Below are 71,892 nucleotides of genomic sequence, written 5' to 3'. Positions count from 1 at the left end.
TGAGACGTATGTTTATAAAAATTCAGGATGAAATTCATTAAAATGCGACATATTACAAAAAAAGAAAAATTCATAGTCTGGGAGTATGAATAGTATCATATGTTAGTAAGCCTCAGATTTGCCTTTTTTTGCATAGCCCTCATTTCAACGTATTTCGTCACTAAAAGTTACGCAGTTGTACATTACGTCTTCATATCTTTGTATTTTTTTTAGAATTTTAAAGAATGTAAACATATAAATTTTCATGAATTTTGAATTTACCATTTGGAGGCCTCCATGGAACTCGGCTTCTAAAAGCAATTCCCGCAAGTGTTGGCTATATGTAGTAGTCATGTCATCTATAGCCAATCCAAGAGCCAACTCAGATAATAGTTGGCTATAAGATTTTACTAGTTTATCACTACATGATCCACCTTCTTCGCTCACAATGCTTTTTTGGAGCGTGTGCTACACCTCCCTACTACTCCCTTTGTTCCATAATATAAGATTTTTTTGTAAGCTATGTTAGTTCACAAAAAAGTCTTACATTATGAGACGGAGGGAGAAATTTACAACTCGCTTTTCTTCTGTCTCATCCTCTCTCTCTTCCAACTACTACCCCTATCCTGTTTTATTAGTCCTTTTGTATTCTGTGTCAATTTTAACCTTAAATTTGACTAACAAAATGTCAATGCATGTCATAAAAAATTATATAATTGAAAACTATGTTCGAATACAAATCCAACGATATAATTTTTGGTGGCATGCATTAACATTTTGTTAGTTAATTTAAGATCAAAATTTAACACGAAATACAAAGGGAACTAATAAATCAGGACGGAGGTAGTAAGTAAGAATATAGAGCATGAATGGTTCGATGCCAAAAAGTTGGCATGCCAACTTATGGCAAATGCCAAATATTGGTCGGTGCATTGATTGGTTACCATGTTTACTTGCTAACCTGACAATAAGTTGCTAATTTTTGACTACTTTTTATATTGCCAACTGTTGACTTACTAAGTATTGGCAGTGCTAAATGTGAGCATCAAACCAATTATTTTTGCAATATTTATATTTTGTACTGTGTCATCGAGAAATAAGAGATCGAGTCACTCCCGGGCGCTCTCAGAGTTCAGGCGATTCTGGCCGTCCGATCTGTTTTCCTGATGCGATTATAGCCGTCGGATCAAACCTCTGGACGATTTGGGCTGCCGGATCAAAAAAGGCGCTGTAGCAATGAATAGTTTTCCATCGTTCGTGCCATCGCGCGTAATAACAGTGCCCCGTCGAGGGTGTTCTCGTCATTTCACTCATGGGCGTATAAAAGCAGCACGCCCGTGGTGAACCCGCCCGTGGTGAACCCTAGCCGCCTCTCTCTTCCTCCCCCTAGCCGTCTCTCTCTTCCCCCGCCCCTCACGCCGCCACCCTGCCTCCTCTCCGGCCGTGGCTGTCACCCCCCCTGCCCCCTCGCTCGTCCTCTTGCATCTCCCGGAGGGGGCGCCGCCACCGGTAGCACCGCTGCTCCTCCGTCGAGCTCGAGCGTCCCCATTGCCAGGAGGAGCGGAGGTTGCCACTCCCGTAACTGCTCGGCCCTCTCTCCCTCGTAGCGGCTCATCGGGTAAGACCAGTCAAGGAACTGGGCTGCATTCTGCGAGTATAGCTGAAATACTCCATGAACATGTAAACCCCATATTCAGCAGCTCAAAAACACATGTTGGTAGCATGCTTGGCGCAATGCAAAAATCAGTGTTGTGTGAAATATTCAGCCTGCATTTCTGCTAATGGAATTTTAGGATAGTTCTGAGTTTTGTAATCCTAGAGATTGTTCTTCATTCTTCTTGCAGGTGTAATTTATATTGTATGATGCATTGTCAAAGAGTACCGTCGTGATAATTTAAATGAAAATATGAGTTTATAAGCTCAAATTGTTCTGGTTCAGTTTATAAGAATTATTTAGGATCTCTGCTACTGCGATTTTCATGATCCAATTATAGTTTATAAGCTCAAACTGTTCCTGTTCCTGATCCAAATTGTGCTGGAGTACTCACTGCACTTGTTCTGGAGCAGGGCGGCGGTCTGCAGGCTAGAGCCTGAGCTCCTTGGGCAGCTGCTGAACTGTCGAACCATGTGTTTTTATCACCTAAACTTCTGCGAGCCGTAGTTTCTCACTGCCCATTTGTTCTGTGTATTCCTCTGATATATGTAGCTGTGCAATTTTTGTAATAATTCTTTGAAGAGGAATGCTTGCTTTGGTTAAGACTGACATATGAGGTTCCCTGAGTTGTACTTATCCTCCATCGTGTGTTCATCACCGCCTCCAGCCGTGCTTCGAGTACGCGGCGTCCTTTGGCGGCGAGGAGGCCCGAGGCGAGGCGGCGCCTGCCGCCAGTCCCCAACCCCGTGCCTCTAGCCCCTTCTTCGCGCACGCGATGAAACGGTCGCTGATGTGGGAGAGGCCTTCAGTGACGAGGAGGCCCAGGGCGACACAGCCTGCAGTGGCGCTGGTGCTCCCAGTGCAACCACTCTAACGACGGCTAGGTGAGCCATTCCCCACCCTAGAGGTGCAGGTATTCTCCTTCAGTGATAGGTTTTTGTGTTTCAGTTGATTTTGTGCGGGGTTTTATCGCAGGATGTTGTTGTCTCACATTGCGTGTGCTTTCTCTCAATTGGTTTGGCCCTGGCTAATTGTTTTCAGATTTCTGTTGCCTGCAGATCCATTGTTCTTGTCGTCGTTGGGCTGGATTGGTTGTCGCGCTCATCGACCTATGGGTAAGCCTCATTTTGACCCGGTTTTCGTCGTCTGCTTCAGTTGAGCCATGATCTTGACACTTGTTTTGCTGCGGACTGGTCCATTCTTTGTAGGAGCTCCTTTTGGTCGACCCCCTCGTCTGTTCATTGTTGGATCTGTGGCAGCCTTCATGTCTTCGTCCAGGGACTTACAGGTCGACCCCTCTTCTCCTCCTTCTTTTCGTTGTTGTTCATTTGCATATCTAGGTTGGTGCATGTGCGCGTGTATATTTGTTGTTGTTGTTGTTGTTCATTTGCATATCTAGGTTGGTGCTCGTGCGCGTGTATATTTGTTGTTGTTGTTGTTGTTCATTTGCATATCTAGGTTGGTGCTCGTGCGCGTGTATATTTGTTGTTGTTGTTGTTGTTCATTTGCATATCTAGGTTGGTGCTCGTGCGCGTGTATATTTGTTGTTGTTGTTGTTGTTCATTTGCATATCTAGGTTGGTGCTCGTGCGCGTGTATATTTGTTGTTGTTGTTGTTGTTCATTTGCATATCTAGGTTGGTGCTCGTGCGCGTGTATATTTGTTGTTGTTGTTGTTGTTCATTTGCATATCTAGGTTGGTGCTCGTGCGCGTGTATATTTGTTGTTGTTGTTGTTGTTCATTTGCATATCTAGGTTGTCTACTGGTTTTCTTTACTTGTTTGTTTCTTTGTGGATTACAGGAGTGCACTTTGGCTGGATCCTACTAGGGATGAATTGTTTAACTTGCTGACATGCATCCGGAGAGAATATTGATGGCTAGGGTTGATTGTGCAACAAAGGTATAATACTTCTCATGAAGGGTCATAATCTTCATCAGTTTGCTGAAGCTAAACAACTAAGCACATTAAAATGAGATATTCTTGCAATTATGTTGATTTGTGGTGAGAGAACCTAGAGAATTATTGATGTGTATATTCAGTTCATAGTTGTCCTGTTTATTACTGCAAACCTGAAAGCTATAAACACAGGATGTTCTTCTCACATGAAAGTATAGTTTCTCTTTTGATTTATCTTAATTCCCATTTCTGGCATAAACTAAATAATATACTAAGTTGTAGTATTGTATTGCTAATGTATTACTAAATCAAGCAGTGGTGTGCATTGGTATCCTTTTATACAGTGTAATGGTTCACTGTGTGAAATCTGCTCTTTCTAAAATGCACTCCATTTTTCATTTAATAACTTTAATATTGTTCTCTGCATCTTAAATGGTTTCATTCTTTATTATTTGTTTATCAGCTGCACTGACACTAAAGTACATATTGTAGATGGCAAAAAAAATCAGGTACTTCTGAATGTCGGTGGACCAGATAGGGTTTCAAAATTACAGATGGCTGAGTCTGTTGCTGAAGTTCGTGGATACAACAAGTCGATAATCAAATCTGTGCCTGCAGCATCGGTATGAACTCTACCTCTGCTCATGCAAACTGTTTTCAGTGATTGTCGTAGTTCACAATGCACTACAGAATAGTCACGAACTTTACAGTCTGAATTAATTTTGCAGTTGTGCTAGCTTCTTTGCTCTTCCTTTATGTCTTAGGTTTCCAGCCTATCTGCCTGACATGAGTTTATTTCAAGCATCGTGTAGTCATATGGCCGTTTATCAATAGCTAATGGCCCCATCCATTTATTATTATCCAGGTTAATCAGGGTGTAGCTTCACCGTCAGACATATCCATGGATATCACCAAAGCTAACTGAAAAGCTCGGTATCCAGCCGCTTACATTCCTGGTTGGAGTCAGAGCTATACACTTGACGCAGAAGCCAGTACATGATATTTATAAATTGTTTGTTCAAGTTCCTCCACAAAATATCGAAGTGTGACTAAGCGCATGAAGATTATGCCTTCTTCAATGCCATATTATGCTGACAATTTTGAGGTAACTCGTGCAACCCTCGTGTTGTAGCTATTTTTCTTGTACATTGTCTTATAGCACCCGTTCTGTACTCTAATCATGTGAATTACTCATATTCAGGAACAAGCTGTAGAAGAGAGTATCTGCTCATAATAGAGATCCGCCTCCCCGTGACGAGGAGTTCATTATTTAAGTAGTTGTGCATGCCATTTTCAGTAAGCAGAAGCATTACATAAATATACATTTTGACAATAGGGCAAAAGCAGAGGAAATTGATTATATTTTCGTTTTTCTTAGGACCAGGAGCAGCTGCAGGCTGTCACAGAACCAGTTCTATCATTTGTTCTGCAATGAAGTAGGCACACTCCACAATCTCAGTTCCTACTCTTTGTTATGCGCTGAGAGGAGGGAAGAAGGACAATGCGGTCGCAGCCCTATCCGCACCCTTCCAACCTGATTCACCCGCAGCACGCCATGCAGGTGATCTTCTCTATTGATATATTAAGAACATTGACTGCATTTCTTCTCTATGTTTCCGGACATTGTATATATTGTGTCTTGATAATGAAGTTTTTTAACTTCTATTTCTTGTAGCAATAGTCTCTTTTGTTCTTGCAAAAATAGGCAACTGCGTATATGATTGGGCATAAGCTGTATACCGAACACATTGTATGACCCTTAGTTATCTGATGATCATAATAATATTACAATTCAATACTCAGATTAACTTTCTCAACATTACTGATTTGAATTGGTTTATGAAGTAAATTAATTGTTCCTCTACCTCTGCCATTTGGTCTTGCATTCATGGGAAAACTTCATATGGGTTCTGGCTACAGTAAGTTCTATTTCTATGTGTACTGGAGTAACATTTTTTGATGGTCTTGATGGTTTGGTTGGGGGTATTGCTACTACTTTGGCACTCATTGGATTATCTGTCACTGCTCTTTCGATTTGCTTGGGTACCTTATTATTTCTGCCTACTATAGTGTTTTCTCAAAGTTGTAATCCCATATCGTTAGCATACTTGGTTTTGCATCTGAAAACTGTCGGCCATAATGATGTTTTCTCAAATGTCAATTCCCAAAATGAATACTGGACTTGTGGGTGAGGAGGAGGACGCAGAGAAATATCACATATGCTGAAAGTGAAAGTGTTGATAGTCATTACAAGACAACTAAACAACAAATGGTTAGAGTTCAGTTTCAGTTATGTATCAAATTATTTATTTCATCGAGATGTCTGAGATTTAAATTAGAAGAAATTTTATTAGCTTTTCCATGCGGCTACAAAATCCCCTCGCTATTGTTTGATCTTGAGAGTCTCTGAACCTGTTATATTCTGTAACTTTGGAGAATATGCTGGACATTCACTGTTGCTTGAGATATTAATATGTTCTATTTGAGATATATGGGTCATTGGATAAGTAGGATCCTCTATACCAAAGTGAACATGTTAGAAGTATTTACTAGATCTCCTCTGCTTTTTTGTGCAGGTGGCACTTTTGCTTGTGTCTTGTTATCTTTTCGAAATGGTGAAGCTGACAATGATAGCTTGTATCACTGATGGCCTACAATTGACGGAGTGCTTAGATGGTGGTTATGTGAAGGATGTTGTCTTCTACAAGCAGCAAGCAAAATTGTTGTTCAAAAACATATCTAAAGGCCAACATGAACCATCAAGACTGTCAACTGAGACTGGACCATACCGTTTCCAGGTCAGGGTATGTATTTACAGTACATCATACATTTTTTGCTTTCAGCAAGATGAGGATAATGTGACTGTTTGTGTGCGTGTGTGCTATATGATACATTTTCGCTTTCGTCAAGATGAGGATACTGTGACTATTTGTGTGCGTGCGTGCGTGCTATATGATACATTTTTTGGCCATAATCAAGATGAGGATACTTGACTGTTTGTGTGGGTGCTTTAGTGGTTCTAGGTTATTGTAGTAGTATAACTTGGCTTCGTTTACACAAAATCCAAATAGAATTTAGTTTGGAGCTGGTCAAGACATGGTGTAGTATTTATAACCTATTAATTTGGTTGGACTGGTCAAGTGTTCTATCAATTCTTGCTGCAGTATTTATTCTGTAGTATGTACTAGCTCTTAGACAAGATAATTGTTTAGCCCCTGATTTCTTAGCTACTGGTTGGTCCTGTAAGGCTACATCCTTGCTTTCTGATTAGTGTTATTTGAATCTATAGCAGTGGATATGCATAGAAGATCCGCTAATTCGGGTTTTTTGCCTTTATTTATCGTGTGATGGCCGTTGTCGGAGCTTTGCCGCCTTCATCTCGACTCCGTCGAGGTTCCAGGTTCATGCTTCACCGCTCTCCCCATCGGTGATTTGCGGCGGCTGCGGGGTCTTCCCCTGCTTTGGTGGTGGCTGGCAGGCGTTCGCCCGGCCAGATCTGGCGCGGAGCAGGACCTGTGATGCATGGCCTGGTTTACGAGGGCAGGGGACACATGGGTCCCCTTGGTCCGGCAGCATCGGCAGGACGCTGTGTGCCCGTCTGCTTTCTTGCTAGATACGTGTTTGGGAAAAATCTACAATACTCCTTCGAGGTTTACACATCAATTGCAAAGGGTTTTCGGAATGCATCACTATATTGATTTTGGTTTATACATGAATTGCAGAGAGTTTTAGAAAAGTATCATATTGTTTTGGGTTTATATACGAATTGTAAAATGTTTTAAGCATGTGAAAATCAGAGCTCATGCGGCAGGTGATTTTTTTTCTTGCTTCTAATGCTACGATGATGTTATGTATACTAAAAAGGACTCGTGCACACTTGCTTTGCTCCCTACTGTTTATGATCAGTTGCCAAACATTATAATAGGATATAACATTGCTTCAAAACTAAGTATGTTCCTTGGTGATGGTGTATTTATTATGAAAATAAATAGGACTGCTTACCCATGGTGATGTGGTATTGCTACTCGAGTACTTACCCTATTTCTGTGACAAAGGCCTGTGATAGATATGGTTAGACACATATTGAGCGTCCAATTTCATAAATATTGAGCATACAGTTTCAACTTAAACTTAAACATGAGATTGTCTTGTTGTCGAGTTGTGTTCAGTTCTTTCCATGTAGAACTTACTAGAAATTCTTGCATACATCCTAAACAAATAAAGAACTGTATGCATTTAAATTAAGCAGTTCCGAAGAAAGAATTATTTCAAGTTATTTTGTTTGGAGATGAGTTTCCTTTTCTACACTTTTGTGTGAAGGATGGAGCCTCCACAATGCCTATGAGCCATGCTTTTTCCCACCCAGTAAAATGGTCTATTTTCAAGTGGCATCATACGGCGAAGGAGGGGATCTGAATCAAGAGCCGTAATGGTGCTTGTGATGGTATGTCTAGCACTTGCGCGACCCTGGAGTCTGGCTTCTTCTTGCAAGTAAGATCCTTTTGCTCTTCTATGCCCCCCACCTCTCTTGTGAGGATCTCTGGTTGTATTTGGGTAACCAGACCCCAAGAGATGTAATCCTATTTGGATATGAACCTTGTGTGCTAGCTTGATTTAGTTTATAGGAGTAGATTTTATAGATGAACTGTGTACGCTAGCTTGATGGTGATACATGCCATATCTCTAGATTGACTCCATGGGGTATCCATTAATGTCTGAGGTTTCGCAAGGAAATGAGTTTCTTGCATTCTCATGTTGAAAAGAATTGAAGAAACCTAGCAGAATATGGTGCCAAAGTTTTTAGTTCTTATTGGGTTCGTCCAACTATCAAGGTTTGCTGAAAATTATCAACTTGCTTTGTAGGCTTTGTATCATGTATCTTTGTTTCTGCAAGAAATCCAATTGGAATTGGTCTATTGTCTTGCACATGTACTTTCTTTTACTGTTTATGTATTTCAACCACTTATGTTATCTCTAAACCATTTCCGACGACTCAGGTTGACCATACTATTGTGAGAATCTCGGCTATGAATCATTCTTTATATCATGTTGGATTATCTTGGAATTCGTAGAGCCATTTACCGTCGAAGGATGTACTCACAGAACACAATCAGTGTGATTATGCTTTACTACACTTCTGTCCAGAGTAATGGGATATGTATTCTGTACTGTACAGCTACCCTCTAATGCACTACCCATCAGCCTTCAATCTCTATATGTACAAATGACTTTCTAATTATTATGAATGACATGTGGAGTGTGCTGCTTTCTATATAAATGACTTGCTCTAATTCTGATTTATCAAACCGCGTTGCTTTTGATCTATTCCTTTTTGCCGAACTTGATGCTTCAAGCTTTGAGCTATTATACTAACACCGAATGTAAAATTTCAATGTACTATCTTGCGGCGTGCTCATATCACCTACTAATCCACAAGTACAAGTTCTCCATTCCTTCCTATCCTATATTAATGCTTTTGGTATCGAACTTAATGATAGTGGTTATCTTTTGTGGTCTTATGAACATGCTGAACTCGATGTTGCCTTATAATTTCATGCCAACATTGAACTCCATTATCTTTTTTATCACAAAAGAATGTTTTTTTGTTCACTTTAGTTTGTTATCATGTTTCATACGCTAAATGGAGATTCCTACTAACTTAACACTACTTTTCATTAAAATGTTGGGACCGGCACCCTCGCGCCTTGGCGTGATCCCAATCTAGTTCTAGTATTATACATGCTAGCTCTAATAGAAGAAGAGGAGGGGCACCTAGGTTAGACAGTCGACAGGCACTGCCATTGCACGGTACGTGGTCAAGGCACCATGACAGGCGTCGCTGTCGAGGATCTCGCGTATCCCGAGGTGTATCTCATCTCACCTCACCTAGCGGCTGATCAACACTCCGGTGCTCCTTGCTGGCAGGACATGCATTTCGCAAAAAGAAAAATATGAAGAAGAGAGAATGCTCTGGTACCTACGTGAGGCCATTGATGCCCGTCCACCAACTGCGGTCTGCGGAAAGCGACCCTGAAGTTACTCCAGCTATAGCCATGACCATAGGCCAGGCCAGGACAGTGTAAAACGCCGCTGGTGAACGCTGCCGCTTAACGGTACGAATCGTGAGAGACGGCCGTGCGTCGCAACCAAAAGCGGTCGCCGTGGAGCCAAAACTGGAGACATGCAAGGCAGCAGCTGGAGCTAGAGCTACGCGCTTAAATGTTACTCCTACTACCTCCAGGCAGCGAGTGGAGTCAAGTGAGCTCGTTTTGGTTGCCTTCTCCGGCCGGGCAAAGCTCCTCCCCCTCACTCACCAACCTCTCGCTTTCACTCACTCTCAGCCTGAAGGGCTCGCTCTTGAAGGCCTGGGCGCTCCGGCCGGCAATGTCGGCTCTTGTGCCCCCGCCGCCGGCATTCCCGCCCCCGCAGATGATGTCGTACGGCGCGGCCGAGAGGGCGGCGGCAACGAGCGGCTCGTACGGTCCGGTGATCGCCATGCTGGCCGTCCTCGCCGTGCTCGCGGCGGTGGCCGTGGCCGTGGGGCGGTTCTGCTTCGGGCGCCGCGCGCTCGGCCGGGCCGGCGGCCACGACCTGGAGGCCTGGGTGGAGCGGAAGTGCGGGCCGTGCGTGGGCGCCGGCATGCACTCCTCCGCCCCCGCCGGCGACCTGGCGAAGCAGGAGGAGGGCGACGGCACGGCGGAGCTGCAGGAGCAGCCGCCTGAAGGAACGGAGCCAGGGGAGTGCAGTGGCAGTGGCAGTGGCAGTGCTGGTCGGTCCTGAGGCCAATTGGTCCTGCTGCACACTGTAAATGGTTCCTTCATTCTTCTCTTCGAATTTGTGTTCGATTGTTTCAAGTGGTGGTAGCTAGCAATGTCTACGTTTAGTTCCGTATTTGGAGCCTCCATTTCCTCTTAGAATTCCGTGGGAGTGAGGCTCGTAATGTGTGTGCTGATTTGATGACTTGGTGCCTCCAGCAAATGGCAAGCGAAACAGGGCTGATTTGATGTTTGATTGATACTCAAATCGCCGTGTCTAAAAAAAAGTATCTGCCGTGTCTCATGCATGATAGGTACTTATACACACATACATGTACTCTCGCTCACTACCAGGAGTAAGAGCATATCAAGCCGCAAGTTGCTAATTTAGACCCCTAAACGCCAGCGAATGCGCCCGTCCACAGGCATTGACCGGTCACATCTAAAAATTTGCTTTGCATAACCAGACATCTTAATTAGCAAACCTCAAATACAAAAACATGCAACATAAACGGAAACGTTGCAACAACTTCTTTCGACTATTACCTCAAGACATGCCATCGGACTCTCAAAATTTGACATGTTACATCTACATACTGGCTATGCAGAAAATCATCCATCACTTTCCTTGCCCTTCCCGACACTCCTGCCGTTCTTCTCACGGAAGTAGCGCTCAAAAACGCAAAATGGATTCAGCCGGATCTGCTCGTCGCCTGAGCTGAGCTACCCGTTGCTCCTTTTTGAGAGGGGGGGGGGGGGGGGGGGGAGTCCGGCCATGGCACAGACCGCCGAATTTTGCTCCCGGGCGAGGGGCACGCGTGTTACCTCGTTGCCGCTACTTCAGGATGCGGGCACAAATGACTTCCTCCTCCATAGTAGCGCGCGCCACCGCATCCGTTGACTCCGCCGCCGCCATGTCGGCGGCGAGGTGTGCCTCGGCCAACCTTATCCTCTCCTTGCCACGCCAGGCCGTGTAGGACTCATACTCCGGTGGACCGAAGATGGGGAGGCTACTAGACCGCGATGATCCAGCCCCGGAGGATCCAAGTGTCTGTTGCGCTGACACAATGGATTCGTGCCTGACACATCCCCCCTCCCCCCGGGTCGGCCGGGCGCAGTCCTCCCGGGAGCGACGGAGGGTAATGCGGACGGCCATAGCCTCCTCCATTCCGCGCGGAATAACACCCCAGTAGACGGATCCGGACTGGTCGGAGTCAAACCTGCTTCCCGCCATGCCAGAGAAGGTTAAAGATTGCCGGATGGGAGCTTGGGGGCGGAGTGGACTAGCGGGGAGTGGTGTGGCTAGGTTTGGTCCGGAAAGAGGATGGGGACGAATATATGTGGGGTCGGGTGGGCCAACGTGGGCTGACTCTGACGTGGCGGACACGCTCGGTCGCGCCCGGGCCACCCATATCTGCCCTAGATTTGAGGTGCATATGAAGGGTGTTAGTCAGCCTGGGCGTTTCAGGCCGGTTTGAGGTGCTCGTCTGGGTAGCATTTTTTTGACCGGTCACTGACCGGACTGTCCGGCCGGACGTTTGAAGAAGGCTTGAGGCACCCGAAACTAGTGTAGAAATAGTTGGAATGTCGTGCCTCGCTAGAGGCGATGGCTTTGTGTTAAATATGCAGGGGCATATCCCTGGAGATGCTTACATGCGTGGGTTATAAGGAGAGAGAAAAACAAGGAAGAGATAAAAGAAGATTAATTACAACACGCAGAACCTTCTAACTGAATTAAAGTGCTACACAAGATAACTCCTTGAATCTAGACGTGATAGAGCCTTATGCTTAACACCCGCCCTTAATCATAACTACGCAAGTTAAGATTACGTCTGAACTCTTCTATACCTTCGGTTGTCAATGCTTTTGTAAAGCCATTTGCAAGCTAATCACGGGAAGGAACCTGATCTCTAACTATTTATTGACAACAAGTTCTCTCGCAAAATAAAAATCTATCTCAATATGCTTTGTTCTGGCATGAAATACTGGATTGACAAACAGATAAGTAACACCAATATTAACCAAAGCCATGAGCTTGTGGAACTTCAAGTTCCTTTAATATAGATTAGACCCAAATGATTCCGGTTGTTGCATTTCCTAACACTTTGTATTTTGCATCTGTACTTGACATGGACACCGTAGCTTGTTTTTTGCACACTATAAAATTTAATTTGGTCCATTAAAAATTCCAAATCCACCTATTGACCTTCTTTCATTAAAGCGGTCAGCCCAATCTGCATCGGAGAAGGCACTAACAAGAGTGAAGGAGGTCCAGAAGTCACTCATTTCTTTATATACTTCAAAATACGCTTGGCTGTTGTCCAATGAGCTGAGATGGGTGACAGAGTCGATCCCGATGAATCTTGGGTAGGGGATCCTGAGCTAGTAGCCTAGATGCATTGGTAACAAGGACTCGGGGATTTACCCAGGTTCGGGCTCTCTTGAAGAGATAATACCTTATGCCAGGTTTTTGTGTTTGTATCGATTTGGGATGAAGTACAGAGTACAAGTTGATCTACCACGAGATTGTTCTGTGTCTACTACGAGCACTACCCTTTGGTTTATGTAGATACCATGGGGCCTAGATTATAGCTAAGTCGACTAGGTATATGGTAATCGTATCATAGATGACCTCTAAGTCTTGGAGTATGCGCCAAGCTTCGGGAATATTCTTTCTACACGCCATGGGCCTGCTAGAGATGGCCTACAGGTGAACCGCCATGGGTGGTCCTCGGCCTGGCCCACCTGGCCGGGAGACTACATGGTGAGTGATCCCTAGTACGAAACACCATCAGTAGCCCCTGAACAGGTCTTCAAGCCAGGGTTGCTCTTCGGATCTTCCAAATTGTTCTTCATCTTCAGTCGTCAGTCTTGAAAACTGGTTTAACAAATATACCCATCTTTGCCCTTTTGGATCGCCGAAGTGTGTCCGAAGAGTTCACACGTCGAGCATCCGAGGAGTTCCTTCTAGGTTCCCTTGGCCTTCATTAGATACTTTGTTATTTTCGCGCCACACCTTAGGTTGAAGTTTTTCACGCGCTGCGGTGCCTTAGCCTCGAAGAGTTCCTACGCTTGGACCAAGACGACCGTCCGATCTTGTTCTGACAACATTTTGGGATCTAGACTGGGAAGAAACATGCTAACAATTAGAGCCCATAGGGCGTGAGATTGCTCATGGGAGGCAACCTGTTGGTCTTCTCTGAACAGATTTTACAGAGGTATGCACGAACCTGTTGGTCTTCTCTATGCCAAACCGTGTATGTCGGGTCTGATCTTTCTCTTCAGAGTTCTTGATGGTGGTGGTTTTGCCTGGCTCGAAGATGGTTTTGTCTAGGTACCCATACATGCATGTGCGCAGCTCAAATTTATCGATTGCACCTGGGCACGCCATAGGACAAAATTGCTGTGAGTGAGTTTTCCAGAGACTTGAGAGGATAGGCCGTAGGAGGAAGATGAACCAGAGGAAGACGCCATGGCAAAGGATTGAAGTTCTATCCTAGGTGTGTGCAAGAGAAGGGACTCTGATTACCATATAGAAAATGAGTGAAACGTCTTGCCTCGTTAGAGGCAATGACTTCATGTTAAATATGCATAGACATGTGAACCAACCTGGAGTTGGATAGTTAGCAGGACAGTGGTAATCCCAGCCCACCAGGGTTTAAATCCTGGTGCTCGCTTATTCCTCTATTTATTTCAGGATTGCCGACGACCCGTGCTTGTGGTGACTTTGTTAATCTCAAGATGACATGTCGGCTCAGTCTCTGGAAGGTGCTTGTAGGAGATAGGATTTGCGTGTTTGTTATAGGGATGAGTGTATGCGCGTATATATGAGCGCCTGCATTTGTATTGTGTTTAAAAAGAAGAAGAGACATATCCTTCTAACAAATAAAAGAGATTAACTAATCTTGTACCAGAAATAAAGTGCAACAACTATTACCCCGGTCCGTAATATAAGACGTTTTTCAAGTTATAACACACATTCATCATCTTTTTTCCATCTCGCCAGTCACGTGCAGGATGCCAGAGAATAGTACATGAAGGTGAAGATTACAATAGGAGCTAGCTAGGTTTAATTTGTTTGTACTCCCCTCCCCTCCACTCCGCAGCAGCTAGCCTAGCTAGCACATGAGGCGTGGCCAGGCCGCCAGAGAATACAGGATTGACGGTCCTCGCAAGGAACAGGAACTCACCCCACGTACGCAGACGCTCTGTTCATCCACGCATGCATGCCTTGCGCATCGGTGTCGACCGGCGCGACGCACGCACGCAGTCGGGACGGTTTCCCCAGCGAGTCCCGTGCGTCCCAGGCGAGGTGGTGGGATCGCGGTCCCGTTTCGCCAGTCCGTCGTGCCATTTACCGCAGCGCGCGCGCGCACACAGGCGAGCGCAAGGTACTACAGCCCTGCCTCCATGTCAGCACGTACAGTACCTGGTAGTACCATGAAGCTGGCTCTATGCTATACTCTACCTGGTACAGTACCTGACCGAATACGTACTTATTTCAATACCACTACCGTGCAACCCGGCCGTACAATGCAGCAAGCTAGCAGTATGGTGGACAAAACGCGTCACTGTGCGTGCAACCAGTACATTTCCGTGTTGGATGCATGCATGCATCGTCGTCGTGCATGCGACTGTTGTGCCCGATACCACTACTACCTTCGTGTTGTTTGAGGCCCTTCTGCCATTGCCGGCTTGCAGTGGCACTAGCATGCATGCGGAGATAAATATTCCGGAGCGATAGACAACACGCTGCAGCACGCCACCGGCATGGAGACAAGTTGGTTTGTACGTTTGGGAACTCGGAAAGGAATACTCCCTTCGCCTTTGAACGCTTGTTTAACCCCGGCGGTCGTACGGACGCGGTGTCTCTTTCGCCGCCGACGTGCGCGTGGATACACGATGGTGTGCAATAATGCATGCACACCCATGCAGAGCATGCCATCCCTGCCCTGTGCGCAACGAACTGTTGTTACTAGTGCTACTTTGACTACTCGTAGTTGTAGACGTACCGGTGAGCCATGGGAGGCGCAGCAGACCGATAGTGTATGGACGGAGTCACCACAACACAGCCGGCACTGTTGCCGATTGAAACCCATGTCTTCTGGTCCACTATTGCCGATTGATTGAAACCCATGTCTTCTCCGTACGGGACTACGGGCCACTGCCATGCGGTCGCATTGCGCTGCCCGCGACCGTCTACCGTGCATGCGTATCATATGCATCGATCCATCCTCTTATACTGTTCAGAACCAGGGCCGATGCAACTACTGTTCGAGCACTGAACCTGGCGGTGCAAGATTCGAATTGCCCTATAAAAACAGTGAGGGTGAGGGCCGAAGAGACCATTGGACCACGTTGCTGTATTTCTCTTCGACTTTTGAGAAACCTGCCAGCAAAGAACATTGCAGTGAAACCTGCAGTTTTCGTTGTTGTTGCTCCTAGGCACCTGTATTTCTTTTCGTTGAGAAGATGGGACGCGGATTTTGGGAACACAGTTCCACTTGCATGCCTTATAAACAGTAAATTAACAAAATACTAGAAAAAATTCAAGAAAATCTGTTTTTTTGTAATATAGATAGTTAACACGTATAGTATGAGGTTTCATGAAGAAATCACATCCGTGGTATTCTGGGTAAAAAATGACAAAATTATAGCTATATAAAAAAACAATGCTGATGAATAGTATGGTCCCAATTATATTTTCTTCACTAAGAATACCATGAGATTCAATACTTCACGAAACTTCACTCGTAAGTAGAATAGTCGACTAGGTTTGATACACCAAAATTTCAAGATTTTCTACTTTTTTGGTATTTTTTAGATTTACTATTTATATGGGTATGCGTGTAACTATTTTCACCTTTGTATTTTCGGAGAAGATGCAGTTAGTTTTTTTAGAGTAACTTGCTAAGTTTTTTTCTAACACAGTACCAGCACAGACACGCACACACACGCACTCATCCCTATGAACACATGCACGCACAATCGCTCTATGAGCACCTCTGAGATATTGAGTCGACACAAAATCTCGAGAAGGCATCACATATTCACACGCGCCTTCGTAGTCGAGAGCCGTTTTCTTCCAATGAACAAACATCGTCAAAAAGTCTGAAATGAATAAATAAAAATGCAAGCACCAATGCCAAGTCTAGGACCAACTTGCTAAGCTTTATTGACCAAGGATTGATATGGACATGACTATTCATATACGACCCGAAATATTACGAGAATATATATTTCCAGGTGATTTCAAGTAATAATAATAATTTATATTATTTTTTTATTGAGAAGAAAGTACAACACTTTTCTTTATTATATGCAAAATTATACAATATTTTTATAAGCCGTGTATGAAGATGAGAAGTATATGCAACAATTGGCGGACTCCAGAAGAAAAACATGCACGTCTTCCACCGAAAACCGTGTGACGCGCACAGTGCCATGCTTCCCAAGTGTACAAGGCCTGGATCAAGATCAACAACATGGACCATAGGATTTTGGGCAGCACCAAGTGCTTCTCCTCAAGCATACAAGGCCTGGAACGTACTCATTGCCAATTCGCCATTGACTTTTTAATAAATAGCCATCACCTATTAGGATTAGACTTGGATTTTGTTTACAGAAGCTTTGCTAATGGATCCGTATGTGATTGCTACTCATTTTTATTATCTTCAGGGCAGTGGCGGAGGACGAATTTTTTTTAAGGTGGGGCGAAGTCTTAGACAAAGATTATTTTTGTGAAAAACCAAAAGAGTCAATACATGATAACAATGCACACTAAAAACGAATGACCAAATACAGTGAAAATGTCAACATATTTTAATAGAGAAACAACCTAAAACACATCAACAACGGTCGATGCCGCCCCTCATCGGACTCCGCGCCATTGCGCCATTGCTCGCTTTCGCCGCTAGCTGCGCCTCGGCGCAGCACTGCAGTCTACATCCTGAGTGGCAGTTCCCAGCCGCCACACTTGCTCGACCCTCACTGGCCGCTGTCGACCATCGTCTATCTCGTCGTGGTCAGCCGCCACCGCGCTAACCAGTGTTGTTGTGTCTGCGTGCGTGTGTTTTTTTCTTTTTCTTTTGTGAGCAAAGTGCGTGTGTTTTTTGTTTGTTTCTTTTTGTGAGCAAAGTGGGCGAGTGGCGTTCCTTTCCCGCAAAAAAAAAAAACAACAAAAAAACGGGTGAGTGGCATATCGGTCTGGGCTGGGCGCTGGGCGTTCGTGCCGTGCGTGTGCGTCAACGACGACTTTGGTCGCTGCCTGCTGGATCGGTTGTGCTTCGTGGCCCAACTGTGTGTGCGTGGCCCATTTGCGGCCTCTCTTGATATTTTCAGAGAGGTAACAGGGAGAGCAACTAGTTAACGAGCGCTCCTTCGGGAGCCTCCCAACGATCAGCATCACTTGTCGCGCTCTCAGTCATTCGTCACGTGTCACGCTCTGGGCGTTTTCTCTGATTTTTTTATTTTTCCGCACGTGTTTTTGGCTTTTTAAAAGGGTTTTTTCTGGGTTTTTTCGACATTTTGGTTTTCCACCGGTCTTCCTTAGCTTTTCAATAAAAAAATTATTTTGCACAAAAAAACGTGTTATCTTTTTTTTTCTTTCATGAGAGTCATGGTTATGCTTCCGCGACAGTCACGGTTTTACTTTCGCGAGAGTCACGGCCGTGCCTCTCGAAAACAAAAAAAACGTGTTTTCTGTTATTTTTTCTTTCGCGAGAGTCATGGTTTTGCTTCCGCGAGACGCACGGGTGTGCTTTCGCGAGTCACGCCCGTGCCTCTCGGAAATGAAAAAAACGCGTTTTCTGTTTTTTTTCTTTCGCGAGAGTCACGATTTTGCTTCCGCGAGAAGTATGGTTGTGTTTTCGTGATAGTCACGGTCGTGCCTCTCGGAAAGGGAAAAACGTGTTTTCTGTTTTTTTTCCTTTCGCGAGAGTCACGGGTTTGCTTCCGCAAAAGTCACGGTTGTGCTTTGACGAGAGTTACGGTCGTGCCTCCTCGGAAACAGAAAAAACGCTTTTTCTTTGTTTTTCTTCTGCGAGAGTCACAGTTTTGCTTCCGCGAGAGACACAGTTGTGATTTCGTGAGAGGCACAGGCATGCCTCTTTCGAAAGGGAAAAAAACCCGTGCTCCCGGTTCGTTTTTTTACTTCCGGTTTTTTTCGTGAAAAAAAAGTTCGTCAAAACCTATCAACATGGGATCTAGTTTTGAAGATCTTGACGCGAGGAATCCAAGGGTGAAAGAGGTTCGAGATTTGGACGCACGGTTTGAGAGATAAAACGTTTTAAATAAACAGATCTACGAAAAAAGGGAAAACTCCTAGATTGCGACATGTGGCGCGCTGCATGTGCGTCACTTGTCGCAATTAGGGGAATTGGAATGATCTTTGCAACGAGTACTCCTTAATTAGTGATTTCGGGCAACAGGAACAAGACCTAGGCCTCATTCGGTTTGGAGGATTTTCGTAGGAAAAACATAGGAACAAGAATTCCGGAGGAAAATTTCCTCTATATGCATTCAGTTTGTAGGAAATGCGTACAGGAATTTCGTAGGAATACTACTCATTTCCTATGTTTTTGGAGGAAACTACACATCCACTCAAAACTCATTTTACGCGTAGAAACAAGGCAAGCCAATTCCTTAGGATGGAAGTGTCATCCTATCAAATCCTATACTACTCCTAATTCCTACGTTTTGATTTCCTTCAAACCGAACGAGCCCCTTGTTGGAAATATGCCCTAGAGGCAATAATAAATTGATTATTATTGTATTTCCTTGTTCATGATAATCGTTTATTATCCATGCTAGAATTGTATTGATAGGAAACTCAGATACATGTGTGGATACATAGACAACAACATGTCCCTAGTAAGCCTCTAGTTGACTAGCTCGTTGATCAATAGATGGTTACAGTTTCCTGACCATGAACATTGGATGTCGTTGATAACGGGATCACATCATTAGGAGAATGATGTGATGGACAAGACCCAATCCTAAGCCTAGCACAAAGATCGTGTAGTTCGTATGCTAAAGCTTTTCTAATGTCAAGTGTCATTTCCTTAGACCATGAGATTGTGCAACTCCCGGATACCGTAGGAGTGCTTTGGGTGTGCCAAACGTCACAATGTAACTGGATGGTTATAAAGGTACACTACAGGTATCTCCGAAAGTGTCTGTTGGGTTGGCACGAATCGAGACTGGGATTTGTCACTCCGTGTAACGAAGAGGTATCCCTGGGCCCACTCGGTAGGACATCATCATAATGTGCACAATGTGACCAAGGAGTTGATCACGGGATGATGTGTTACGGACGAGTAAAGAGACTTGCCGGTAACAAGATTGAACAAGGTATCGGGATACCGACGATCGAATCTCGGGCAAGTACAATACCGCTGGACAAAGGGAATTGTATACGGGATTGATTGAATCCTCGACATCGTGGTTCATCCGATGAAATCATCGTGGAACATGTGGGAGCCAACATGGGTATCCAGATCCCGCCGTTGGTTATTGGCCGGAGAGGTGTCTCGGTCATGTCTGCATGGTTCCCGAACCCGTAGGGTCTACACACTTAAGGTTCGATGACGCTAGGGTTATAGGGAAAGTATGCACGCGGTTACCGAATGTTGTTCGGAGTCCCGGATGAGATCCCAGACGTCACGAGGAGTTCCGGAATGGTCCGGAGGTAAAGATTTATATATGGGAAGTCCTGTTTTGGTTGCCGGAAAAGTTTCAGGTTTATCGGTAATGTACCGGGACCATCGGGAGGGTCCCGGTGGTCCACCAAGTGGGGCCACCAGCCCCGGAGGGCTGCATGGGCCAAGTGTGGGAGGGGACCAGCCCCAGGTGGGCTGGTGCGCCCCCCACCAAGGCCCAAGGCGCAAGGGAGAGTGGAAGGGGGCAAACCCAAGGCTCAGATGGGCCTAAGGCCCACCTAGTGGTGCGCCCCCCTCTCTCCCCCCCTTGGCCGCCCCCCTAGATGGGATCTAGGGCTGGCCGCCACCCCTAGGGGTTGAAACCTAGGTGGGGGCGCAGCCCCTCCCCTTCCCCTATATATACTTGAGGTTTTGGGCTGCCATAGACACGATTCAATCTCCTTGGCGCAGCCCTACCCCTCTCCCTCCCCGTCTCTTGCGGTGCTTGGCGAAGCCCTGCTGGAGTACCACGCTCCTCCACCACCACCACACCGTTGTGCTGCTGCTGGATGGAGTCTTCCCGAACCTCTCCTTCTCCCCTTGCTGGATCAAGGCGTAGGAGACGTCACCGGGCTGTACGTGTGTTGAACACGGAGGTGTCGTCCGTTCGGCACTAGGATCATCGGTGATTTGGATCACGACGAGTACGACTCCATCAACCCCGTTCACTTGAACGCTTCCGCTTAGCGATCTACAAGGGTATGTAGATGCACTCTCCTTCCCCTCGTTGCTAGATTACTCCATAGATTGATCTTGGTGATGCGTAGAAAATTTTGAATTTCTGCTACGTTCCCTAATAGTGGTATCAGAGCCAGGTTTATGCGTAATTTCTATGCACAAGTAGAACACAAGTTGTTGTGGGCGTCGATTTTGTCAATTTGCTTGCCGTTACTAGTCTTATCTTGATTCGGCGGCATCGTGGGATGAAGCGGCCCAGACCGACCTTACACGTACTCTTACGTGAGACTGGTTCCACCGACTGACATGCACTAGTTGCATAAGGTGGCTAGCGGGTGTCTGTCTCTCCCACTTTAGTCGGATCGGATTCAATGAAAAGGGTCCTTATGAAGGGTAAATAGAAATTGGCATATCACGTTGTGGTTTTGGCATAGGTAAGAAACGTTCTTGTTAGAAACCTATAGCAGCCACGTAAAAACTTGCAACAACAATTAGAGGACGTCTAACTTGTTTTTGCAGCATATGCCTTGTGATGTGATATGGCCAAAAGGATGTGATGAATGATATATGTGATGTATGAGATTGATCATGTTCTTGTAATAGGAATCACGACTTGCATGTCGATGAGTATGACAACCGGCAGGAGCCATAGGAGTTGTCTTAATTTATTTATGACCTGCGTGTCAACATAAACGTCATGTAATTACTTTACTTTATCGCTAACCGTTAGCCATAGTAGTAGAAGTAATAGTTGGCGAGACAACTTCATGAAGACACGATGATGGAGATCATGATGATGGAGGTCATGGTGTCATGCCGGTGACGATGATGATCATGGCGCCCCGAAGATGGAGATCAAAAAGGAGCAAAATGATATTGGCCATATCATGTCACTATTTGATTGCATGTGATGTTTATCATGTTTTACATCTTATTTGCTTAGAACGACGGTAGCATAAATAAGATGATCCCTCGCAATAATTTCAAGAAAGTGTTCCCCCTAACTGTGCACCGTTGCTAAGGTCCATTGTTCCGAAGCACCACGTGATGATCGGGTGTGATAGGTTCTAACGTTTGCATACAACGGGTGTAAGCCAGGTTTACACACGTAGTACACTTAGGTTGACTTGATGAGCCTAGAATGTACAGACATGGCCTCAAAACACGAAAGACCGAAAGGTCGAACATGAGTCGTATAGAAGATACGATCAACATGAAGATGTTCACCGATGATGACTAGTCTGTCTCATGTGATGATCGGACACGGCCTAGTTGACTCGGATCATATATCACTTAGATGACTAGAGGGATGTCAATCTGAGTGGGAGTTCATTAAATAATTTGATTAGGTGAACTTAATTATCATGAACATAGTCTAAAACTTTGCAATATGTCTCGTAGATCAAATGGCCCATGCTAATGTTGCCCTCAACTTCAACGCGTTCCTAGAGAAAACCAAGCTGAAAGACGATGGCAGCAACTACACGGACTGGGTCCATAACCTGAGGATTATCCTCATAGCTGCCAAGAAAGCATATGTCCTTGAAGCACTGCTAGGTGACGCACCTGTTTTCCTAGCAACTCAAGACGTTACGAACGCCTGGCAGTCGCGTAGTGATGATTACTCCCTGGTTCAGTGCGGCATGCTTTACAGCTTAGAACCGGGGCCCCAAAAGCGTTTTGAGAAACACGGAGCATATGAGATGTTCCAAGAGCTGAAAATGGTTTTCCAAGCTCATGCCCGAGTCGAGAGATATGAAGTCTCCGACAAGTTCTACAGTTGTAAGATGGAGGAGAACAGTTCTGTTAGCGAGCACATACTCAAAATGTCTGGGTTGCACAACCGCTTGTCTCAGCTGGGAGTCAATCTCCCGGATGACGCGGTCGTTGACAGAATCCTTCAGTCGCTTCCACCTACCTACAAGAGCTTTGTGATGAACTTCAATATGCAGGGGATGGAAAAGACCATTCCTGAGGTATATTCAATGTTGAAATCAGCGGAGGTGGATATCAAAAAGGAACATCAAGTGTTGATGGTGAATAAAACCACTAAGTTCAAGAAAGGCAAGGGTAAAAAGAACTTCAAGAAGGACGGCAAGGGAGTTGCCGCGCCTGGTAAGCAAGCTGCCGGGAAGAAGCCAAAGAATGGACCCAAGCCTGAGACTGAGTGCTTTTATTGCAAGGGAAACGGTCACTGGAAGGGGAACTGCCCCATGTACTTAGCGGATAAGAAGGCCGGCAATGCCAAAGGTATATGTGATATACATGTTATTGATGTGTACCTAACCAGTGCTCGTAGTAGCTCCTGGGTATTTGATACCGGTGCAGTTGCTCATATTTGTAACTCAAAACAGGAGCTGCAGAATAAGTGGAGACTGGCGAAGGACGAGGTGACGATGCGCGTCGGGAATGGTTCCAAGGTCGATGTGATCGCCGTCGGCACGCTGCCTCTACATTTACCTACGGGGTTAGTTTTAAACCTCAATAATTGTTATTTAGTACCATCTTTGAGCATGAACATTGTATTTGGATCTCGTTTAATGCGAGATGGCTACTCATTTAAATCCGAGAATAATGGTTGTTCCATTTATATGAGAGATATGTTTTATGGTCATGCCCCGCTGGTTAATGGTGTATTCTTGTTTAATCTCGAATGTGATGTTACACATGTTCATAGTGTGAATACCAAGAAGTGTAAGGTTGATAATGATAGTCCCACACACTTGTGGCACTGCCGCCTTCGTCACATTGGTGTCAAACGCATGAAGAAACTCCATGCAGATGGACTTTTGGAGTCTCTTGATTATGAATCATTTGACACGTGCGAACCATGCCTCATGGGAAAAATGACCAAGACTCCGTTCTCAGGAACAATGGAGCGAGCAACCAACTTATTGGAAATCATACATACTGATGTGTGCGGTCCAACGAGCGTTGAGGCTCGCGGTGGCTATCGTTATGTTCTCACCCTCACAGATGACTTGAGTAGATATGGATATGTCTAATTAATGAAACACAAGTCTGAGACCTTTGAAAAGTTCAAGGAATTTCAGAATGAGGTAGAGAATCAACGTGACAGGAAAATAAAGTTCTTGTGATCAGATCGTGGGGGGAGAATATTTGAGTCACGAATTTGGCACGCACTTAAGGAAATGTGGAATTGTTTCACAACTCACGCCGCCTGGAACACCTCGGCGTAATGGTGTGTCCGAATGTTGTAATCGCACTCTGTTGGACATGGTGCGATCTATGATGTCTCTTACTGACCTACCGCTGTCATTTTGGGGATATGCTTTAGAGACTGCCGCATTCACTTTAAATAGGGCTCCGCTGAAATCCATTGAGACGACGCCGTATGAATTATGGTTTGGGAAGAAACCTAAGCTGTCGTTTCTGAAAGTTTGGGGATGCGATGCTTATGTCAAGAAACTTCAACCTGAAAAGCTCGAACCCAAATCGTGAAAATGCATCTTCATGGGATACCCTAAGGAAACTATTGGGTATACCTTCTACCTCAGATCCGAAGGCAAGATCTTTGTTGCCAAGAATGGATCCTTTCTAGAGAAAGAGTTTCTCTCGAAAGAAGTAAGTGGGAGGAAAGTAGAACTTGATGAAGTGTTGCCTCTTGAACCGGAGAGTAGCACAGCTCAAGAAAATCTTTTTATGGTGCCTGCACCGACTAGAGAGGAAGTTAATGATGATGATCATGAAACTTCAGATCAAGTTGCTACTGAACTTCGTAGGTCCACAAGGACACGTTCCGCACCAGAGTGGTACGGCAACCCTGTCCTGGAAATCATGTTGTTAGACAATGGTGAACCTTCGAACTATGAAGAAGCGATGGCGGGCCCGGATTCCGACAAATGGCTTGAAGCCCTGAAATCCGAGATAGGATCCATGTATGAAAACGAAGTATGGACTTTGACTGACTTGCCCGATGACCGGCGAGCCATAGAAAACAAATGGATCTTTAAGAAGAAGACAGACGCGGATGGTAATGTGACCATCTATAAGGCTCGGCTTGTCGCTAAGGGTTATCGACAAGTTCAAGGGGTTGACTACGATGAGACTTTCTCACCCGTAGCGAAGCTGAAGTCCATCCGAATCATGTTAGCAATTGCCGCATTCTATGATTATGAGATATGGCAAATGGACGTCAAAACGGCATTCCTTAATGGTTTCCTTAAGGAAGAACTGTATATGGTGCAGCCAGAAGGTTTTGTCGATCCTAAGAATGCTGACAAGGTGTGCAAGCTCCAACGCTCAATCTATGGGCTGGTGCAAGCATCTCGGAGTTGGAACATTCGATTTGATGAGATGATCAAAGTGTTTGGGTTTACGCAGACTTATGGAGAAGGCTGTGTTTACAAGAAAGTGAGTGGGAGCTCTGTAGCATTTCTCATATTATATGTGGATGACATACTATTGATGGGAAATGATATAGAATTCTTGGAAAGCATAAAGGCCTACTTGAATAAGTGTTTTTCAATGAAGGATCTTGGAGAAGCTGCTTACATATTAGGCATCAAGATCTATAGAGATAGATCGAGACGCCTCATTGGTCTTTCACAAAGCACGTACCTTGACAAGATATTGAAGAAGTTCAATATGGATCAGTCCAAGAAGGGGTTCTTGCCTGTATTGCAAGGTGTGAGATTGAGCACAGCTCAATGCCCGACCACGGCAGAAGATAGAGAGAAGATGAGTGTCATCCCCTATGCCTCAGCCATAGGGTCTATTATATATGCCATGCTGTGTACCAGACCTGATGTAAACCTTGCCGTAAGTTTGGTAGGAAGGTACCAAAGTAATCCCGGCATGGAACACTGGACAGCGGTCAAGAATATCCTGAAGTACCTGAAAAGGACTAAGGATATGTTTCTTGTTTATGGAGGTGACGAAAAGCTCGTCGTAAAGGGTTACGTCAATGCTAGCTTCAACACAGATCTGGATGACTCCAAGTCACAAACCGGATACGTGTATATTTTGAATGGTGGGGCAGTCAGCTGGTGCAGTTGCAAGCAAAGCGTCGTGGCGGGATCTACATGTGAAGCGGAGTACATGGCAGCCTCGGAGGCAGCACATGAAGCAATCTGGATGAAGGAGTTCATTACCGACCTAGGAGTTATTCCCAATGCGTCGGGCCCGATGACTCTCTTCTGTGACAACACTGGAGCTATTGCCCTTGCCAAGGAGCCCAGGTTTCACAAGAAGACCAGGCATATCAAGCGTCACTTCAACTCCATTCGTGAAAATGTTCAAAATGGAGACATAGATATTTGTAAAGTGCATACGGACCTGAATGTCGCAGATCCGTTGACTAAACCTCTTCCTCGAGCAAAACATGATCAACACCAGAACTCTATGGGTGTTCGATTCATCACAATGTAACTAGATTATTGACACTGGTGCAAGTGGGAGACTGTTCGAAATATGCCCTAGAGGCAATAATAAAAGGGTTATTATTATTATATTTCCTTGTTCATGATAATTGTCTATTGTTCATGCTATAATTGTGTTATCCAGAAATCGTAATACATGTGTGAATACATAGACGACAACATGTCCCTAGTGATCCTCTAGTTGACTAGCTTGTTGATCAATAGATGGTTACGGTTTCCTGACCATGGACATTGGATGTCATTGATAACGGGATCACATCATTAGGAGAATGATGTGATGGACAAGACCCAATCTTAAGCATAGCACAAGATCGTGTGGTTCGTCTGCTAAAGCTTTTCTAATGTCAAGTATCTTTTCATTAGACCATGAGATTGTGCAACTCCCGAATACTCTAGGAATGCTTTGGGTGTGCCAAACGTCACAACATAACTGGGTGGCTATAAAGGTGCACTACGGGTATCTCCGAAAGTGTCTGTTGGGTTGGCACGAATCGAGACTGGGATTTGTCACTCCGTATGACGGAGAGGTATCTCTGGGCCCACTCGGTAAGACATCATCATAATGATCTCAATGTGACTAAGGGGTTGGTCACGGGATGATGTGTTACGGAACTAGTAAAGAGACTTGCCGTAACGAGATTGAACAAGGTATCGGTATACCGACGATCGAATCTCGGGCAAGTGCTATACCGGTAGACAAAGGGAATCGTATACGGGATTGATTGAATCCTCGACATCGTGGTTCATCCGATGAGATCATCGTGGAACATGTGGGAGCCAACATGGGTATCTAGATCCCGCTGTTGGTTATTGGCTGGAGAGATGTCTCGGTCATGTCTACATGATTCCCGAACACGTAGGGTCTACACACTTAAGGTACGATGATGCTAGGGTTATAGGGAAAGTTTGTATGTGGTTACAGAATGTTGTTTGGAGTCCCGGATGAGATCCTGGACGTAACAATGAGTTCCAGAATGGTCCGAAGACAAAGATTTATATATGGGAAGTCCTTATTCGGTCGCCAGAAGTGTTTGGGGGTTTATTGGTATTGTACAGGGACCACCGAAAGGGTTCCGGAGGTCCACCGGGAGGGTCCACCTGCCCCGGAGGGCCCTATGGGCTGAATATGGAGGGGGAACCAGCCCCTAGGGCCCATGCGCCCAGGGTTTGGGGGAACCCTAAAGCCCCCCCCCCCCTGGCTTGGGGGGCAAGCCCCCCCCCTTGGCCGCCCCCCCCCCCCCCTAGATCCATCTGGAGGGGGGGCGGCCCCCCTCTCCCTTGCCCCTATAAATAGAGGGGAGGTGGGAGGGCAGCCGCACCACATCCAAGGCGCAGCCCTCCCCCTCCCCAACACCTCCTCCTCCCGCGATGCTTGGCGAAGCTCTGCCGGAGTACCACGCTTCTCCAAGGCCACCACGCTGTCGTGCTGCTGCTGGACGAAGTCTTCCCCAACCTCTCCCTCTCTCCTTGCTGGATCAAGTTATGGGAGACGTCATCGGGCTGCACGTGTGTTGAACGCGGAGGCGCCGTTGTTCGGTGCTTTGATCAGAATCAACCACGATCTGAATCGCCACGAGTACGACTCCCTCATCCGCGTTCTTGTAACACTTCTGTGTCACGATCTTCAAGGGTATGAAGATGCACTCCCCTCTCACTCTCGTTGCTAGTTTCTCCATAGATTGATCTTGGTGATGCGTAGAAAATTTTAAATTTCTGCAACGATCCCCAACAACACTAGGTACTTACTTAATAGATAATCATTACATAGAGAGGCTCATGAACTCAACAAGTTGATATTAAACTTCAAAAAAGTTCACTCAAGCACTCTAGTTACTCGATCATCATCAACTAATAAGATGAGCTAGCTACTTAAAAAACTAATCTTCAGCAAGGAGTATGCCCAGTTGCATCAGCTTCTTTCTATCTACTTCTCCTTCTCTTCTGAAATGATCTATGTCCATCTTCAGGTCAATCCTCTCACCCTTGAGGCGTCTCCTATCCTCCTTCAGTTTATCCCGATCCTCGACGAGCTTATCCCTCTTGTCCCTAAACTGATTAGTCTCCTGAACGAGCCGAACAACATCCTTGCGTAGCTCTTTAATCTCCCCTTTAGATCGGCATTTGCCCCTTGCACGCTCTTGATGAGATACTCAAAAGTGTTTAAGAATTCATTGTTGGTCATGTCCACATCGCACACCGACTTGTTGTTGCCTCCAAAATTGGCCATGGCCTACAGACACATCGCGTATATATATATGATCAAGATAATATGCAATATAAAATAGTTCATGTGTTGGAAAGATATGATTTGTAAAGTTTCATTATCAAATACTTGGTGTGAGCTGTATCAAAACAAAATCAGATACTTTTATAGTGAATAGTGCATGTGTTGGAAAGACATGATTTTGTTAATTAAGTAGAATAGATAAAATTATGAATCTATTTTGATAAATAAGATATAGCAAACTGACTTCTATGCATACGCATACGATCATATATAAGAATAACTTCTGTATGCAAAGCTATTCGATTTTCATATACCAATCAACCTATACATAAATGTGTAAAGAAAACTAAAATGATAACTTTGAAGAATATACATAACACATTCTATAAATTTCTACTAAACTTGCTCAGATCCGCCAACGGAAGATTGTCACTACAATTTCCAGCCGTTTGGCGTGTCCGCGTGAACGGAGGAGTGGATTTAATCTTGGTGCCGGCGAGGGGCGGCGGCGGTGACGGGGGTGGAGACGGGGCGGCGACGGGGCGGCAGCGGCTTTGGTCCAACGGGAGTTGTGTCTAGCTATGACTGGGCCCGGTGGGGTGTGAAATGAGAGCGGGCGGTGGACTTAGGTATTTTACTAGGTCATTGTTGGTGTTGGATAAAATGACAACACCATAGCTAATCACGGGCAAAATAAAATGATGGCAAAAAAATATAATGTAATTATATACTATGGTGTGCAAAGAAAAATAACGCCAACACTAATAAAATAATTATGGCGTGCAAACAAAACCAACATCACTATTGGTTTCCAAACGGTGAGTGTATATGAGCCAATAGATTTGTGACGTTTACAAAACAATCAACGCGAGCACTATGCTTGTAAAGCTGGCATACGGATTTGGCCTACGCAACACTATTTGAAAAAAAAATGCTGACACGGATGTAAAATGCCACGCCATCTATAAAAGTTATGGCTAGCACTTTTTCCAGTAGTAGAATACTCGCGTGAAGCGAGATATAGTCCTGGCATAGTAGAGGGAGGTCCTGGTTGGCGCCTTAAACGCCACGAAGACTACTGGCGCTCACGCGCTCCCCCTAGTGGATCGTCACGTATAGCTGGCTCGATAGCTGTTCTTCCTTCGTTCTCACATGATGTGCTCGTTCGATCCATTTCTATGCAGGGATGCTTGCTAGGGTTTTTTCTCTCTCTTGTGAGCATGTGCTGTGAAAAAGTTCATGAACGAAAAAATGTTCCCAAATTCAGAAAAATTCATCAATTTGAAAAAAGCTCATGATTTGGAAAATATTTAGAAAATTAAAAAAGTTCATGAATTTTAAAAATGTTTGTTAATTCCAAAAAATCATGAATTTGAAAAAAGTCAAGATTTTTTTAGAAAAAACATAAATTTGAAAAAAAGTTCACTATAAAAATTTAGCAAAAACTGAAAACAAATCACGGATTTGAAATAAAACCATAAATTTAAAAAACACTAAAAAAGTTAGCAAAAACTGTAAAAGTTCGCAGATTTGAAAGAGTTCACAAAAAAGAGTTAGCAGAACTGAAAAGGTTCACAGATTTCAAAAGGATTCATGAAATTAAAAAATCATAAAGTTGAGAAAAAAATTACAATTTGTGAATAAGTTAATGAATTTGTATAAGTTTTTAATCTAAAAGTTCACGCAATTGAAAAAATAAAGAAGATGAAAAAAGGAGAAAATGAAAAGAAGAAAAATGAAAAAAAATGATAAAACTGAACAAAAACTGGTTTAGAAAACTAGAAAAAAACGGAAGCTTAAAGAAGCTTCGCAAAACCGGGCTGGGAAGCTTCACAAAACCAGGATGAACTTCTCCGCCTCCTGGATATGCGCCGATTTGCAAAACATACTAAAACCGGCGCTTAAGGCGCCATATAGGATTTGGCGCATGGATGTGCAGCTCGAGTTTTTGGGTTCGGGGCGATAGAAAAAACACACCCCAATGGGATGTGAAAGTGGGCTCGTTTTCTTCTCCGGATGAGCTTGGCTCGGCAAACCCATCGATCTGATCACACCAATGATACTATACCTACTACTTTAAGTTGGGTGGGCCCTCCTACCCTCACACCCAATCACAGTTTGCCAAATGGCTAATTACATAAAACTTAAACGTAAGTTTGTGTGGGTGTAGCGAGTAAATAGCATAAAATTGCTAGTTTACAGGCTAGGGCTTCAAAAAACTATCACATTTTAATTTTTCTCAAAAACCTATTAAACGTGTGGTCGGCTGTTTCAAAAAACCCAAAACCACAGTGACTAGCGATTTAACCGTTTTCCTGATCTATTGGGCCCACCGGTCAGCCCACGTGGCCCAGCGCGCGGACGGAGCAGCAGTTAACGGCCGTTAGCCGACCGGTCCGGTCGGAACCAAAGGTGCCGGTCGGGCCACCCTCCCTCTCACTCCCCCCCTCCTCCCTTCCTCCTCTTTGACCTAGGTGCGATGGCGGCGCCGCAGCCAGATGTCGTCGGCGGCGTGCCTTTGAGCCAAGGCGTTACCGTCGAGGAGGGCGGAGGACATTCAGAGGTGGAGAATGGCTAGTTATTACAATGTCATGGTTAACTTGGAATTTTCTACCAATAAATAACATAACTGAAATATGATAGGGTTATTACAGTGCCATGATTAAGTTTGCAAAGTAACAAAGAATAACATAAGTGAAATAACAAGTTACATTGTCATATCATCCACAAATTGCACTCAAACTGCTGCATCATGTGCTACGCTGAACATCCATATGTAACAAACATAATTGACATCTAACCTGGACTCGGCAGCCATAGAAACGCCTTTCTGTTAAAGTGCCTTCAAAAACCACACACTTAACATGCCTCATGTGGTGCAAAATGCAGTTGGGTTTCAGAAAGCTCAAGTTGATCACAGAAAAGGGGCTCCACAATGGTGTCTGGTTCCTCCTGCAACCAAAAAAATCAAAACAACACGGGTTCCAATCGCCACTCAAAAGCACAATAAATTTGCACTGTTCATTAACCCTAAACAATCAATAAATCTCCAAATCAGCAAGAACCCTAACACTGTACAAAGATGAACCCTAAGTTAGCTCAATCCTACAACCAACCCCCGCCCTCACTAATCAAGATCCATATGAGAGAGACAACAATAACCCTAAACTAATCAAGATCCATGGTTGTATCCTAGGCCTACTAGCACTTAACCCTAACCCTAGGTGGCAAGGAGTAAACTTACCATAAGTCCCATGTCCATGCTGACGACCTCGTAGTCATCGTCGAAGCTCGTTTCCTCGTCGTTCCACGAAGACATGACGGCAAGGAGGCCGACGGCAACCGGCCTCGAAGATGGCGAGCGGTGGCGAGCTCGTACTGAAGCAGGGGAGTGGGAGCAGGGGAGTGGGAGAGTGGGCAGGGGACGGACCGACCGACGGAGGGGTATTTACCCAGTTCCGACTGGACCGGTCGGCCTAACGGCCGTCAATTGCTGCGCCGTCAGCGCACGGGGCCACGTGGCCTGATCGGTGGGTTCGGGCGGTCAAAAAACGGTTAAAACGCTGGTTGCCTGCGTTTTGGATTTTTTGAAACAGCCGACCACGCATTTGGTAGTTATCTAAGAAAAAAATAAAATATGTTAGTTTTTTAAACCCTAGCCTATAAACTACCATCCGTTTAAAAAAACTTGTCTCTCAAATGGATATATCTAGCATCAAGTTAAAGCTAGATACCCCCATTTAAGAGACAAGCTTGAGACAAGCTTTCTCGAACAGAGAGAGTAGTTTTATGCTATTTACTCGGGTGTAGCATTGCTCCTGATCACACACCCCTATCGATCGGATCGCACGGCCGAACACCAATCACGCGGGCGCTCCGTGCGTACGAGCGAACGGCCGGGCGGCCGGACACCGGCGCGGACGGCACGGGCGCCAAACAGTAGCATGGACGCGTGGGCTCACGCTGTGCAGCGATCGGGACAACACGATCAACGCGCTCCTGTGTCCGAACGGACCAAGCCCACACTGCCGATCGCGAACCACGACTCCACCTCCACCGGCGCGGCGGCCCACGACGTCTCTTCTGCGTTTCGCGGCCAGATGGCCGGAAGGTGAGGCCGATCGCCTGCCGGCGGCGGCGGCGGAGGGCGGGCGACCGGGATCATGGAGGGCGGGGAGCTGGAGGTGGACGCGCTGGAGTACACGCCGACGTGGATCGTTGCGGGGGTCTGCTCCCTCATCGTGACCGTCTCCCTCGCCGCCGAGCGGTGCCTCCATTACCTCGGCAAGGTGACCCCCGATCCCCGTCGCCCTCCTCCGCGTTTCCGAACGGCGTTTCGCCGGCCGATGATCTCTCGCGCATCGACGCGCCTAATTTGGAGTGCATGCGTGCATGCATGCAGACGCTCAAGAGGAAGCACCAGAAGGCGCTCTTCGAGGCTCTCCTCAAGGTGAAGGAAGGTGCGGCAGCATTCAGCTTTTCCTTCAGAGCAGAGGGAAGATGAACAACATTTTGCAGTAAGAAATGTTCTTGAGACGCCCCCAGCTTCAGACCGTCTTTGGGTGTGGTGATGCAGAGCTGATGCTTCTGGGCTTCATCTCCCTGCTGATGACGGTGTCCCAAGATGTGATCCAGAGGACGTGCATTCCCCCTAGCTGGACCAACTACCTGCTGCCCTGCAAGAGGATGGAGGAGCGTTCTGTCGTCGATCTCGGCGGTCGCCGGCTGCTTCCTAAGAGCGTGCCGCGGTCCGACCATTGCAAGAACAAGGTGGATGGACCATGGGTTTTTAAACAGTACATCTTGCTTCATTGTGCAGTTCATAATACGTACAGTTTCAGTATAATTCAGGTCATGCCAGTGCACTGGCGCCTATGCTTCATGTAGTATGCTGCAGGTTTATAATTGAGCTACTAGTTGTTTAAATGCTTTTGTAAAGGTAAGTGATGTGGAAAACCAGCGACAATTAATATGGATCGGAGGGAGTATATGTTTTCCAGCTGCTAACTACAGATCTTAGCTTGCTCACTGAATTTTAAAAGTGGATGAGCACAAAGATAAAGAGCCAATAGTCCTTGCACTTCCATATGCTATATGACATCATCCCCAGTTCTTCCAACATCTTAAGAGATGTGCAATGCTGGAATGATCCTAGGTAACCTTGTGCTAACTCCAGTTTCTGTGTTTGCAGGGAAAAGTTCCTTTGCTGTCACTCGAAGCGTTACATCAGTTGCACATTTTCATTTTTGTTCTGGCTATCACCCATGTGATTTTCAGTGTTCTGACCATGGTTTTAGGAGGAGCCAAGGTAGTCTTTCATAACACTGTTCTTTTTTCTTAAACTACACTAATGATTAATTTTAGCTGCAAGTTAACTTGAACACGGTTCTGTTGCGCAGATTCGCCAATGGAGACACTGGGAGGCTGAAATTCATAAAAACGATGCAGGAAACGGTCGGTTGCTGCTCCACATTTTGATCTAATAAATACCTTTACTTCAGAAATAATTTAATCCTAGAAATGTATGTATATTTAAGGAAAAACAGGCTGCCTTCTTAATACCAGTTATGGCTGATGCAATCCTGTGCAACTGCAGGACCTAAGAAGTTGACCAACGTTCAACAATTTGAATTCATCAGGGAACGTTTTAATGGCGTTGGCCAGGAGTCTACGATGTTGAGCTGGATGGTAAGAAAATGCATCCCATATAATCAATCATACGGTTCTCAGTCAAAACACCATGTATCCTCTTTATACTAACACACATATCTATATTTTTTTGTTAAACCTACCCTACTAATCAAAACATTCCTTCAGCATTCTTTTGTTAAGCAGTTTTACGCGTCGGTCACTAAATCGGACTACGCGACCATGCGACTCGGTTTCATCATGGTAAGGATGATATATAGTTCAACAGCACGCTGACACTCTATCCCCTCTTCATTTATGAAAATTAATAACAAGAGATCCTTTTCTCTGCAGACGCATTGCCGGGGGAACCTGAAATTTGGCTTCCACAGATACATGGTGCGAGCCTTGGAGGCCGATTTCAAGAAGGTGGTTGGCATAAGGTGAAAATTCTTATGTTTTGGGGGTTCATTTACCAGTAGTTGTTGAGCAGCGCAGCCGAGTGGCCTGATCATTTCTTAACCTTGCTTCCACCTAGGTGGTACCTGTGGATATTCGTGGTGATATTCATGCTGCTGAACGTCAATGGTAAGTTGCAATCACATTGCCATCTCCAGTGATTGCAGCTCTCAGGATCATATACCAACTTGCTGATTGACCTGCAGGCTGGCACACCTACTTCTGGATCTCCTTCCTTCCTCTCATCGTAAGTGTCCCTGAACCCCCCAGCACGCATGTCAAAGTGTGAATTTCTGTAGGTAAGCCTCCTTGTGCTGTTGCTGCTGCTGCCTGCAGCTCCTGCTGGCCGTGGGCACGAAGCTGGAGCACGTGATAGCTCAGCTGGCGCACGACGTCGCGGAGAAGCACTCGGCGATCGAGGGCGACCTGGTGGTGAACCCGTCCGACGAGTACTTCTGGTGCGGTAAACCCAGGGTGATCCTCTACCTCATCCACTTCATCCTCTTCCAGAACGCCTTCGAGATCGCGCTCTTCTTCTGGATCCTCGTAAGTGTCTTCTGTTGCCGCATAAATGCATAGCCCATCTTTTTCCCATCAGCTTGAGCTTTTTGGGTGAACTGGCTGGTGCGCGCAATTCTACATCTTCTGCAAAAGTGTATCAGTAGAAGAGCATCAGGGCATGGACAGTTCTTTGATGCTCCTACTAATGACTAACTGAGATGTCTCTGTTGGGTTGCAACTGGATCGATCCAAGACCACCTACGGGTTCAACTCGTGCATCATGGACCACGTCCCCTTCATCGTGCCGAGGCTCGTCATCGGGTCGGTCGCAATCCGTCGTTTCACTCTTCTCTCATCACCAAGAAGAAGCAAGCAGCCATGTTTTCTTCTAAGGCTCGGGCTCAAAGACTGCTGCTGTTTGCATTTGCTTGCAGGGTGGTCATCCAGCTGCTGTGCAGCTACAGCACGCTGCCGCTGTACGCGATCGTGACACAGATGGGGACCTTCTTCAAGAAGGAGATCTTCGACGATCACATCCAGCAGGGGCTGGTGGGGTGGGCGCAGAAGGCCAGGATGAGGGCAGAGTCATCCAAGGATGCTGCTGCCGCTGCCGCCGCCGGAACCACCAGGCACGGCGCCTCCTCCCGGCTGGAGATGCTGCGGCGAGCCGCCGCCATGATGCAGTGCCGCCGCGCGCTGCCAAGGTAGCTCCAAAAGAACCAAGATGAAGTGTCATGTCTCAGCAAGACACGATCTAGCAAGAACGGCAACTAGTTACACCTCAGAGGATTGATATAGGCTTGGTTTTGCTTTAGTAAACTGTCAAAGAGCAAGAAGTGTATAGTACTTTAGCTGATAATAGTACAAGATACCAGTATCACATATTTTTTTTTACTACAGCTCAGCGGGTAAAACCCTGGAGAAGCACCAGTACAACAACCAAAACTGACAACGGAAATATACTCATACGACTAGCGAGTCCGCTCGGCGCACTCAAGACCGCACCAAACCGTCTTGAGATCTCCAGCCAGAAACAAAGCAGACCAACCAACTATTCACCATTGGCAGGCTTGCCTCTGGATCTTGGAGTTCATGGTGCCCTTGCCCTTATCCTTGTAGGCGTTCCTCGAGTTGAGGGGCCTTCTCCGCCCGAGGGCAGCTGCCATCGCCCTTTTCCTTTGCTTGTTCAGCTGCTTTGTAAGCAATGCGTCGTCCTCATCCTCAGTATCCTCAGACGAGTCATCGTCGTCGTCGCCTCCTGATTCGGCTCCCTTAGGGTCCTCGATGCCATCGTCGGTTGGATCTGTCGATTTGTTCTCGCCACTGGGACTTGTGCTTGTTGCATGCTGCAAGGTAGATCAGCAGAAGTAAGCAATATCCATTGATAAGTTTGTCTAGTCAGTCAAATGAATATATTACTGACCTCTTTAGATGAAGTTTCATGTTTATCTGAATCCATCACAACATGATCAGGCACACCTGCAGGGTCCTGAACAATATCCACCAAAACATACTTCAAAACCTAGTAACTGAGAAAACTGAATCTGCTGGATGATAGCTTCAGCTTGGCAGCGGGCAAAGCTTGGTGACACATTTAAGTTAGAAAAGTATTTAGATGCAGATTAATACCTGGTCTACTATTTTCAAGGAACTGATTTCAGCAGACACGGCATCACCACCTTCACTTTCCTGTTCTGATGTTGAATCCTCATCATCTGAGCCGGAATCGTGTTCTTCAGCATTCTCATCAATGAACTGTAATCACGTGAAAGGAAGACAACGTCAGCACTCACCAGGATCAAATTATCCGATATTTAATGTAAAATTAATACGACTGCACATGAGAAGGAACACTCCATTTTTATCTAAAACTTTAACATAATTTTGTGATCTAAATGGTATTGCCTTCAAAAAGTGCATTGTCACAAGATCCCCATATGGTCACGTCCACATTATCAACATTAACCAAATGACATACTTCTGCCTTTATAGTAAAATCTTATAGATCTTCAAAATGAGAAACTCATCAATATGAGTTTTGTACCAACATCTGACCCACCTTTTCTATCTCAACTTGCTCTTTTTTGGTGAAGCCACTGGCAGCTAGTTCTTTGTCCAAGGCACCAGAAGACTTTTGAATGGACAGAAAGGACGGCCTGCCACTGTCATCATCATCAGTTTCAGAACCATCTTGTCCACCTTTCTCTGTAAGATTGAACCTAATACAAAAGGAAGACAAAGCTTAATAATAAAATCAGTTGTAGTGTATAAGATGATATTTTTGATATTACACTCGGTAAGGTGATACCTTTTGTTGAAGAACTTGTAGATACACCCAATATCTCGATCAAAATACCTGCAAAAACAAACCTCATGAATACTGAACAGAAAGCAGTCCTCTGATAGGCTTTAGCTATTAGAATATGCTACATACATCTGGGCATTCCGGTGCGAAACAGATACCATCTGTGGGAAGTCGATCATCGTAACAGTTTCATCATCGTCAATCTGCAGAACATCGATACGCATGAAGGATAAAATATAGGGTAAGAAACTAAGATACATACTGACAAATCAAAAAACTTCAGTTGAAGAATTAAATACTGAAAACACCATTATGTTCAACTAGAAATGGCAGTTTGAAGGCATGTGTTTTCTTTCATACACATGGCAAATCTTGATAAAGGTGACGATCCAAAATCACTATATTTCTCTCTGAAACCTCCAAAACCACTGACATCAGAGCATACTTCAAAGAAGCAGCACCGAAAAAACATAATTGGTTCATAAACATGATGTAGAAACTACAGAATCTCAAACATTGCAAAGGCAATACAAGAAAGAGAGAAACGAAAAATGGACAAGCTGACTTATCCGAGTGTAATAATGATAAGAGAGGGTAAAAGTAGTACCATGATATTGAATTCATTAAAATCACAATGTATCAGCCCATGCTCCGCCAAACGAATTACAAGACCAAGAATTTTGTCAAAAACATCATCTGGATTTTGCAATTCTCTTATCTGAACACTGCATAACAGAATGCGACACCTACGTCAGTCTCTGCGTAGAAGGAAAAAGACTCGTGAATAAAATTAAAATTCATTTACAATAATGCCAACTTACAGTGGATATCCCGGCACAAGTGACATAATCACACAGTGCCGATTGCAGTCCACCGCTGTGGGAACAGGGAATCCATGGTCCCCTAAAGCCTTCAAGCGGAATGAGAAAACAGTATAAGAGTGTTAAACAATTAAGCAGTTAGACAGATAAAATGAATGAAAAGTATAGCCATGCAAAAACCTTCATAAAAGCAAATTCCTTTAGGGCCGCAAGTCGTGATAGGTACAGCCAGTTAAAGCTCCTCCGGTGGGCTAAATAGTCACGCTTTGATTTGACAGCCCTAAAAGATGTCCTACCCAACCTATGAAGCTTCATGGCCAACACTGTTCCATCCTCCGTGGCAACCTCAAATATATCTATAAGAAAAATAAACATTCCACATAAAGCACTTGACATTTGCTAGGTACAATCTAGGATTCGATATGGCATTGCCATGGATTATGATAATCTAGTTTTGGTTGGGCTGTGTTTACATGATTGGGTGTTTAGAACTTTAGATAGCTGTTCTTTTTCTTAATCAAGTTACAAACTGATATGTCATCACAGATAGTATATAACAGAACATGCAAGGACAAGCAGTGACTCGCATGTTCCACAATGTCTTTCTTGTGCAACTTTAAAATATAAGTAAAGCACAGGATAACAACCATAAACTGAGGCAAAATATATAAAATGAGCAGGACATCAATAATCCATGTACCTGACTCTTTTCCAACACCGATTTGGCGACCAACCGAAGCAAAGACTCCACGATTAACCAAAGTTTTTATGGCGAGGAAGTCATACCCAAGGTATGTGAGCCGAAACCCATCATCTATAACCAAGAAAAGAAAAGCAACTATGATAATCCAGATATCCATCTAAGCATAAAATGAAGCAAGATTCGACATCAATGACTCACACTTTTTACAATCATGGTGCACCAGTTTGTTCTTCAACAGATTCCGCAGCACTTTATATGTGCCTCCATGCCTAAATCCACAAAGAATTATAATACACTCACCAAGATAACGGAGAGATCCATTAAACCAAACAATATGATCCATTTGAAACTGGTTTCCAAAGAATACTGAGCTCTAACACACAGATAACCTAAGTTGTTTTAAGCCGTGGTCTTGGACCTCGACTTTTTCAACACGCAGTGGACATTACATTACTGCAGCCAAAAGTTCTGACAGTGAATTCCAACTTCGTTTTAATCAACAGTTATGGATACAACTATTGATATTGTGAATCACAACTTCCAAAAGTGCAAAGCTTAACCAAAACAATGTGTGAAGTTCAGACCCACGAGTAACTTTAGATGACAGCCCACGAGCTATCATATCAACTAGTCTGAGAACGCTAATCACCATCCCCACTCTTGGCAGCTAAATACAACTACCACAAGCATTAATTTCCCAGACCACATACAGCGAAATTCACAGCATAGCATGCGGCACAACTCACTTCAATCCGGCGATGCGGTCGACGAGCTCCGCGGGCACGATCTCGTGCTGCGAATTTCAAAACCAAAAGCACAAAGCGTCAGGGCGAACAGTCTCACATGGCGTCGGGTCAAGGCTGGCCGAGGTGTAGGGTTTAAGGCCTTACGTTGCGCATGCCCATCTCGCAGGCGGTGAGGACGCGGAAGTCATCCTTGGAGAGGTAGCGGAGGGCGTTCACGTCGAGCTTCATGGTCTCCTCCTCGCAGCTGCTGATGGGAGTGGAGAGTGGGAAGCCGGCGGGCGGGCGGGCTGGCGGCGCTAGGGCTAGATGGAGAGGAGGAGGTGGTCGAGGAGGAGGAGGAGGCGGCGGCTTGAAACGGCGGCGAGGAGGGCGAAAGCGGCGGTGGACGGCGAGGGGTCGATGGGGAGGGCGGCAGGCGGTGACTGGGATGGTGGATGGGCTCGGCGGCGTCCTGGCGGCTAGGGTTGGTGTGAGGCGAGACTCCCCGACTGTAGTGGGCCGGCCCACTCTGACGATAAGAGCAGCGCTGCTTGAGCGGTTTTCGTTGTTCAGTTTTCCTGTCTGTTTTAGCCCGATAACCGGCTGTTGAATCTTTTTTACATTTTACACACACACACATATATGTGTGTGTGTGTGTGTGTGTGTGTCTGTGTGTGTCTGTGTGTGTCTCTTGTGTGTGTGTGTGTGTGTGTGTGTTACTGTAAAATGTTCATGGTGTGTATAAAAATGTTCAGAAATTTAAAAATCGCAAAAACATAAAATTCTAGAACAATTAAGAGTAAATTTTATGATTTTGTAAAAAAATATTCATGATCAGTAGAAAAAAATGGGGAAAAAGAGAAGAACGAAATAAATCCGAAGTAACCGAGAAAAGCCCAAAGGAAGTCTACTGAGAAAAAAAACTAGTATTTTTTGCGGGTTAGTTAAGAAGGAATAAAGAAAGAAGGAAGAATAAAAAGTACGGAAATGGAAGCGGAAAACCCAGCAAACCAAAGAAAAAATGAAGTAAACAATGAAAACCAGAAAATGAAAGATGAGCCAGAATTGTTGGAACGAAATGAAACTGCTTCCGAGTCACTTCCCGAGTTGGTTTGTCCCGCTATGCTTTGCCATGTGTGTTTGTCGAACAATTTGACACAATAAGCATCAAATAGGGAATTTCCTATGCCAAATCACTAGTTAACCCTCAAAATGAAAAAAAAATAATAGAGTTGTAAGGTGGATGGGAGTAGATGTTAAAAAATGTCGACGGATTTCTAAAAACTGAGGAATTTAAATACTCGTAATATGAAAAGATTGCTTAATTTTAGAAAATAGCTACAAATTTTAAATGTTTGTGAATTTTGAAAAATATTCACTGCATATTAAAAATATATAAAGTGTTCAAATACATTGCCATGTTTAAAAAATATTTGAATTGGCATAAATTTCATCGTGTTATTGTAAAATGTTAACGATGTATATAAATTTTTTCATAAATTTTAAAAATTACCAAAACATAAGATGTTCAAAAATCTTTAAAAAAATTACGACTTTATAAAAAATATTCATGATCAGAATTCAGAAAATAGAAAAAAATGGGTAAACAAAGAGAAGGACAAAATAAATCCAAAGTAACCGAGAAAAGCCCAAAGGAGTCTGTAGAGAGAAAAAAAACTCGTCAAGAAAGAATAAAGAAAGAAAGAAGGATAAAAAGTAAGGAAATGGAACCAACAAACCAAAGAAAAAGAAAAAAATGAAGTAAACCGTGAAAACCAGAAAAGGAAAGATGAGCCAAAATTGTTGAAACGAAATGAAACTGCTTCCGAGTCGCTCCCCGAGTTGGTCTGTCCCACTAGATCTGCCATCTGTGTTTGTCGATCAATTTGACACAATAAACATCAAATAGGGAATTTCCTATGCCAAATCACTAGTTAACCCTCAAAATGGAAAAATACTAGAGCTGCAAGGTGGATGGGACTTGGCTTCATGGGTTAGGTAAATATAGTACTTACACTAATAAATATAGGGGTGTTCTCTTGAAAATGATAGAAAAACTAAGGATGCCCTTCCTTCAAAAAGAAATTCCTTACAACTTAGACATCTTATAAAACAATTTTATTCATCAAATATATAATATTACGTCAGATCAAAGAAACCAAAATACACTTACAAAAAAGATTTCTCATACAACTAAAACCTGCACCAAAGTTCCTTGATGTCGTCGCCTCTAACTTCATCTTTTGCATTTTAACATTTTTTGGAGCCCTCGACGAAATTGCAGAAGACTAAACCTGCATAAGCTAGACTAACCTCAAAGGTTTTAATAAGCCTGATGAACCATCCACACTGGTAAGTAAGAATAGAAGTTCGTTGAGTGCATTGTGATCGTACACAAACCCCTTGCAAGCTAGATTGTCGAACTGCTGCACACTGTTGTATTGTCGAGGAAGACGATCGGGCGAATAATCATTGACAGGCCAAAGCGTCGAACAATGACCCAACAGGTTATAGATATGTCATTTCGTGGGACAAAAGCACCACAAGCTACATGATGTGTTTTGTCTTGGCCATGAGATCACACCATGATAGAGTGAGGCTTTTTATTATGACTTAGCAAGACTTGATGTCACTTCCATCATTGAGACACCACCGCGATAATCATAAAACTAGCGTTGAGAAAAAAATAGACTATAACCCAACGGTGATATGTGGTTCCTCCCATCTTTTGGTGTTGATGTGGCCACCAGAGAGTGGGGGAACTGATGGAAACATGAACGATTCAATTGAGATGCTATCACTCTTGTGGCTAGGGTTTATCTCTTATGGGTTATGCTTCTTTCCCAAATCACAATTGATTGGATCAAGCAACGACCAACCTCAATATGTTACATCTAGAAAAGTTTGTGTGCTTTTTATTTCAGGTCCCGCCCTCTCTTACGCTGACCAACGGGTTACCTGCTACCACCACTGGCATTGTCTCGTCGCCTTGTCCAGCCACCATTGTTGTCAGTCATGTTATTGCTTCGATCATCCATCTATCTTTTGGTGGACATGTTTCTTCTCCAGCGTCGTCGTCCCACCTCCCATCCCTACTTTCACACCACGAACCCAACCCACCATTCTTGCACCCACCATTTTCCTCAATTTCTCGTCATCATGGGCGTTTGGTTCACGATCAAGGATGGCTTGGCTGAGGATATCCTTAATCATGTGGTTGGGATATCCACTTTTTGCCGTTTGGTTGTGAGGGATTAGGAGAGTTGGATAACCACATTTTAGTGTTTGGTTGGAAGGATAAGAGGTGGCTAGGGATAGCCATTTGTGTGTTTGGTTGAGGGGATGAAGAATAGATAATTGCTGTAGTGACCATTTTGGTCGAAGTGGTGAGGTTATATATATGCCAAGTTTGGTAACAATGTTTTTCTTTGCATGGTATATGTGTCTCATTCATATAATAAAGAATAAAGTACAAGTCACGTAAAGACCGACATGACAAAATTGAAAAGATGACAAAACATCTCTGAGCTTGACATAAACGCCCGTCACTTGCCTCAGGCACCACCACAGCAGCCACCGAAGAAAATAATGACGGATCACCTCCTCACCCGAGCTCGACGCGGCTCCATCGCTGATATGCAGCTTTGCGGACCTCCAAGGTGGCTCACTAAAAGTGAAGTCATTGTCGTTGAACGAATCAGACCGGGGCAACACCCCGGACACGTCATCAAACTCCAGATCTGGCACCCCACCACGACTAAGACGCCGAAGGAGGAAACCATACCTGCCATCCACGAACCACGAAGCCAGCACACGTTCCGTCTTTCAGATGTTGTCGATGCAGACCACAATCTGCATCTGCTCCTGGACTACCTCCCAAGCTCCGCGCCGACGCTAGAGCAAACGTCGTCACAACGGGGAGCCCGATGACACAGGTCCACCACGAGGATGCCGCCGCTGCCACGCCATCCTTACTTGAATAGACTGGTTTCCAAATCCATCCCCAACCATAGGACCGATGTCCTCGTCGAGGAAGGATCCGAAGAATCTTTATTCAGCGTCATCATCGTCGTCGCCGAAACCAAAACGATGAACAATCTAAAAACCTAGACTACAAGGGAGTAAAAATGATCCACGCACGTGGATCCAGTGACACCCCCCCCCCCCCCCCCCCCCCCCCCCCCCCCCCTTAACATTATACAGCCCAACATAACACATTGGAACAATAGTTTTGAAAGCAGGAATCGAAGATGAACCTCATAATCCAACATCATAAAACAAGTTGCAACTATTACATGCATTAGTTAAACTAGTACTTGAGACATAGATACAGAACCATCATATCTAATCGTGTTGGATGGATAAAAGTGTCCGGGCCGTCTGATCTGGACATTTGCGAACGATTAGGTGTTCCGCGTTGAAGTTGCCCTTATTTTGCGAGCTAGCGTCGAGGCTGATCACGCTTTACAGAAAGAGAAAGGCAGTCACCTGCCGTCTAAGAAATTGCGTAGAAAAATGGCGATCATGCTCATCGGATGGCACCACGGTTACGTTTCCAGGCGAACGTCTTCCTTTTTCTTGGGCATATACCTTTTGGCGCCGTCAAGTCACTGTCAAAGAATGTGACTGAAAAAAAGAGCATAAAGTGCAGCACCAAAGACTTTCGACGAGTAATTTGCAAAAAAGAAAAGGACTCTAGACGAGTCGTCTTGGATACAGAACAACATATGGTCAGGCTTCTGATGTCACTAGCACATATCAGCATGTACGTGATATATTTTCGAAGACGAACTATTCTCGTACATGGCGATTCTTCTTCTTCTTCTTCTTCTTCTTCTTCTTCTTTTAAGTAAGATTCTTCTTCTTTCAGTTTACGCAATTTGCATACTCTCGAAAAGAAAAGTTATGTGTATGATTTGTTGATTTGCTGGTCACTTGTGATAATCTTCACTGTGCAAAGTCCTTGCGACGCCCGTTCGTACGCACGCACGCTTTTCAAACGCTTGAAACCTGAACACGCAGATGATAACAGCTCAGCATCCATGCACACACGCTTAAGCCCGTGCGTAGAAGCTGACGTCGTCGCTCCAATCTTCAGCCGAGTCGCCTGCTGCAATCAGCACGTGTTCTTCCCAGCCAAGAACTAGTACAGTACGAGCACATGCTGTCTCCTCCAATTAATCAACAAACTAAATTAGCACGCCACCATTCCAACAACCGTGATGACGACGACGCGTCGGCGCACGATGGTGTCCCGAATTAGAAAGCGGCGGCGACAGGGAAGGCACACCCGATGCCGCGCCGTACGTATGCCCCGGGACACTGAACCTGCGCGCGGGCAAGCTGTCGGACGGCCGGCGGCGACAGATCGGGGACGGGAAAGGCGACCGCCGACTGCACGCACTTGGTCAGGTGCGTCGCCCCCTTCCCTCAACCAACAAACACGTCCTAATTGGGAGGGACGGGCCGCAGTAATGCGCCGCTAATACGACCTGGGATTCATGCTCCCCACACGCGTCCGTCCACTGGCTCCTCCACATACGCCGCACCTGCTGCCCCCCACTGCACGAGACGCCGAGATCTCCACGTCGCCGGCCCCGGGCGCACGCGATCTCCGACCCGATCTCGCCGTACGGAGCCACGACCCGGCGTGTGCTTGCATGGGAACGGAGATGCGACTATACGAGGTTGGGCGTGGCTGGAGCCCGAGTCCAGTCAAAACATGCAGCTTAGCCATCACGTTGTTCAACGAACCTGCCCCGAAGCAAGCAGCCGCCCCACTTTGATCCTGCTCCTACTCCTACTACTAATAAAGCCGTTGAACCACCACCAGCTCGATCCCCCCTTCTATTGCGTGCAGCCTCCTTCCTCTTCCAGAAGCACAATCCATCGCAGCCTCCCCCCTCCTCCGCTGAAGCCTCATACCTCCCCCGACGAGCTCGTCCGACTGGCCGGCCGGAGAGTCTCTCGTGGTCCGTCAGTTGCCTTCGCGGTACGATCCCTGCGCCTACAAGGATGGAGAGGAGAGCGGCGAGGGGCACCTCTGATCACCGTCGGCGAATGCAGATGCCGCCGGCGCAGGTGGAGCAGAAGCCGCAGCGCCGCGGGGGGCCGAAGAGCTGCCAGAGAACGCCGCCGCCGCCGGGCTGCTTCACCATCCAGCTGCTCATGGTGTTCCTCTGGGTGGCCGCGTCGCTCGCCTTCCTGCCGCTCGTGCTGCCGCCGCTGCCCCCGCCGCCGCTCTCGCTGCTGCTCGTGCCCGTTTGCCTGCTCGCCGTCCTCGCCGCGCTCGCCTTCGTCCCGCTGGACGCCCACAACAACGTCGTCGGCGGCGGCTCGTCTTGTTTGTAGAGAGGCTGCATTTTTTCTTTCTTTTCCGTGTCGGTCAGAGCTAGCTGTTTCAGATCTAGCCTGTAGTACAAACTGTGAACCTTTTTTTTCTAGATTAGATTAGAAATTAGGATTGATTAACAGAGGACTACTTTTTGGCTTTGTAATCACTTGAATTCCGGCAATGTCAATTGAGATCTCACGGTATTTATGCTTATCAAGTGGAATCCATAAATCATTTGTTGAATAAAGAAAGAAAATACTCCGCGTGTCCCATAATAAAAGCCCATTTTGCAAGCTATGTTAGACTGCAAACCGAACACCGCATCCGTTGACAGACAGGGACCGGTTTGCGGGCACGGATGTGGGAGCCGGCCATCCAAGACTAGCCGAATACATCAGCCACCAATTCTTTTTAAGAAGTCCACATACATCCGCATGTTCAAAATAGCCGTAGGTTTAAATATGTAGTCTTCGTTCATAATGTCCATGTTTAGTGCTAGTTCCTACTGCTGATGTGTAGTGTGCTCCACTCTTACTGATGCTTACGCTTGTAGGAAATGAGCATGCAAAAGTTTAGTCAGGCCCTTGCTATGCCCCAAAGCCAGTTCGTGGCCTCCTATGCCGAGGACTCCCAGCCTCCCATCGACAACCAGATGCCTCTTGATTTGGATGTTTTCGAAGTGTCACCTATGGTTCCACCATTCATGGCTACATCATTTGTGCAAGCTCAACCAATGCTACAACTCAAAAGGCAGCCACCAAGGAAAAGAAAGAGGGCAAGGGGAACTCAATGAAATAGCAACCGTTTCTGTCGACATTCGTGCTTAAAAAGATGTGTAATATCAACCAGTGGGGTGAGGACTGACAAGGGCTTCAAGGAGGTTGAAAGTACATGTAGTCTCCATGTGTGGTTTTGGTAATTAAATAACAATCCTATAGGACTAATGTTTGCATTGAGATGTACATTTGAAGGTTAGTCCCATTGAAAAATGATTGAAGAATAATGAAAGACAACTCCTTTGAAGCAACAATTACATCGAGATGATCAAAATGGAGTTCATTGGAGTATCTTAAGGGTTGCCATGCTTAGAGCTATGGTTTGAGCCATAATGGATCAAGATCTTAAAAGGATGATTTGTATGATGAATTCTAGGAGTGGCTCAATGATATGATCATAATGGACTCATGTGTTGAGTCATGATTGAGCAAGCTATTCAAGTGAAGAATTCAATATACCCTTCATGACGTCAAGATTAAACATGGAGTAGAGATATCGGTTGACCAAGATGAAGCTCAGAGATCGAACTCTAAATCGTCAACACACGAGTGCAAACGATGCACCACATAGGATCCTGTGGTATGTTTTTTAGGGTTAGGTGATTCTCATGGGCTCGCAGAGAGAGAGAGAGAGAGAGAGAGAGAGAGATCAAGTGTCCATGAGAGGATGACATCAAGTGTTGATGATCATGGTTGACAAGGGCAAGTTCAAGATAGCTATCCTGAAGGATTGCATGCTTGAAGCTTGTGGATGATCACATGATGAATGTATGAAGATGAATACAATGCAATGCTCCCCGCATGGCTTATGGGGGAGCTATTTGAAGCCTTCACCAAGTGTCATGATCAAGATTATCATTCTGACTTGAGTCAAGCATAAACGTCAACATCAAGCTCAATTGGAATGCTTTAGTCAAAGATATTAGTTCCTTTGGCTTTAGTTGTGAGGATCGATGACCATCGAAAAGGACATATGCTCAAGAATGAGTTTCCGGAAGCTATCTAGTATAGTTTTTTTATGATTCTTGAGTTATAGGGATCCCGCACTATTAAGAGGGGATCAAAGGGGTTAGTGATAGATTTGCTCAAGTCAACATCTTCTATTTCTACTTCCTCACATCATATTCCAACATAGGCATATTTCACTCCTATCCAATACAAATACAAAATGCCTATACATCCACCAAAGAAAAATCAAAGCAAAGTAGGTTACCCAAATACATGATAAAACCTTTGCATAATTTGCATCCTCCATTTTTGTTGATCTTGGGTGGTTCTCCATGTGAGGACCTGGGTTTTTTTCCATAGATTCAAAACGAGCCCAAGATCATCAAAATCGGAGTCCGGATGTGAAAGTTATGCATGTTTTAGTTTTGGGGTTTCTACAGTTTTTGGGTTAGCCTGATATCCGGGACTTGGCCCGGAAATCCGACCGTAGATGTCCAGAAACCTTACCGAAATGTTGTTTGTGTATGCCAGATGTCCGGCACTTGGCCAGATGTCTGGGGCCCCAAGTTTGGCCAGATGTCCGGGCCCCGTAACCTGTTTTTCCGCGTACCTGTGTGCACACTTCACAACGCCGAATGTTCAGCCCCAGGCCCGGATGTCCGTCCTGGCACAACCACTTACACTCCAACGGCCATATTTGCACTACCACTATATATATCCCTCTACCCATCCGGTAGAGGGTTGACCACTTCATCCCAAATCGCCCCAAGAACACAAGTGGCCCCCTCTCACTTCTCCTACACCAAATCTTAGATCTTGGAGAGATTCGAGAGAGTTCTTGAGAGTTTTTCCAATCAAGTGATAGATCCACTCCCTCTCCCTCTCCCGACCAAAGGAATTAGTGATTTGAGCAAGTCTTGAGCATTTCCCCTTTGTTCTTATTACTCTTGGAGGTTGGAGACTCCTAGGCGGTAGGAGTGCTCTGGTGAACAATCAACTTGTGATTTGTCCCCCATAAAGTTTGTGAAGGTTTGGAGGCCGTCTAAAGGTCTATCACTAGTGGTTGAGAATCGCCTTTGTCGTGATATCTCAAGGAGAATAGGGTGAGCCTTCGTGGCGTTGGTGTGCCTTCGTGGTAACATCCACCTCTCTAACGGTGACTAGCTTCCCTCCAAGGAAGTGAACATCGGGATACATCCTCATCTTCGTGACTTTGGTTATCCCTAACCCTAACTCCTTACTTGTGGTTTACTTTGTTCACTTGACCGTGCATTCACTATATCTTATTGTCCTCATTATATTGCGTTGGCCATTCCCTTGAAGAGATTATTTAGGCCTACACTTTGTATTCGCAATTCATACTTTCTACTATTGTTCTACCTTATGCTTAGTGTGAATTGCTAGCTTGTAACATTCATTTCCATATCTCATGACATAACTTGTGTAAGCTTGTAGTGCTTACTTGAGTTTGCTTGTATCATTCAATTCCATATATTGTGATACGATTTGTGTAAGCTTGTATTGCTTACTTGTGGTTGTGTGTATTATTCATTTCCATATCTCGTGATATATATTGAGTAAGTTTGTGTGACTGATGACCCACAAGTATAGGGGATCTATCGTAGTCCTTTCGATAAGTAAGAGTGTCGAACCCAACGAGGAGCAGAAGGAAATGATAAGCAGTTTCCAGTAAATTATTCTCTGCAAGCATAGAAATTATCGGTAACAGATAGTTTTGTGATAAGGTAATTTGTAACGGATAACAAGTAATGAAAGTAAATAAGGTGCAGCAAGATGGCCCAATCCTTTTTGTAGCAAAGGACAAGCCTGGACAAACTCTTATATAAAGAAAAATGCTTCTGAGAACACATGGGAATTATCGTCAAACTAGTTTTCATCACGTTCATATGATTCACGTTCGGTACTTTGATAATTTGATATGTGGGTGGATCGGTGCTTGGGTACTGCCCTTCCTTGGACAAGCATCCCACTTATGATTAACCCCTCTTGCAAGCATCCGCAACTACAAAATAAGTATTAAGGTAAACTTAACCATAGCATGAAACATATGGATCCAAATCAGCTCCTTATGAAGCAACGCATAAACTAAGGTTTAAGCTTCTGTCACTCTAGCAACCCATCATCTACTTATTACTTCCCAATGCCTTGCCCTAGGCCCAAACAATGGTGAAGTGTCATGTAGTTGACGTTCACATGACACCACTAGAGGAAAGACAACATACATCTCATCAAGATATCGAACGAATGCCAAATTCACATGACTACTTATAGCAAGACTTCTTCCATGTCCTCAGAAACAAACGTAATTACTCACAAATCATATTCATATTCATAATCAGAGGGGTATTAATATGCATAAAGGATCTGAACATTTGATCTTCCACCAAATAAACCAAATAGCATCAACTACAAGGAGTAATCAACACTACTAGCAATCCACAGGTACCAATCTGAGGTTTTGGGACAAAGATTGGATACAAGAGATGAACTAGGGTTTGAGAGGAGATGGTGTTGATGAAGATGTTGATGGAGATTGACCCCCTCCCGATGAGAGGATCGATGGTGGTGATGGTGGTGATGATTTCCGGATGGATGTTTTCCCAGCAGAACAGCTCCGCCGGAGCCCTAGATTGGTTCCGCCAAGGTTCCGCCTCGTGGCGGTGGAGTTTCATCCCGTGAGCTTTCTTATGATTTTTTCTAGCGCGAAAGACCTCATATAGCCAAAGATGGGCACCGGAGGCCTGCCAAGGGGCCCACGAGGCAGGGGGCGCGCCAGGGGGGTAGGGCGCGCCCCCACCCTCGTGGATGGTGGGTGGCCCCCCTCTAGTGCTTCTTCCGCCCAATATTTTTTACATATTTTGAAACTGACTTCCGTGGAGTTTCAGGACTATTGGAGTTGTGCAGAATAAGTCTCTAATATTTGCTCCTTTTTCAGCCCAGAATTCCAGCTGGCATTCTCCCTTTTCATGTAAACCTTGTAAAATAAGAGATAATAAGCATAAGTATTGTGACATAATGTGTAATAACAGTCCATAATGCAATAAATATCGATATAAAAGCATGATGCAAAATGGACGTATCAGTGACTTACTTGTGGTTACTCATATCCTCGTTGTTCTCATCTTGTTTATCCTAAGTTGTTGGTGCACTTAGTGAGCCTAGTATATTTAGGATTTGTGCTTGAAAAGCATCCGCTTAGTTTATTTCCGCATTAGGATATAGTCAAATCCGCAAAAGATTTTAAAACGCTTATTCACCCCCCTCTAGGCGACATCGTGGTCCTTTCAGAGGTGCATTTGAACGTTGCTGCAAAACAGGTGTTCGAGTTTTGTGGGAAGGAGGTCACCTCAACCCAAGTCTACAACAACCTTAGGAACCGGAGAGCGAGGTGGATCACTATGTCCAAGCTCAGAGACCTGAGCAGCGCTTCATGGGATCAGGAGGACTGCTCGATCATTTTGGAGCTAGAGCACTACCAGGGCCACACAACGGTTAACTCACGAACCACCACCAGATGCAGTAGATCTTCTCCTTCGGGATGGCAACCGACAAGCATGCCTTGGGCTCCGGTCAGCCGATTGGTTCTACTATCCTGAGTATCCAGTCAGTTAGGAATTAGAGAACATCGTCCTTGATGGTCGTGACAAGGATGCTGACCACGTCTGTGTGCTTGATATTGTTTTTTTCCTTTTCACCGGTTTTTCTTTGTTTGTTTCTCTGTTTTTACTGATTTTTTTCTCTGGTCTTTCTTTTATTTCATTGTTTTCTTTGGTTTTCTTCATTTCTTGCTTTTTTTTTCTTTTCTTTCCTTTTTTTCATTTGTCTTTGGTTTTGTTGTCTCTTTCTGGTTTTCATTTGTTTTCTTTTTGTTTTCTCTCGGGTTTTCACTATTTTTCTATACAGTTTTTTGTATATATGTAATACATTTTTTAATACACATTCAATATTTTTCAAATAGAAGATTAACATTTTCAATACATGGTCAACATTTTTCTATACACATTTCACATTTTTCAAATACTAGATTCACATTTTTAATACATGGTCAACAGTTTTTTCTATACACATTTTACATTTTTTTTCGAAATGCTCAAGTGACATTTTTCAAATACCAGGTCTACATCTTTTTAATACATGATCAACATTTCCTCTATACACATTTAACAATTTTTAAATTTTTTTGTGGGGAATTTAACATTTTTTTTCAAATGCATGAGTAACATTTTTTAAATATCAGTTCTACATTATTTTAAAGTTTGGTCAAAAAAATTCTATACACATTTGACATTTTTTCAAATGCTTGGTTAACATTTTTCAAATATATGTTAACATTTTTTAATACATGGTCACATTTTGCCTATAACAATTTAACAATTTTCAAATACTTGTTAAACATTTTTTTGAAATGCTTGGATTTAACTTTTTGAAAGTACATGATCAACTTTTTTCACACACACCGTATATATTTTTTGTACACATGACAAACATTTTCTTTATACACATTTAACATTTTGTAAGTACTTGGTTAATTTTAAAAATATAATGTTTTTACAGTATATTTATTTAGAATATTTGAAAGTACAAAAAAGTAGAAAAAAGGGGAACCAAAAAACATGAAAAATATAAAAGTAAACGAGGCTGTGGTCCCCCCACGCCTGGGCCGGCCCATCTAGCGCCTCGAACTCACGAGAAGTGGGATTCGAACTCCGAACGCCAACGTGTGAATGCCCACACACTCCTGGTTTGTTGATTACCAGTGAGGTAAATACACTAGAAGTCAAAGAACTTGCACGTAACATTCAGTTTAGTGTATAAACTTATAAAATACGTATTTCTGGTTATCTAACTTGTTCTTTTGTTCATATATGGTGCTTTCTACGGTATCCAGTCGTATCCCTATGCATGCCACATGGAGGGGCCCACTGTCAGTGGCTGTGATGGTGGTAATTCGCATGCACTTTTTTAGATAGCACCCTATTTGAGACTCCTAAGATATATATCAAAGAGTAAAAGTACACATTCTGAACTATGTTTTCTCTTATCTAGATTATTAATTTAAAATTATTTGAATTCAGACAAAATTTTCGTTGATTTGTCCGAATTTTTTCATTACTAAAACCAAAGTTACTTGGACTACTATTATGAAAAAGTTCAGACCTCGGGCTCGAGGATGTACATTCATTCTAAACTATATTTTCTTTTATCTAGATTTTAATTTAATTTTTTTCGAATTCAAACAAAAAATATTTGATTTGTCCCGAATAATTTATGTACATCCATTCTGCACTGTACGTACTTTTATCTAGATTTTTAAATTTACATTTATTCGAATTCAAACATAAATTGAGTTTATTTGTCCGAAAACATACGTACATTCATTGTGCACTATATTTCCTTTTATATAAATATTTAAATTTAGAATTATTCAAATTCAAACAAATTTTTTGTTGATTTGTCCAAAAGAATTTACGTATATTCATTCTACATTTTATTTCATTTATCCAGATTTTATAATTTTAAAAAATCAAATTCAACCAAAATTTTCGTTGGTTTGTCCAAAAGAATTTGCATTCATTCATTCTGCACTATTTTTTGCGGGAATATATATTTAAAGTTAGGTACTGTGTGCAAAAAAAGATCTATCTTTGGGTAAAAAAATTAAACATAGCTCACTGCCATTGGAATACATAAATTTTATACTATACAATACATAACACTTTTATCATTTTTATCTCTATTTATCACTAATAAACTAAAATCAAATCTATCTTACATAGAAAAAACAATATACAAGATAAAATTTGTTTGTGTTACTAAGTGTCGGTGTGGCCTGATGGTTGGCACTTGTACACGACGCCATAGTATCAAACTGGGGCTTTCCTTTTTCAGCAAACCCTTTTGTCGTTTTAATTTATATTTTTTTATGCAGTACGTGTTAAATAGCTTTAACTGTGCATTTTAGCGTCAACTGTTAGATTTTCTTTTTTGAGGAAGCGTCAACTGTTAGTTGGTCTAGTCGCTCTCTACGCTAGGCGGATCGTGCTAGCTCATCGGTTTGAATCCCATCATGCGCTGCAGCTTCTTTCATTTTATTTGAGGATTGTTTGTGTAAAAATAAATAGAATGTATGGGTCCTTTCTTAAAAAAAAACAGCCTCGGCCACTGATGGTGGCCCTGCCACGTTGGCACTCGTAGGGATACGGTTGGAAGCACTGTATATGCACGAGATGACGAGTTAGATGACCAGAAACACGTATTTTACAAGTTTATGCACTAAACTGAACATTGCGTGCAAGTTCTGTGACTTCTAGTGTATTTACCTCATTACTAGTGGAAACATAGTTGTTTTGACTATTCATTTTGTACAAACATTAAATATATATTTCCTCCATACTAAAATAAGTGTCTCAACTTTAGTATAACTTTATACTAAAGTTAGCAGAAAGTTAAGACTTATTTTTAGGCGGAGGGAGTACTAGTATTATATAGGCACTATAATTATTTGAATAAAGAAAACAAAAATTTGAAAAAAATTCACAAAAACCACGAATTGAAAGAAATCAAAAATTTTAAAAAGGTTTTTACCAATTAAAAATATTCATGAATTATATAATTTCTTTGAATTTGAAAATAAGATCAGGAAAATTTTAAAACTGTTCATTGATTTTTTTTAAAAAATAATCAATTTTTAAAATAGGTTTATAGGATTTTTTAAAAGATTATAAAAATTGAAATAAGTTTATCAAATTTGAAACCAAGGTCTTCGAAATGAGAAAAAGGTTCATCAAATCTGAAAAAGATTCAATTTTTTTCTAAAACAAGTTCATCGATTCTGAACAAAGTTAATCTATTTTAAAAAAAATTCATCAGTTTGAAGAAAAAGTTCACTCATTTAGAGAAAACAAAAGGACAAAACCGTTAGAAGAAAAAAGAAAAAAGGAAAAGAAAAAATGATTGAAACTGTTCCAAGAAAAAAGGAAAAAAAAGAATGAAGAAGAAAAGTACTCCCTTCTTCTCGTAATACAAGAGCGTTTTTGGTACTACACTTGTGTAGAACACGCTCTTATATTATAGAACGGAGGGAGAACACAAAGGTAAGGTGGCTTAGTTGGTTAGCGCAGCATTTTGATAGCTAGGAGGTCGTGGTTCGAATCATGTCCATGCATTTACGAAATCCTATTTGACGCATGCTCCGTCAAAGTGCTGGTGTTACCCACAGGTGAGCGGCCGAATCGACATGATGGGCCGGCCCCGTTTGCTTCCACAACGTACCTATAACTTCATTCGGTTTTGGAAACTTACAGAAGGTTTTCTGTTTCTTTTTTCTTTTTGGTTATCATGTTTCTGTTTTTGTTTCTTTTTATTTTCGTTTTTTTCTTTCATTAATGTTTTAGGTTTTGAAGTTCATTTTATTTTCATAAAAATGATCTTTTTTTAAAGTTCGTCCTTTTAAGGAATAATAAAACGGTTCAGGAAACGAGCAAGATGGGCTGGCCCAAATGTTCGCAGCGGGAAGCGGGGGGTGCGCGCGCGGTTGCTACCTTGCGACCCGCGCGCCAAATATGAATTCCGCAGAGGCGCCCGTCGGTCGACTGCTTGCTCCGCGCCTGCGCCTATGACCCGTGTGACTCGAGCAACGTACCTATAACTTCATTCGGTTTTGGAAACTTACAGAAGGTTTTCTGTTTCTTTTTTCTTTTTGGTTATCATGTTTCTGTTTTTGTTTCTTTTTATTTTCGTTTTTTTCTTTCATTAATGTTTTAGGTTTTGAAGTTCATTTTATTTTCATAAAAATGATCTTTTTTTAAAGTTCGTCCTTTTAAGGAATAATAAAACGGTTCAGGAAACGAGCAAGATGGGCTGGCCCAAATGTTCGCAGCGGGAAGCGGGGGGTGCGCGCGCGGTTGCTACCTTGCGACCCGCGCGCCAAATATGAATTCCGCAGAGGCGCCCGTCGGTCGACTGCTTGCTCCGCGCCTGCGCCTATGACCCGTGTGACTCGAGCACGCCGGCTGTGTCCACATGGGCCGACGTAGTGACGCACTGCTGTGGTCGAGGATGTCCGAACTCAATGCATGCGCCATGGTTTTGCTGTGCTCGACTTTGTTGCTTGCTGTACACTGTAGTAGTGTTGATTACTCTCGCATGCATAGACCGCTGAACGCATGCTTTGGCTCGATTGATGTTGCATGGCGTGCTCCTGTGACGTGTGATCGTACATGGGGAAGTGTAAATCTCAGCATGATGTTAATTTAAATCATCCCTATCCGCATCCCGGATGAAACCCTATCAACTCCACTCCACTCTGCCCCAAGCTCCTTTTCGGTGATATTCGGCCATCTCCAGCGTGGCGTGCAGGGGATCCAACTTCGAGATTTCCTGATCCGTCGACTAAGACCTCGTCCCATACGGGGACGAGGCGGGGATGGTCGTCTGCATGGCTCTGTGCCGCTCCCAAGAGGAGACCGCCTGACCGCGACCAGACTCGATCCGGTGGGAATCCATTGCATCGGCGCAAATGACACATGGATCCCTCGGTGCTGTTGGCTCGAGGCGCGTGACAGTGGCCTCGCCGGACGCGTTGACCACCATCTAACGCCACGACTCTGGGGTGCAACGCAAACCCTTCGATGGCGCTTCGTCCCCGCGGCATCGGGCTCCGAGTCAGTGGCCCACACTAGCATGCCTCATGGCCCGACCATTGCAGACGCACGACGTGCTCGCTACGCAAGGCAGAGGATGCGAGAGGCTGCGACAACCCTTGAGGCCGAGGCCGCGGAGGCAGAGTCGCACGCCACCTTGGACGAGGAAGCCCTCCGTGCCCGCATCGTCGAGAAGCGGCAAAGGAGGACGACGTGTGCCCTCACAAGGGGGCAAAACCGAGAAGTCCATGCCGTGGCCGGACTGCACCCAAAAGAAGAGGAGGAAAGCAGTGAAGGGTCAGATAGCTCCAGCAATGAGAAGATCCGCTTCTACTTCCACTACAAAGACGGCAAGGATAATGAAAAGGGCAAGTGCAGCCGTGGATGAGCTTTCTCTGTTGTTTTAGTATGTAGAACATGTTTGTTAGTCTGACGGCACGTATGATGTAGTGGAGCATGCCAGTTTTTTGTAGTCCAATGGCATGAATGATGAAGTAGCTGGACCTTATGTGTGGGATCAAGATGTGCTTACGTGAGTTAAAGTTTATGTTGCATGTGATTGTATGGATTTAAGGATTTAATAATAAGGTACTCGACTATGGATGCGGACATTTAGGGGGGTGGATTAGCTACGTCGGATGTAGATGCTCTAAGGTAGTAAGGCAGCCCTCTGTTATGAGGTGTGATACGACGTATTAGTGATGGAAGGCCAACAAACATCTTAACACATCCCAAAGGACTCGAACATGAAGAGGATTGTTTCATTATCAGCTAATTCTCCGAAACTAGTTAGTGACCTTATTGATCGCACAACCGCTATGTGAAAAGATAATTATATCTCAGCCACATTTCTCCCAATGGACGTAGAAGCTATTATCGGCATTCCTCTATGATTTTGGGCATGGAACTATGATACAAAGGGTACTTTCTCAGTCAGGTCAGCCAATTGTATGATTATATCTACAAAACTTCATCATTAGAAGTATGTTGAGAGCAATGCTGGTGGGTCAAACCTGTAAGTGGAGAAGAATGCATGGACAAATATGGAGAATTAATGTACCTTCAAAGATTAGGGTTTTTCTTTGGAGGTTAGCTCGGCAATCTTTGCCTAGAGCGGATGTTTTGGAGGATCATAATATGGCAACATGAAATTGTTGTGTGCTTTGTGGTGGAACCGATTTATGAAGGCACTCGTTGATTGAATGCTAATGTTGAGGTGTGTTTGGACCCCCTGCACAACAAATTAATGGTGGAATAGATGGTCGCCAACATAGAACTGAGCGCTAAACATTGGCTTTTTGCCATAACCGAGTCATTCCCACATGACGAGCTCACAAAGTTGACGGCTACTCTATGGACGAGCTGGTATCCAAGGAGAAAAGCAATTCATGAGCATATTTTTGAGCACTTGATGATTGGCTTAATCAATTTGTATATATCAGAGTTGAACGGGTTGCCAAGTTCAACAGTTCATGTAAACATCCTTGATATGGACTGGTGTCTAGGATCTTTCCATGAGAGGTGATAAATATGATTTTTGAGGATTTGACCCTCATGACCCGGCTATCAATCGTACATGGAGAACCGTAAATGACTAGTATCCACATCAATTGCTGAACAAACTCCATGATGTTATCGATCAAGCCAACGAACGATCGGCATATCCACGAAAGGATTTTCTTGCAAGCAAATCGAATAACTGAAAGATAATAATAGTAAAAAAATTCTCAAATTACGAATATGCTAGTTGGATTAAAATCTCACAAGACCAAATATTTAAGGTTTTAATAGGATGTCTTGACCATGTCTTGACAATGTCTTGACGGTCGCACTTACCGCTACAAGCGAAGACAGATGAAATTAACATTAGCTTTTTAAAAAAAAGAAGGATTACCCTCGGCCTCTGCATCCGAAAGATGCATGCAGCCATATTATTAAAAAAGTTCATCGAAAACAAAGTCTGGTATCTGAAGTACAACTCACATCAGGAGCACAAAAAAGGATAAAAAAAAGCAAAGCCACAACCGGCTAGATGCAGTGGACATCAAGGACCTATCCTATTATGCGACTGCCATCCAAACCGGTTGAATATAGCTCGTGCTACCATCTCTCATTGGTTGCACCCAGTATCCAAATGCCCCCTGGAGCAGTGGCAGAGGACTCCGGTGGGCAAGGTGTGGCATCCACCACACCTTGATTTGGTCCAGTTTTCCTTTTATACCTACGCGTATATACGTGCTCTCTCGACTAGCTACACAGCCTAGGCTAGGGGTGTTGGGGGAGACGTAGCAGAAATTCAAAATTTTCTACGCATCACCAAGATCAATCTATGGAGTAATCTAGCAACGAGGGGAAGGAGTGCATCTACATACCCTTGTAGATCGCTAAGCGGAAGCGTTCAAGTGAACGGGGTTGATGGAGTCGTACTCGTCGTGATCCAAATCACCGATGATCCTAGTGCCGAACGGACGGCACCTCCATGTTCAACACACGTACAGCCCGGTGACGTCTCCTACGCCTTGATCCACAGCAAGGGGAGAAGGAGAGGTTGGGGAAGACTCCATCCAGCAGCAGCACGACGGCGTGGTGGTGGTGGAGGAGCGTGGTACTCCAGCAGGGCTTCGCCAAGCACCGCAAGAGACGAGGAGGGAGAGGGGTAGGGCTGCGCCAAGAAGGAGATTGAATCGTGTCTATGGCAGCCCAAAACCTCAAGTATATATAGGGGAAGGGGAGGGGCTGCGCCCCCACCTAGGTTTCCACCCCTAGGGGTGGCGGCCAGCCCTAGATCCCATCTAGGGGGGCGGCCAAGGGGGGAGAGAGGGGGGCGCACCACTAGGTGGGCCTTAGGCCCATCTGAGCCTAGGGTTTGCCCCCTTCCACTCTCCCTTGCGCCTTGGGCCTTGGTGGGGGGCGCACCAGCCCACCTGGGGCTTGTCCCCTCCCACACTTGGCCCATGCAGCCCTCCGGGGCTGGTGGCCCCACTTGGTGGACCACCGGGACCCTCCCGGTGGTCCCGGTACATTACCGATAAAACCCGAAACTTTTCCGGCGACCAAAACAGGACTTCCCATATATAAATCTTTACCTCCGGACCATTCCGGAACTCCTCGTGATGTCCGAGATCTCATCCGGGACTCCGAACAACATTCGGTAACCGCGTGCATACTTTCCCTATAACCCTAGCGTCATCGAACCTTAAGTGTGTAGACCCTACGGGTTCGAGAACCATGCAGACATGACCGAGACACCTCTCCGGCCAATAACCAACAGCAGGATCTGGATACCCATGTTGGCTCCCACATGTTACACGATGATTTCATCGGATGAACCACGATGTCGAGGATTCAATCAATCCCGTATACAATTCCCTTTGTCCAGCGGTATTGTACTTGCCCGAGATTCGATCGTCGGTATCCCGATACCTTGTTCAATCTCGTTACCGGCAAGTCTCTTTACTCGTTCCGTAACACATCATCTCATGATCAACTCCTTGGTCACATTGTGCACATTATGATGATGTCCTACCGAGTGGGCCCAGAGATACCTCTGTTGGAAATATGCCCTAGAGGCAATAATAAAAGGATTATTATTATATTTCCTTGTTCATGATAATTGTCTTTTATTCATGCTATAATTGTGTTATCCGGAAATCGTAATACATGTGTGAATACATAGACACCAACATGTCCCTAGTAAGCCTCTAGTTGACTAGCTCGTTAATCAACAGATAGTCATGGTTTCCTGGCTATGGACATTGGATGTCATTGATAACGAGATCACATCATTAGGAGAATGATGTGATGGACAAGACCCTATCCTAAACATAGCACAAGATCGTATAGTTCGTTTGCTAGAGTTTTTCCAATGTCAAGTATCTTTTCCTTGGACCATGAGATCGTGTAACTCCCGGATACCGTAGGAGTGCTTTGGGTGTACCAAACGTCACAACGTAACTGGGTGACTATAAAGGTATACTACGGGTATCTCCGAAAGTGTCTGTTGGGTTGACACGGATCAAGACTGGGATTTGTCACTCTGTATGACGGAGAGGTATCTCTGGGCCCACTCGGTAATGCATCATCATAATGAGCTCAAAGTGACCAAGTGTCTGGTCACGGGATCATGCATTACGGTACGAGTAAAGTGACTTGCCGGTAACGAGATTGAACGAGGTATTGGGATACCGACAATCGAATCTCGGGCAAGTAACGTACCGATTGACAAAGGGAATTGTATACGGGATTGCCTGAAACCTCGACATCGTGGTTCATCCAATGAGATCATCGAGGAGCATGTGGGAGCCAACATGGGTATCCATATCCCGCTGTTGGTTATTGACCGGAGAACCGTCTCGGTCATGTCTACATGTCTCCCGAACCCGTAGGGTCTACACACTTAAGGTTCGGTGACGCTAGGGTTGTAGAGATATGAATATGCAGTAACCCGAAAGTTGTTCGGAGTCCCGGATGAGATCCCAGACGTCACGAGGAGTTCCGGAATGGTCCGTAGGTGAAGAATTATATATAGGAAGTACAGTTTCGGCCATCGGGAGAGTTTCGGGGTCACTGGTATTGTACCGGGACCACCGGATGGGTCCCGGGGGTCCAACGGGTGGGGCCACCCATCCTGGAGGGCCCCATGGGCTGAACTGGGGAGGGGAACCAGCCCATCGTGGGCTGGTGCGCCCCCCTTGGCCCACCCCCTGCGCCTAGGGTTGGAAACCCTAGGGTGGGGGGCGCCCCACTTGCCTTGGGGGGTACTCCAACCCCCCTGGCCGCCGCCCCCTTGGGAGATCTGATCTCCAAGGGCCGGCGCCCCCCAAGGGGGCCTATATAAAGAGGGGGAGGGAGGGGCAGTCGCACCCTTAAGCCTTGGCGCCTCCCTCTCCCCTGCTACACCTCTCCCTCTCATAGAAGCTCGGCGAAGCCCTGCTGCGGTGTCTGCTGCATCCACCACCACGCCGTCGTGCTGCTGGATCTTCATCAACCTCTCCTTCCCCCTTGCTGGATCAAGAAGGAGGAGACGTCACACTGACCGTACGAGTGTTGAACGCGGAGGTGCCGTCCGTTCGGCGCTAGGATCTCCGGTGATTTGGATCACGTCGAGTACGACTCCCTCATCCCCGTTCTTTGAACGCTTCCGCTCGTGATCTACAAAGGTATGTAGATGAAATCCGATCACTTGTTGCTAGGTGAACTCATAGATGGATCTTGGTGAAACCATAGGAAAATTTTTGTTTTCTACAACGTTCCCCAACAACCTCTCCGTTACACGGAGTGACAAATCCCAGTCTCGATTCGTGCCAACCCAACAGACACTTTCAGAGATACATGTAGTGTACATTTATAGCCACCCAGTTACATTGTGACGTTTGGCACACCCAAAGCACTCCTACGGTATCCGGGAGTTGCACAATCTCATGGTCTAAGGAAATGACACTTGACATTAGAAAAGCTTTAGCATACGAACTACACGATCTTTGTGCTAGGCTTAGGATTGGGTCTTGTCCATCACATCATTCTCCTAATGATGTGATCCCGTTATCAACGACATCCAATGTCCATGGTCAGGAAACTGTAACCATCTATTGATCAACGAGCTAGTCAACTAGAGGCTTACTAGAGACATGTTGTTGTCTATGTATCCACACATGTATCTGAGTTTCCTATCAATACAATTATAGCATGGATAACAAACGATTATCATGAACAAGGAAATATAATAATAATCAATTTATTATTGCCTCTAGGGCATATTTCCAACAGTCTCCCACTTGCACTAGAGTCAATAATCTAGTTCACATCGCCATGTGATTAACACTCACAGGTCACATCGCCATGCGACCAACATCCAAGAGTCTACTAGACTCAATGATCTAGTTCACATCACTATGTGATTAACACTCAAAGAGTTCTGGGTTTGATCATGTTATGCTTGTGAGAGAGGTTGTAGTCAACGGGTCCGGCCATATTCAGATCCCTATGTATTTCGCAAAACTTTATGTCATATCGTAGATGCTGCTACCACGTTCCACTTGGAGCTATTCCAAATTGTTGCTCCATTATACGTATCCGGTATCTCTACTCAGAGCTATCCGGATAGGTGTTAAGCTTGCATCAACATAACTCTTTACGTCGAACTCTTTATCACCTCCATAACCGAGAAAAATTTCCTTATTCTTCTAAGGATAATTTTTGACCGCTATCCGGTGATCTACTCCTAGATCACCTTTGTACCCTCTTGCCAGACATGTGGCAAGGCACACATCAGGTGCGGTACTCAGCATGGCATACCGTATAGAGCCTATGACAAGAGCAGAGGGGATGACCTTCGTCCTTCCTCTTTCTTCTGCCGTGGTCAAGCTTTGAGTCTTACTCAACTTCACACCTTACAACTCAGGTAAGAACCCCTTCTTTGACTGATCTATTTTGAACTCCTTCAAAAACATGTCAAGGTGTGCGTTCTTTGACAGTACCATCAGGCGTCTTGATCCATCTCTATAGATCTTGATGCCCAATATGTAAGCAGCTTTATCCAGGTCTTCCTTTGAAAATCTCTCTTCAAACAACCGTTTATGCTTTCCAGAAATTCTACATTATTTCGGATCAACAATATGTCATCCACATATACTTATCAGAAATGTTGTAGTGCTCCCACTCACTTTCTTGTAAATACAAGTTTCTAACAAACATTGTATAAACCTAAAAGCTTTGATTACTCCATCAAAGCATATATTCCGACTCCGAGATGCTTGCTCTAGTCCATAGAAGGATTGCTGGAGCCAGCATACCTTTTAGCATCCTTAGGATCGTCAAAAACTTTTATTGTATCACATACAACTTTTCTTACGAAAACTTGGTAAGAAAACTTGTTTTGACATCCATCTGTAAGATTTCATAATCGAAAAATACAGCTAATGCTAACATGATTCCGACGGACTTAAGCATCACTACGGGTGAGAAATTCTCATCGTAGTCAACTCCTTGAACTTGTGAAAAGACTCTTTCCCACAAGTCGAGCTTCATAGACGGTAACATTACCGCCCACGTCCGTCTTCTTCTTAAAGATCCATTTATCTCAATGGCTTGCCGATCATCGGGCAAGTCCACCAAAGTCCATACATGGATCCTATCTCGGATTTCATGGCTTCTAACCATTTGTCGGAATACGGGCCCACCATCGCTTCTCCATAGCTCGTAGGTTCATTGTTGTCTAACAACATGATATCTAAGACAGGATTACCGTACCACTCAGGAGTAGTACATATCCTTGTCGACCTACGATGTTCGATAGCAACTTGATCTGAAGCTTCATGATCACTATCATTAACTTCCTATTCAATAGACGTAGGCGCCGCAGAAAACATCTTTCTGTATTGCATCACTCTCTGGTTGAAGTAAAGGTTTGACAACCTCATCAAGTTCTATCTTCCTCCCACTCAATTCTTTCGAGAGAAACTCCTTCTCGAGAAAGGACCCGTTCTTAGCGACAAACAATTTGCCCTCGGATCTGAGATAGAAGGTATACCCAACTGTCACCTTTGGGTATCCTATGAAGATGTGTTTGTCCGCTTTTGGGTTCGAGCTTCTCCTGCTAAAGCCTTAAGCATCGCAGCCCCAAACCTTAAGAAACGACAACTTTGGTTTCTTGCCAAACCAATGTTCATACGACGTCGTCTCAACGGACTTAGATGGTGTCCTATCTAAAGTGAATGCAGCTGTCTCTAACGCATAACCTCAAAATGAAAACGGTAGATTGGTAAGAAACATCATAGATCACACCATATCTCATAGGGTTTGATTACGATGTCCGGACACACCATTACCTTGTGGTGTTCCAGGTGGCTTCAACTGTGAAACAATTCCACAATGTCTTAAGTGATTGCCAAACTCATAACTCAGAAAATCTCCTTTTGATCAGATCGTAGGAACATGATCTTATTTTATGATGATTCTTAACTTCACTCTGAAATTGCTTGAACTTTTCAAACATTTCAGACTTGTGCTTCATTAAGTAGATATACCTATATCTACACAAATCATCGGTGAAGATGAGAAAATAGCGATATCCACCGCACGCTTCAATTCTCATTGGATCACACGCATCAGCATGCATGATTTCCAACAAGTCACTTGCCCGTTTCATTGTACCTGAAAACGGGGTCTTAGTCATCCTGCCCATGAGGCATGGCTCGCATGTGTCAAGTGATTCAAAATCAAGTGACTCCAAACATCCATCGATATGGAGTTTCTTCATGCATCTTACGCCAATATGACTTAAGCGGCAGTGCCACGAGAAAGTGGTACTATCATTATTAACTCTACATCTTTTGGCGTGAACATGTGTATTACCACGACCGAGATTCAATGGACCATTCACATAGGGTGCATGACCATGAAAGGTATCATTCATGTAAACAGAATAACCATTATTCTCTAACTTAAATGAATGACCGTATTGCAATGAACATGATCTAATCATATTCATGCTCAACGTAGACACCTGATAACATTTATCTAGGTTCAATACTAATCTCGAAGGCAGATGGAGCGTGCGATGGTGATCTCATCAACTTTGGAAACACTTCCAACACACATCGTCACCTCGCCCTCAGCCAGTCTCCGTTTAGTCTGTAGCTTTTGCTTCAAGTCACCAGTAATAGCAACTGAACCGGTATCCAATACCCAGGTGCTACCAGGAGTACTAGCGAGGTACACATTAATAACACGTATATACTTTGTTGAAGTTGCCAGCCTTCTTATCTACCATGCATTTGGGGTAATTCCGCTACCAGTGACTGTTCCCCTTACAATAGAAGCACTTAGTCTCGGGTTTGGGTTCAACCTTGGGTTCCTTCACTGGAGCGGCAACTGGTTTGCCATCCATGAAGTTTCCCTTCTAGCCCTTGCCCTTCTGGAAACCAGTGGTCTTGTTAAACCATCAACACTTCATCTTGTTGGCAAAAGAACTTGTCAGAGGTCTCACACCTCTCAACACGGGCATGAGCCTGAAATCCCAATTTCATCTCTTGGAACATCTCATATGTTCTATGGCGTTCAAAACGTCATTGGAATCCCGATTCTAAGCCGTAAAGTATGGTGCACTAAACTATCAAGTAGTCATCAAGATGTGTCTGTCAGGTGTTCACAGCATCCACAGACGACGTTGTAGGGGTTTGCACATCGAGCGGTGCATCAAAGACGTAAGCCTTCTGTGTAGCAGTGAGGACACTCCTCGGACTACGGACCTAGTCCGCATCAGTGCTTACAATATCTTTCAACTTGGTCTTTCTCTAGGAACGTATTGAAACAGGGAGCTACAACGTGAGCTATTTATCTACAACATATTTGCAAAGACAATTTAGACTATGTTCATGATAATTGAGTTCATTTAATGAACTCCCACTCAGATAGACATCCCTCTAGTCATCTAAGTGAAACATGATCCGAGTCAACTAGGCCGTGTCCGATCATCACGTGAGACGGACTAGTCAACATCGGTGAACATCTTCATGTTGATCGTATCTTCTATACGACTCATGCTCGACCTTTCGGTCTTCCGTGTTCCGAGGCCATGTCTGTACATGCTAGGCTCGTCAAGTCAACCTAAGTGTTTTTGCTGTGTAAATCTGGCTTACACCCCATTGTATTCGAACGTTAGAATCTATCACACCCGATCATCACGTGGTGCTTCGAAACAACGAACCTTCGCAATGGTGCACAGTTAGGGGGAACACCTTTCATGAAATTTTAGTGAGGGATCATCTTATTTAAGCTACCGTCGTTCTAAGCAAATAAGATGTAAAACATGATAAACATCACATGCAATCAAATAGTGACATGATATGGCCAATATCATTTTGCTCCTTTTAATCTCCATCTTCGGGGCTCCATGATCATCGTTGTCACCGGCATGACACCATGATCTCCATCATCGTGATCTCCATCATCGTGTCTTCTTGAAGTTGTCTCGTCATCTATTACTTCTACTACTATGGCTAACACTTTAGCAATAAATTAAAGTAATTACATGACGTTTAAGTTGACACGCAGGTCATAAATAAATTAAGACAACTCCTATGGCTCCTGCCGGTTGTCATACTCATCGACATGCAAGTCGTGATTCCTATTACAAGAACAAGATCAATCTCATACATCACATATATCATTCATCACATCCTTTTGGCCATATCGCATCACAAGGCATATGCTGCAAAAACAAGTTAGATGTCCTCTAATTGTTGTTGCAAGTTTTTACGTGGCTGCTATAGGTTTCTAGCAAGAACGTTTCTTACCTATGCGAAAACCACAATGTGATATGCCAATTTCTATTTACCCTTCATAAGGACCCTTTTCATCGAATCCGATCCGACTAAAGTGGGAGAGACAGACACCCGCTAGCCACCTTATGCAACTAGTGCATGTCAGTCGGTGGAACCAGTCTCACGTAAGAGTACGTGTCAGGTCGGTCCAGGCCGCTTCATCCCACGATGCTGCCGAATCAAGATAAGACTAGTAACGGCAAGCAAATTAACAAAATCGACGCCCACAACAACTTGTGTTCTACTCGTGCATAGAAACTACGCATAGACCTAGCTCATGATGCTACTGTTGGGGAACATAGTAGAAATTCAAAATTTTCTACGCATCACCGAGATCAATCTATGGAGTAATCTAGCAACGAGGGGAAGGAGAGTGCATCTACATACCCTTGTAGATTGCTAAGCGGAAGCGTTCAAGTGAACGGGGTTGATGGAGTCGTACTCGTCGTGATCGAAATCACCGATGATCCTAGTGCCGAACGGACGGCACCTCCATGTTCAACACACGTACAGCCCGGTGACGTCTCCTACACCTTGATCCAGCAAGGGGAGAAGGAGAGGTTGGGGAAGACTCCATCCAGCAGCAGCATGACGGCGTGGTGGTGGTGGAGGAGCATGGTACTCCAGCAAGGCTTCGCCAAGCACCGCAAGAGACGAGGAGGGAGAGGGGTAGGGCTGCGCCAAGAAGGAGATTGAATCGTGTGTTTGGCAGCCCAAAACCTCAAGTATATATAGGGGGAGGGGAGGGGCTGCGCCCCCACCTAGGTTTCCACTCCTAGGGGTGGCGGCAAGCCCTAGATCCCATCTAGGGGGGCGGCCAAGGGGGGAGAGAGGGGGGCGCACCACTAGGTGGGCCTTAGGCCCATCTGAGCCTATGGTTTGCACCCTTCCACTCTCCCTTGCGCCTTGGGCCTTGGTGGGGGGGCGCACCAGCCCACCTGGGGCTGGTCCCCTCCCACACTTGGCCCACACAGCCTTCTAGGGCTGGTGGCCGCACCTGGTGGACCCCCGGGACCCTCCTAGTGGTCCCGGTACGTTACCGATAGCACCCGAAACCTTTCCGGTGACCAAAACGGGACTTCCCATATATAAATCTTTAACTCCGGACCATTCCGGAACTCCTCGTGACGTCCGGGATCTCATCCGGGACTCCGAACAACATTCGGTAACCGCGTACATACTTTCCCTATAACCCTAGCGTCATCGAACCTTAAGTGTGTAGACCCTACGGGCTCGGGAGTCATGCAGACATGGCCGAGACAACTCTCCGGTCAATAACCAACAGCGGGATCTGGATACCCATGTTAGTTCCCACATGCTCCACGGTGATCTCATCGGATGAACCACGATGTCAAGGATTCAATCAATCATGTATACAATTCCCTTTGTCTATCGGTATGATACTTGCCCGAGCTTCGATCGTCGGTATCCCGATACCTTGTTCAATCTCGTTACCAGCAAGTCTCTTTACTCGTTCCGTAACACATCATCCCGTGATCAACTCCTTGGTCACATTGTGCACATTATGATGATGTCCTACCGAGTGGGCCCAGAGATACCTCTCTGTTACACGGAGTGACAAATCCCAGTCTCGATTCGTGCCAACCCAACAGACACTTTCGGAGATACCCGTAGTGCACCTTTATAGCCACCCAGTTACGTTGTGACGTTTGGCACACCCGAAGCACTCCTACGGTATCCGAGAGTTGCACAATCTCATGGTCTATGGAAATGATACTTTACATTAGAAAAGCTTTAGCATACGAACTACACGATCTTGTGCTAGGCTTAGGATTGGGTCTTGTCCATCACATCATTCTCCTAATGATGTGATCCCGTTATCAATGACATCCAATGTCCATGGTCAGAAAACCGTAACCATCTATTGATCAACGAGCTAGTCAACTAGAGGCTTACTAGGGACATGGTGTTGTCTATGTATCCACACATGTATCTGAGTTTCCTATCAATACAATTCTAGCATGGATAATAAACGATTATCATGAACGAGGAAGTATAATAATAACCAATTTGTTATTGCCTCTAGGGCATATTCCCAACACCTTGGTGGCTACAAGCGGGAACCGAGCCAAGAGTTGGCTCTTCAACTTAATGGGATCTCTCTCGCATGAACAATTTACTCTTATGGCAGTGACGTCGTGGGCTCTGCCGACATCTCGAAGAAAAGCCATACATGAAGGAATATTTCAGACTCCACATGCGATAACGGCCTTTGTAACAAGGTACATACAAGATCTTGATGTACTCAGAAAGCCGAGGAAACAACGCCGTGTGGTGACGACTGGGACATCATTGGTTCGGCGACCAAGGGCACCTCCGGCAAATTTTGCAAAGGTACATGTAGATGCTGGTGTTCGGCCACAGAGAGGAGGTTGAGCCGTAGCGATCTGCAGAGACAGCCAAGGTGCTTTTCTAGGCAGTTCAGCTTTCGTGATTGCTGGAGTTTGGGATGCACCGACGCTGGAAGCAATTGCGTGTCGCGAGGCCGTTGCACTGGCAGACGATCTCAACCTACATCACTACATTGTGGCATCCGATTGCAAGCAGGTGATCGAAGACATAGCTAAAGGAAGCCAGGGAGAATATGGAGTCATAATCAGAGAGATTAGACTTAGATCACCACCAACTAGTAAATTTACCTTTGAAAGGCGTGAGGCTAATGTTGAAGCCCCCAAGTTAATTAAATATGCTTTGTCTTAACTTCCAGGGCGTCATGTGTGGCTTGGCCAGCCACATGACCAGATTTGTATCCTACACATTGTGGACTTTGAGTAATAAATGACTTTTACCCTAAAAAACAGTTATGCTAGGATGCATTTCTGATTATTGTACTGCGCAAAATCTTAAGAAACAAAACCAGCGAGATCCCCAAAAAAATCAAGTCGCGGAATTCCATAAAACATATTGGCGAAGGATCAAACACAAGACCTCCCTCTAGGGAACCGCGTCCATAAGCACTGTAGTAACTCATGCTATGTGTCTAAAACGGTAGCCAGATGTATATGAACTATAATAGGCGGCAGATTAAAACTTAAAAAAATGCAAACATGATTTAAAAAAAAAGGAAAAACTTTTGGAAACACAAACATTATTTTGGGAAAATAAAAATATTAGAAAGAAAAATGAATCCAAGAACATTTATCTAAATTATGAACTAATTATTGTAAAAGTAAAACATTTTTTGAAAAACAATAACAAAAGTGAAAAAGTGAACATTTTTCGAAATTAAAACTACTTTACAAAACTCAAGAATATTTTGAATTTGCGAATTAATTTTGAAAACATGATTTTTTATGAATTTATGAACAAATTTTGAAAACTATAGCATTTTTTGAATGTGTGAACAAATTTAGTAAACATGAAATTTTTTAAAAATTCCAAAACATTTTGAATTTGGGAACAAGAACTAAACATGCAAACATTTTCTCAATTAGTAAACAAATTTTGAATCATTAATATTTTCGAATATTATAACATATTTTGAAAAGGAAAATATTTTTTGAATTTGTAGAGTAAATTCAGAACAGGAACATCATTTGAAATTCCCAAAAAATTCCAATTTGTGAAAAAAAACACATGTGAACGACTTTTGAATTTTTGAACAAATTTTGGAAATGGGAATATTTTTTGAATCAAAATATTGTTTGGTTTGTAAAAAAAATTTAAAATGGAGAATTTTCGAACTTTTTTGTAAACATGTTTTTTGTAAATTGGCAAACAAAATTTGAAAATAACGAACATATTTTTAAATTTTAGAACAAATTGCGAAATGGAGAAGAATTATGAAAATCCCAAAGAAATTTGAAATGCAAAAAAAATTTTAATACATGATTTATAAAAAACAAGAACACTTTTGGAATTTGTGAACTAGTTTTGAGGACAGGTACATTTTCGGAAATTCTGGTTATTATTTGAAAATTTATGCTAAATTTGAACAAAAATATTCTGAACAGTTTTTGAAAAACACTCTGAAAAAGTGTTGAAAACATGAATGTTTTTTGAAATTCCTGAACAATTTTTTAGAAGTGTAAAACATTTTTTGAATTTTTTGACTTGTTGTAAAAACAACCATTTTGAAAATATTTAATGGTTTTTAAAAGCACAAACAATTTTTTAAGTTTCCAAATAATTTTCAAAACATGAACTCTTAAAAACGTAAAAATAAACAGTAAAAGGAAAAGAAAAATCAATAGAGAAACGAAAAGTTAAAAAACCAAAAATAAAAAAGAAACAAAAAACCCGCTTTAGGGAACTTTCTAGAAGGTTCCTAGAACCAGGAAAACCGGTTGGGAAACTCTAGAAGGTTCCCAAAACCGGAAACACTTCAACATGTTAATTGGCTGGCCCAAGTATGGTCCATCGTGATGTCTATGCGAATGGTCGTCATTTTGACGGAATGTGCGTCCAATAGGAAATTCCTTTAACTGGCGCATAAGGCATCAAATAGGTTTTAAATACTTGTATGAGCTGGGCCGGATTAAGTGACGGGTCTTGTTTTTTGGGCAATGGTGATCCCGTAATAACTTCTCACATGAATTTCTGGGCTAATATGGGCCTTTTTCCTCTTTTATTTTTCTCTAATATATAGAATACTAGCGCCGAAGATGCATGTGGACGCTGCGCCCGTGGCTAGCCTTATTTATATTTTTGAAAAGTACTTTATTGTTTATTTTTTTATAGCATGCATGTCCTTTTTCATGTTTACTCAGCTGGATTTCTTTTGTTTTGTTTGGGTTTTATAGAAAGAAAAAGGGGGTGTATGTTCATTTTAGCAAGGTTCATCTGTCTAATAGGATTATTTTAACACATTTATATCCTTTTGTAGTTGCTACTTTTGTCCTTGCGCGTAGAAATGCTTGTCTTGTTTTTAGTATAGAGCGGCAAAGACCGTTGCCGGTGCCATCCATTTTGTGTTTTTTGTGTGGAACAGAAGTGCTTTAAGGATCATGTGATTGAAGTTTTGAATGAACCATGATCTATTTATGGCAAAGAGTTAAATAGTATAGGTCGGCGTAGAACTTATTATTCTAAGTACAATGCCACATATTGAAAACTTTTTTTCAGTTTGCTGCCTATTGGTAAATCATTAGTCTTTTGTCCTTTTGTCCTTGTGGAATTTCTTCAGCATGTGAGGCCTGGCGATAGTCAATAAGGAAAACAGAATCAGTGCTATGTTGTTTCTTAATTATATTGTAAAGTATATTTTGACTGCCTATACCTCGTTTTGTTCTGATTGAAGCATTTCATTTTTCTACAAAGCAGAATTTGCTCATGGTGAGGTTGCAAGCAGATTATTTTGTGGTGCATCAGTTGCTAGTAAAGAGGAGGAAGAAGATTGTTTAGTTGGCCCTTGATGCATATTGCTCCCTAATGACAATGAAGCTAGATGGTCTATGT

The 71,892-nt window shown here is 44.2% G+C and overlaps 3 protein-coding genes and 1 long non-coding RNA gene across 9 annotated transcripts; 3 read left to right on the top strand and 1 right to left on the bottom strand.

Annotated features, from left to right (window-relative positions):
- Positions 1–1,341: 1,341 nt before the first annotated feature.
- Positions 1,342–8,801, top strand: LOC125545564. 6 transcript variants are annotated; one of them, XR_007300089.1, is made up of 12 exons: positions 1,342–1,597; positions 2,047–2,517; positions 2,692–2,748; positions 2,842–2,921; positions 3,434–3,532; positions 4,022–4,152; positions 4,395–4,634; positions 4,731–4,825; positions 4,908–5,090; positions 6,106–6,333; positions 7,850–8,020; positions 8,527–8,801. It is a non-coding gene; the product is annotated as an uncharacterized LOC125545564 (long non-coding RNA). The 6 variants fall into 6 exon arrangements; XR_007300093.1 differs by having other exon boundaries at positions 2,301–2,517; positions 6,106–8,020; XR_007300088.1 differs by having other exon boundaries at positions 6,106–8,020.
- Positions 8,802–32,452: 23,651 nt separating this feature from the next.
- Positions 32,453–35,822, top strand: LOC125545561 (MLO-like protein 1). The gene is made up of 13 exons (XM_048709558.1): positions 32,453–32,578; positions 32,692–32,749; positions 32,866–33,059; positions 33,481–33,597; positions 33,689–33,743; positions 33,886–33,977; positions 34,107–34,181; positions 34,272–34,360; positions 34,456–34,505; positions 34,583–34,623; positions 34,713–34,922; positions 35,131–35,198; positions 35,312–35,822. Exons 1-13 carry the CDS (start codon positions 32,453–32,455, stop codon positions 35,583–35,585), a joined length of 1,449 nt encoding a protein of 482 aa, XP_048565515.1. The 3' UTR covers positions 35,586–35,822.
- Positions 35,667–39,912, bottom strand: LOC125545563 (serine/threonine-protein kinase rio2). Its single transcript, XM_048709559.1, has 13 exons — positions 39,597–39,912; positions 39,453–39,499; positions 38,905–38,975; positions 38,704–38,817; positions 38,184–38,359; positions 38,004–38,092; positions 37,790–37,907; positions 37,312–37,385; positions 37,186–37,233; positions 36,937–37,096; positions 36,507–36,632; positions 36,301–36,366; positions 35,667–36,223 (listed from the first exon to the last, which is right to left on the bottom strand). The coding sequence occupies exons 1-13, from the start codon at positions 39,678–39,680 to the stop codon at positions 35,933–35,935; spliced, it is 1,464 nt and encodes a 487-aa protein (XP_048565516.1). The 5' UTR covers positions 39,681–39,912; the 3' UTR covers positions 35,667–35,932.
- A 5,245-nt stretch (positions 39,913–45,157) lies between these two features.
- Positions 45,158–45,982, top strand: LOC125548933 (protein AUXIN-REGULATED GENE INVOLVED IN ORGAN SIZE-like). The gene has a single exon (XM_048712448.1). The coding sequence runs from the start codon at positions 45,447–45,449 to the stop codon at positions 45,780–45,782; it is 336 nt and encodes a 111-aa protein (XP_048568405.1). The 5' UTR covers positions 45,158–45,446; the 3' UTR covers positions 45,783–45,982.
- The last annotated feature ends 25,910 nt before the right edge of the window (positions 45,983–71,892 follow it).

Source organism: Triticum urartu, chromosome 3 (assembly GCF_003073215.2).
Source record: "Triticum urartu cultivar G1812 chromosome 3, Tu2.1, whole genome shotgun sequence".
NCBI classification, from domain to species: Eukaryota; Viridiplantae; Streptophyta; class Magnoliopsida; order Poales; family Poaceae; genus Triticum; species Triticum urartu.
The sequence above is the reverse complement of the archived record's forward strand: the minus strand, read 5'-3'. Positions and strand labels throughout refer to the sequence as shown.

Excerpts from the sequence above, each read along its gene's own strand:
- LOC125545561 (XM_048709558.1), top strand. The coding sequence starts at position 32,453 with ATGGAGGGCGGGGAGCTGGAGGTGGACGCGCTGGAGTACACGCCGACG. Across the intron at positions 33,598-33,688 it reads TGGTTTTAGGAGGAGCCAAG|ATTCGCCAATGGAGACACTG; the intron begins GTAGTCTTTCAT and ends TCTGTTGCGCAG. Across the intron at positions 34,624-34,712 it reads TCTCCTTCCTTCCTCTCATC|CTCCTGCTGGCCGTGGGCAC; the intron begins GTAAGTGTCCCT and ends TGCTGCCTGCAG.
- LOC125545563 (XM_048709559.1), bottom strand. The coding sequence starts at position 39,680 with ATGAAGCTCGACGTGAACGCCCTCCGCTACCTCTCCAAGGATGACTTC. Across the intron at positions 37,097-37,185 it reads TACAAGTTCTTCAACAAAAG|GTTCAATCTTACAGAGAAAG; the intron begins GTATCACCTTAC and ends CTTTTGTATTAG. Across the intron at positions 36,633-36,936 it reads AGCAAGTTGAGATAGAAAAG|TTCATTGATGAGAATGCTGA; the intron begins GTGGGTCAGATG and ends ACGTGATTACAG.
- LOC125548933 (XM_048712448.1), top strand. The coding sequence starts at position 45,447 with ATGGAGAGGAGAGCGGCGAGGGGCACCTCTGATCACCGTCGGCGAATG.